This window comes from Furipterus horrens, unplaced genomic scaffold (genome assembly GCF_987537825.1).
Source record: "Furipterus horrens unplaced genomic scaffold, mFurHor1.1.pri manual_scaffold_17, whole genome shotgun sequence".
In the NCBI taxonomy this organism is placed as follows: domain Eukaryota; kingdom Metazoa; phylum Chordata; class Mammalia; order Chiroptera; family Furipteridae; genus Furipterus; species Furipterus horrens.
Window position 1 is genome coordinate 78,809,777 of NW_028327187.1, and position 70,730 is coordinate 78,880,506.

At 47.2% G+C, this 70,730-nt stretch overlaps 2 protein-coding genes across 4 annotated transcripts; one reads left to right on the plus strand and one right to left on the minus strand.

Annotated features, from left to right (window-relative positions):
- The first annotated feature begins 1,920 nt into the window (after positions 1-1,920).
- On the plus strand, positions 1,921-39,709 carry FGD1 (FYVE, RhoGEF and PH domain containing 1). Its single transcript, XM_090265178.1, has 18 exons — positions 1,921-2,325; positions 19,657-19,830; positions 20,133-20,310; positions 20,425-20,863; positions 22,141-22,230; positions 22,911-23,059; positions 24,611-24,767; positions 24,874-25,012; positions 30,130-30,188; positions 30,324-30,470; positions 30,860-30,952; positions 31,122-31,201; positions 35,419-35,449; positions 36,121-36,222; positions 36,578-36,703; positions 36,881-37,042; positions 38,092-38,235; positions 38,776-39,709. The coding sequence occupies exons 1-18, from the start codon at positions 2,019-2,021 to the stop codon at positions 39,079-39,081; spliced, it is 2,883 nt and encodes a 960-aa protein (XP_090121304.1). The 5' UTR covers positions 1,921-2,018; the 3' UTR covers positions 39,082-39,709.
- Positions 39,710-39,861: 152 nt separating this feature from the next.
- Positions 39,862-44,325, minus strand: TSR2 (TSR2 ribosome maturation factor). 3 transcript variants are annotated; one of them, XM_090265181.1, is made up of 6 exons: positions 44,211-44,325; positions 43,949-44,039; positions 41,664-41,755; positions 40,896-41,066; positions 40,519-40,653; positions 40,374-40,436 (listed from the first exon to the last, which is right to left on the minus strand). In XM_090265181.1, the coding sequence occupies exons 1-5, from the start codon at positions 44,292-44,294 to the stop codon at positions 40,519-40,521; spliced, it is 573 nt and encodes a 190-aa protein (XP_090121307.1). In that variant the 5' UTR covers positions 44,295-44,325; the 3' UTR covers positions 40,374-40,436. The 3 variants fall into 3 exon arrangements, with proteins under 3 accessions (XP_090121305.1, XP_090121307.1, XP_090121308.1); XM_090265179.1 differs by having other exon boundaries at positions 39,862-40,653; XM_090265182.1 differs by lacking the exon at positions 40,374-40,436 and having other exon boundaries at positions 40,609-40,653; positions 40,861-41,066.
- Positions 44,326-70,730: the final 26,405 nt, after the last annotated feature.

A 70,730-nucleotide genomic window follows, 5' to 3' on the forward strand; every position in this document is an offset into this window, starting at 1 on the left:
AGGAAAGAGTAGAGAGAAAGAAGACAAGCGAACTCAAGCCAAAGCCCCCTAAAGAGCACTGACATTTAAAGGTTGGACAAAGCCTGGAAAGTAAAAAGGAATTAGCAAGGAAGTAGGAGAAAAATGAGTGTGGTGTCATGGCAGTGGCTTAAGGAGGAGGGAGTGGCCACCAGGGTCAAATGCTACCAAAAAGTCAAGTAAGATTACTTCTGAAAAGATTCTGTTGGGTTGAGTGACTCAGGCCATGGCGGATCTGGATGAGAGAGCAGTATCCGGCAAGTAGTGGAGGCAGATTGGAGTGGGTTGAAAGGCAAGTGGGAAGTGGGAAAATTAAGACAGCTAAGTGTAGGCGACTTTTTTGACAAGTTTATAGAGAGGAGAGGGAGGTGATTGAAGAGGGAGACTTTTTTGTAATTGTTGATTTGTTTTTAGATGGAAAAGACCTGAGTATGTTTAGATGCCGATGGGAAAGAGCAAGGGTTAGGCTCCATAGGTTTACTGGCAAAAAGTCAAAAACTTCCTTTTAGTGACTTCTGTTTCATCTGTGAAGTAGGAGGTGGGGTCATCTCCTGAGGGTTAGGGGACAGATGGAAAAGTTGGGTGTTTGAGGAGAGGGGGGATTTGAAATAGCTGCTGTAGAACATGGGAGAGAGGGCTGCCTAGGGATACATAGTAGAGTTGTAGGTCAGCACTGAGGGCCTGGTAGAAGCTAGGGATCAAGAGTTTATAGTGGCAGAAATCTGTGAGGTTGGGTAGTTTTCTCCAGCAGTGTTTAGCTGCTTGGGTACAGGCATGGAAAAGGCAGATAGTTGGACTGTACCAAGGTTGGGATGTTGCCAGGCCTATGCGACAATCCTGGGAACCGAGGCTATTGGCAAGAAAGGGGCGAAGTAAAGGACCATGAAGTCTGGTCTGAGCAGAGGGAAGAATATCAAAGACAAGTCCTCTATGAGCCAAGCCACAGGGAAACGCTGGAATATGTGGAAAAGCTTCTGGAAAAGAGATTGAAGGACAAGTGGAGGAAAGAAGACCTGAGAAGGGACAGAAAGGCACATTTAGGGAGTTGAGCCAGGAGACTTGCCTGTGTGGGACTAGGAACGGATGGGGAAGGCAGGCTGAGGGGGAATTTTCAAGGGAGGGGGAGGAGGGACTTGGAGGCGGTCACTGAGAGAAATGAGGCGGCCCCCAGTGAGGGGGCGTGGCCAAGCCCCAATCCCGGGCGAGGGGGCGGGGCCCTGGTAACTGGGTCCCAACGCCGCTGTGCCCGCGGCTGCCTCAGAGACACATCTCGCCTCCCCACCCCCCTTCCCTGGGCTTCTTCCCGCCCGCCGCCGCGGAGATCCAGCCGGAGGCTGGGGAGGACAGCGGAGCCGGGTCCTGGCCTCTCCTCTGCACCCCGCGGCTGGAGCATCGTCCAGAGGGATTGACTGAAGGCGAGCTCCGCAGCCCAAGCGCAAAGCGCACAAGCGCGCCCCCCACCACCGCCGTCCTCTTCTCCCTCCCTCCCCTCCCTTGCCCTCCTCTCCGCCCCCCAGCCTCCGCTGCGGCGGGAGGAAGAACCCTTTCCGACCAGCCAGGGGAACCCAGATCGATTCCCATTCCGGGAGGAAGAAGAGACCCCGCTCTCCGAACGGACCGACTCGCCTCGGGGCCTCGGAAGTGGCTCGCCGCCTGCGGGAGAGCCCGCGCCCAGCGAAGCCCGAGACCCTCACCCGGCCGCTGCCGCATAGACAGCGCTCCCCAGCGGGCCCCCGGCCCCGCTGAGCCCACTCCCCGCGCGGGGCCCGGGCCGGCGATGCCTGGCACGGCAGCGGCGGTGGCCGCGGCTGCTGCTGGTGCTGCCACGGCTGCTGGCCCGGGCCGGGGACTCGAGGCTCCGCAGTGGGGCCGAGCCCGCAGCCCCGCCCCCCGAGCCTGAAGCCGCTGCTTTGCCGGGCGCCGGGCCTCCTCCGCCCGCGCCTCCACCCCAGGCGCTGGAGCCAAGCGGGGAGCCCGGGCCCCGCGCCCAGGCCCGGACCATGCATGGCCACCGAGCCCCGGGGGGCGCCGGACCTTCTGAGCCTGAACACCCCACCGTGAATCCCCCCGTTGCCGCTTCACCGGCCTGTGCCGAGTCGGACCCTGGAGTCTTGGAGCCGGGACTGCCGGTGCCTAGGGACTCAGTCTTGGCCCTCGGCGGACCCCTGGATCCCCAGTTTGGCGGCCACTCGGACGCCAGCCTCGGCGCTACTCCAGGCCCCCGGGTCTTGCCCTGCGGCCCCAGTCCACAGCACCACCGGGCCCTGCGCTTCTCCTACCACCTGGAGGGCTCACAGCCCCGGCCTGGTGAGTGATCGAGAGAGCATGGGAGCCCAGCCACGGGCCCGGTAATGGGAGGGGGTTCTTGTTCTCGGGCTCTCCAAGCTCCACCTCGAGGCCCTAACCCCAAACCTTCGAATCTTCTCAACCTCCAACCCCTTCCCTCCCTGCTAGGCCTTTTTCCAGTCCTTTCAACCTCTGTCTCCCGTCTTTTCTCTGTCCTCTGTGCCCCTCCTCAACCCTTCCAACCCCCTTCTATTCTATCTGATGAGGCTAATGTGAGAGGGAGCACTTCAAGGAAAAGGGGCAGGACTGCAAGGCAGTAAGGGAGATTTGGTTGATGAAACAGGGTTTATTTGGGAGAATAGGAGAAAAGGAGCCCCCCATTTGCCAAGCGCCTCCATTGTGCCAGGCACTGGGCTGGGTGCTTTACATGGGTTCTCATTTCATCTTCAGGAGCCTCCTGTGAAGTAGGTATCATTAGCCCCAATTCATAGGGGAGGAAACTGAGGCTCAGAGAAGTTAAGTATCTTGCCCAAGGTCACACAGCTAGTATGGAGTCAGGATTCAAAACCAGATCTGTTTGAGTCCAAAGTCTGTGGTCTTTCTGCTTCCCCTGAACTGAGGTTGGAGACTGTGAAAGTAATGCCAAGCCTTCTGCTTATGTGATTTTCTCCTGTACTGTTCATCAGCTCTGGAGTAAGAGTGGAAAAAAAAAAGGATGGTGAGTTGATCCAAGGTTGGGGTTTTGCCAGGTGTGTGTGTTGGGGAGGGGAACAAGGGAAGGATAGAATAGAAGGTGCTGATGAGAGAGAGAGGAGGAAGAAGTGAGCCTTGAGGTGGGCTGGAGAGGCTGGTGGGTAGGGAGATAGCAGAAGGGTCAGGGCAGGTAGAAGTCAGTTGTAACAGAACTGGAGAGCTGCAGGGCTACATAGTTGTTTGTGAGGAGAAATCGGGATGCTTGAACTTGGATTTGCAGAGGTGGAATAGCTCTTGGTCAGGTTACAGACCACTACTTGGAGAGGCCTTTGCACTGCACAGACTTGAGTATATGAGGAGCCCAGTAGGGTCTACCCCCTCTGGGGACATCCCTCTGTGGACCTGAGCTTAGTAGAGATAAAGGAAGAGTAGTGCATGTCTATATCTACTGGGATACCCTGATGGAAGCTGGGGCTCACATCCCAGGCTCCACAGGTCTTTGGGACTGTGGCCCAGCACCAGGTAGCAGTACCGAAGCATAAAACACAAACAAGATGGATCCCTTGCTGCTGTTATGACCTTAGCTAGTCATGGAACCTCTGGTAGTTTTCAGGGGCTCCCTCGGTGTGGACTAGACATATCCTGCTGACAGCAGGCCTTTAACCCCCTGCCTTACATGTTGCTCCTGCTGCTTTCCAAACTCCCTCTGATAGACACTGTGTGGAGCAGACTCATCCACTTTACTACAGATCCCAAAACATGCCACAAGCACTCCCACCTCAGGACCTTTGCATCTGCTTTTCCACTATGCCTGGCGACTCTTCCCTCTGCTTCCCACCTGGGTTGTTCCTCATCTTTCAGGTCTCAGCTCAGATGTCACCTCCTCCAAGAGACCTTCCCTGGCCACTTTAGGTAGGGCCACTTGTGAGTCTCCATTGCAGTTGCCAGTGTGCTACCATCATTGTACTTAGTACAGTCTGTATTGTTCTCATTGTCTGTGTCTGCTTGTTTATTGCCCATCTCTCTCTACTAGAATGTGAGCTCAAGGAGGGCAAGGGGATTGGATCTTTTTTGTTTATTCTTGTATCCCCAAGACTAGTGCAGTGTCTGGCACACAGTAGGTGCTCAGTGAATCCTGGTTGAACAGATGACTGAACACATTCAAAGGGAGCACATGGTAGATGCTTAGTAACTAGTCTAAGAGAAGGACAACTGAAGTCCAGCCCTCCAAATACTTAATCTGCAGCTCAGTAGCTAGGCAGCATCTACAACACTGGGCCCTGGGCTCTGATCAGTACACAGTTGTGATTCTGAGTTGCTTCCTCACCCCACCAATCCTTCCCAATTACCCATCACAATACCCATCCTGAACCTCTCCCCTCCTCCCTGAAAAAGTTTCCAGGATCCTTTCCCCAGTTAAGTCCCTGCCTCTGTAATTGGTGGTTGTCTTTTTCTTTTAACTCCACGATGAGGATTGGGACTAAGAAGGTTGTCAAGGAAAGATCTGGCCTCCCATCCAATCATTCATAACTGACTCACTGTGTGACCCTGGGTGAGTGATTTCCTTTGTCTGAGCCTCAATTTCTTCATCTAGAGAATGCCATGAGGCATCTATGAGAGACTGGTTGCAAAGCCTGCAGAATAAAATAATTTTTAAAAAATAAGAGAAAAACCTTCTGAAGAGGAGGCGAAGGAATTACTCAGGCCCTGGCAAGGCGGGTGCTGGGCCATGTGATTCACAGTAGCATGGGGCGTGAGAGGCCCGCCTCCCCCACTGCCCAGCCTGCCCAGGGGTAGGCACAAGTGACTGTGACTTGCTTCTCTCTCCACAGCACTCATCTAGAATTGGCCCAGAGAGGGCAGGGTTGGTGGTTGTAAAGGGAGAAAGACAGAGAGAGAGAGAGAGAGAGAGAGAGAGAGAGAGAGATGAGCTTCAATTAAAGTGTTGAAACATTTTAGTCCACATGTTAAGACTTCTGTGTGCCTGCCGACTTCCTCTCTCAGACTGCTGGGGCCTTTATTGAATTACTGTCCTTAGGACCAAGCGGTTCATTCCCGGTGGAGGGGCTTTTAAAAATATTTATATCTTATCCATGTGAAGAGCCTTGAATTGCTTCCGAGTGCTTTCTCTTTTAGTTACCCTGATCCCTGGGTGGGGGGAGGCAATAATTTATATGTCCATTTCCCAAATTGATAAAACTTTCGGCCTCATTGGGTTACTGAGATAACCCAGTGAGATGCCAAAGAGGGCTTTGGAGAGTCAGAAAGGACTTCCCGGGTGTAGGTTTGCTCATAAGAGATTTTCAGGGAACTGTACCCTGTTCTTCAGAGTTGAGGCCTAAAATATCCTTCCAGATGCTGAATGAGCAGGTTGTTTGGGGTCTGACCCTACCACAATCAAAAGAGTTTCATTTGATATTTTTTCATGGGTAGCAGAAGAACTGAGCCAATAGAAGGGGGCAGCAACAGGGGCAGGCTCCTGATTTGGAGCTTGGGGCATTCTTAGAGACTGCAGGAGTTAGAATTGGAACTGGAAAAGCCCTAGATACCTTATGATGCTGGGTTTCCCAAACAAGGTGAGCATCAGAATCCCTTGTTGACTTTGAAAAAATAAATGTGATTCCCAGACTCCACCCCAGAGCTCCAGAATCTTGGGATTGCAACCCAGGAATATATTTTCAGAGCTCCACAGGTGATTCTGATGTACAGTCTAGAGTAGGAACCAGTTCCCTAGGAGTACTGGAGGCTCACAGAGGTAGTTTACCCATGGTCCTACAGTGAGTCTGTATTGTCAGGACCAGGAGAATGCAATGGGCTCCCCTCTGAGGCCCTCTCCCTGGCGCCTTCTGTGGGCCTCACTCACTCCCAACCCCAAAAGGAGGCATGGGATCTAAGCTACAGAAAGTGAGTCAACCCCTCACCCGCATACACACAAACACTGTTTGCCTCAGTTTATCCTCTATGCCCAGCTCTCATGAATGGCTACCATTTGGCAGTTCAATCTGGAAGGAAGTTGTGGTTCTGAGATTCCAGGCAGAGGAAATCCTGGCATCAGCAGTGCCCAGGACAGAGCCTAGTCCTAAAGAAGGGCTCTGGGGCTGGGGGTGGGTGTCCTCAATGTTTGTAGAGCTAGCAGGAACATGAAGGGCAGTTTACCTAGGAAGTTCAGTGGGAGCAAAGGCACTGAGACATGGGGCATCCTTGGGACTGGAGCTAGTATTAGGAGGAGTGAAGAGATAACGCTGGCAAAGGGACTTTATGTTGAGGGCAAGGGGGAGTCCCTGAAGGGTTTATTAAGCAGTAGAATGACATGCTCAGATGTGAGTGTTTGAGAGATCCCCATAGCTGCATGTGGAGAATGGATGGTAGGGGTACAAGAATGGGAGCAGGGAGACAGGCAGGGGTGGAGGGGGTGCAGTCACCCCAGCAAGAGATTATGGTAGCTTTGGTTTCAGCAGTGGCAGGTGAGAAGGGTAAGATCTGAGAGATGTTTAGGTGCTAATATGGGCAGGCCTTGGTGGTGGCTTGGATATAGAGGCCAAGGGAGAGGGAGAAGTCCAAAATCAGTCTGATAGGTAGTGGTGGGGCCGCCTAGATAGATGTAAGAGAAGGAGCAGCTTTGGGGAAAGATACTGAGTTGAGTTTGAGGGGCCTAGGGGGACATCTAGATGGAGGTGGCCAGTAGGGTTAGAAAGGTCAGAAAAGGGGTGCTGGCCAGATATTGGGAGTTCTCACCACCCGCACACACCATGGACCACACAGCCAATCATGGGGAGAGCTTGCATGGTTCTGAGGGCCAGTCCTACCCTTGAAGGCATGGAAAGCAAGGAAGCAGCCACCCTTGCATGAGTGGATCATTCATTACCCACCCAGACTATGCCTTAGAAATGCCTTGGTGGTAGTTTTTAAAGCATATTTTTATAAAGAAGAGACCCATTTCACATACACCCAGGGTAGTGGCTATTGCAAAGAACTGAGGGAGTACTCATGAAAACCAAGTCACACATTGGTAAAGTAAATTCTTGTGGCTCCTTAGATGTTCTCCCTGTTGAGGGCATCCTGAGAGGTCATAGAGGGAGGCTGCTTGAGGTAAGGAAGGAGAAGAGGAGACTCATAACAGGAGGGGGTGGTGAGCTCTGCTAGGGACTTTTGAGGAGCAGCAGTTTGAGATTCCAGGGGAGTGTGAGAAAAGACCTGAATTTGTCAGTTGAGGCCTTCCAGACAAACAACAAAATGCAGACTCTGGAAAGCTGGGGAAAGGACGTCCCTGGATAGGACTAAAAGAATTGAAGTTTCCAAGTTGCAGAGGGTTGGCACCCCATTGCTAGGTGCCTCTGTGCCTGGGGCAGGGCCCAGCTGGTGCTACCTGCTGCCTCAAGGGGGAGTGGCAGCTTACAGTTCCCCAGACTGACTCAACCATGCCTTTCTGAGGTCCAGTTAGCTAAATGCCTTAGGCAGATGTAGAGCTGGCCAGACACTTGCTGGGTGGGGCTAAGACCTGTCTGGAATAAGGGCAGGAAGCACAATCTGCCACTGGCCAGCCCCACAGAGTTAAGTTGCCTCATCTGGAGGGAGCAGGTATCCCTGGATCAGTGTGTCCCGCCTCTCCAGTCTCCAATACCCAGTTCCTTGGACCTACAAGGTATCACACTCCCAAAAGGTGCCTCAAAACACACACAGGGCTGGAACAAGACTGCAGGGCTGCAGTGAAAAAACCTCAGCCCTCCTGGCTCTGCTATTGGTTCACTTTGGCTTCCTTTCTCTCCTCAGGGCCTTAATTTCCCCCATTGTAAGTCATGCATCACATTTATCCGACATAATAGTGTCAATAAATACTTGGTGAGCAGTTAAGCAAGAGTGACAGAGGGGCCCTGGCCCTGGCCTGTGTGGCTCGGTTGGTTGGAACTTCATCCAGTAAACTATAAACAGAAAGGTGTCCAGCTAGATTCCCAGTCCGGGCATAGGCCTACGTTGCAGGTTGTTTCTCACATCAGTGTTTCTCTCCCTCCCTTTCTCTCTCTCTAAAATCAATAAGCAAGTCCTCAGGTGAAGATTTAAAAAAAGAATGACAGAGGGGAGACAGAATGGCATTTCTTCATTTAACAAACATTGAGTACCTATTTGCTTGGCCCTGTAAGAGGTAATGGATGGGCACTGAGGCAGACACAATCCCTACCCTGGTGGACCTCCTTTCTAGCAGAGAAAACATATAAGACAACTAAGTCAAAGCGCAAATGCTGCAGGAACATATGAGGAGGGGGCAGGCAAGGAAACGAGGACACTTGCATTGAGACCTGAAGGAAAAATAGGAGTGTGGAGGTAAGGAGAAGCAGAAAAGCCATTCAGGACACAGAACGACATGTGCCAAAGCCCCAGGCCGAAGAGAGCACTTTCGAGGAACAGACAAGAGGCCATTGTGGCTGGAGGGTGGGGGTGGGGAAGTGTTCCCTTCCTGGGCCTTACTTGTCCCCATGCGCAGGAGTTTGCAGTTCACCCTGGAGGCAAAGCAAAGGGAGCCACTCACAGGGCTGCAGGAATTGAAGGGGACTGTGTTTTCACAAGCTGGTTGTGTTGAGAGGGCCTTGTAGAGCGTTCTAACAATCGCAGGGAAACCAGTTAGGCTGGAGTGGAAAAAAATAGGTATGGATTGTAGAGCTACTAAGAAGTTGAGTCTGCAGGATTGGGGTCTGGCTGCATGTGTGAGTTGAGGGAGAGGGAGGAGTCATGGAGAAAGCCCAGTCTCTGGCTTGGGGAGCTGGGTGGATGGAGGTGCCATTCCTAGGATGGGAGAGGCAGGAAGAGAAGCCATCCAGAGGCTTAGGTACGGGTGTGGTTTAGGGTGCAGAGTCTGAGGAGCCTGAAGAAAGGGCATCTAGGTGTCCAATATGCATCAGCTGTGCCCGTCCAGGCCCCAGAGTAAGGCAGGGAGGGGTGTGAGGGGCACAGGTGTGTGGCTGAGGCCCAGAGAGGGAGCAGCTGGTTTCTGCCCTGTGCTGGAAGCTTCTATCCCTCAGGGCGCTTCCCCGTGGCCCGTGCTTGGAAGGGGTTAAGTCATGAACGGAAGAAGCCTGGAGAAAGCGGGAAAGGCAGAACTGGCAGGGCTGGCCCCAAAGAGCTGCAGCTGGCATAGAAGCCCTTCTTCTGGGCCTCCTAGGCCTGCGCCGCCGCCCACACCACCCCATTCGCCTTTACCTTCACCTTCCCTACTCCCCCTCCAGCTTCGGCGGGCTCCCCTAGGCGGGGCCTCCCTGCTTAATGCGTTCCAGGTGTGGACACGGCCCCTCCCCCACTCTGGGGCTGCCGGGAGCGGGCAGGGACGCTGTGGGTCTCTCTCTCACTGTGCATTTCTTAGGGGCTCCAGCCTACAGATCTGACTGCTGTCTGCGGAGGATTCCTTCAGAGATCTCTGCACCCCACGGTTCTAGCAGGGTCAGGCAGTGGTGAGAGCCCCCCAGATCTAGCCCTGACATTTTCTAGCTTCATGTGATCTCCAGCCAGTCACCTCACCTCCCTGAGCCTCGGTTTTCTCCTCTAGAAAATGGGGTTATTATCCCACCACCTAGGGTTGTTGTAAGGATTAAATGCCACAGGTAAAGCCCTCAGCACTCATCATGGCACACTGTATCCATGTTCAACAAATGGCCCTGCCCTCTTGGTCCCTGCCCCCTTTGCCTCTCTTGGCCTGCATCTCTGACTGTCTCTGTCTCCCTTCCTGTCTTCTCCCTCCTTGTCTTTGTCCCCCCTCCTTGTCTTTGTCCCGGTGTCCCTCTCTTCCCTTCATAATCTCTGCTTTGCCATCTCTCAGTTTTGACCAGGCCTCTGGTGAGAGAGGAAGGGAGATGGGTGCATGTTGGGGTTCCTGGGGGTCACACATTACAGGGGTCACAGGAGCCATCCCATAGTGGCTTTGTCCTCACCCGGAGGGAAATCCCAGCCAGCGTGGCAGTCCTGGCGCTGGGTAATTACTGCCCCCAGTGCTCCCAGCTGCAGCTCCACTTCCTTCCCTTCCTGTCCTCTGAAGTCCCCAGCCCCTCCCGAGGGGTGGAGCAACCACCCCAATCCTTCTCTGGCCTTAGGTCGGGAGGCACAGGGAAGAGGTAGCCAGGCCCTCACAGCAATCAAGCAACCAGAAGAGGGAAGGGCTGCCTGTACAGTATTCCCATGTGTTTGTATTGTGGGGGTGGGGGGCAGTGCATGTGCCTGGCTGTCTTTGTCCCTGTGGGTCAGGTTTTTGTGTATCTTAATGTTCTTGTTTCTGTTTGTCCCTGTGTGCGTTTGAGTGTGTCTGTATATCCATGTATGTCTTTGAGTCTGTATATGTTGTATGGTCCTTTCTGCCTAGGTGTGTGTCACCTTGACCCTGTCTAAGGCCCTGGGGGTTTCTAGATGTGCCTTCCTGTGGGTGTCTGTATGTAGATATTGTGTATGTGTGTGTTTCTGTGCTGTTGTCCATCTCTGTATACTCCCTAATATCTTGGTGGTGGTAGTTGATATGTATGTAGTGGGTGCTGCCTGTCTTTTGGCCTTTCCTGACCCTTCCTGCTCTGGAACGTTCTTGCAACCCAGGCTATCTGTTCACTGTGCCCTCAAACACAATCTTCACCTTCCCAGGTCTAGTATCCACACCTTTGCTCACTTTTCTTCCTCTGCCTGTAGGTCCATGCTCAGTCAGTCTATACTTGTAAAAACATACCCCATCCTGAACAGCTGAAATCAAAAACCACCTCCTTTAGAAAGTCTTCTCCCCACCCCCGCAATGTGTTTTTTTTTTCCCAACTCAGCAAACATTGACTGAGGATGTGCTCTGTGACTCTGGACATAGGCACACTTGGGATCAAGTCTCAGCTCACCCACTTCTAGCTGTGTATCCTCAGGCGACTGATTTTGCCCCTCTGTGCCTTAGCTTCCTTATTTGCAAAATGGGGCTAATAGCACACAGGCTTGTTAGGAGGGTACCATACAGAGAAGCATCAATACAATGCCTGGCCCAGAGTAGGTGCCCAAAAAACAGTTGAATCCCCATACCTTATATTCCCCACTAAAAAGTGAATGCCTTAAGTTCCAGAGAGTGCTGAAAGTTCTTATAATCCCCTGCTCTCCTCCCTAGGTGTCCTGCCCAGGGCAGACCGTGAAATGAACCAGACGGAACAAAAGGCAGATTCTAGTTCAGGAAACTGCTGAAAAGTATTGCATGAGACAGCTCCCTGAGCTTTCTCAGGTCCAGGGTGACTGGGTCTTCCAGTAGCTGGAAGAGGGGGCCTGCAAGGCTGCCACCCAAGGGTTATTGCACATAAGATAGGGTAGGAGGTAAACGGCCGAGGGGTTTAAAGGATCATCTAACTGACATATTGCAAAGTAGTGGCCTACAAGTGGAATTTGACTCGTAAGTTTCATTTGGCCTATTCACTTTTTTTAAGTTGGGGGGTTTCACATAAAAGCCTGGATTTCTGATTCTCCCAGACTATTGGAAGATCTGAAAATAAATACAGGGCCCTGTTACTTCAATGCAACAATTAGATGCAGGGGAGGAGCTGTGATCCCCTTTAGGAGAGGCATGTGCTCTCCAGTTTACCTTAATCCTCACCGTTCCATGTTGCCTTAGACTGTCCCATTTGACAGAAATGTCCTCACTTTACACAAGGGTTCACACTTTACAGAAACATCCTTCATTTTACAGAAGGTGTCTTGCTTTGCAAGAAAGGAGTTCCCTCATTTTACAGAAGAGTCTTCTATTTTGTCAACGAGTTTTATTTACAGACAGGTCATCCATTTTCCAAAGCGGCTTTATAGAACTCTTCCTCACTTTACAGAATGTCCCTCCACTTTGAAGAAGGTGCCTCCATTTTGTAGAAACATCTCTTTACAGAAGGGACCTTCTCTTTGTCAAAGGGACCTCCATTTTAAAGAAAATTTCTGCATTTTGGAGGAGGGAACACTCTGGGAAGCTCCTTACTTGCCAGAATGGCTCCCACTTTCCAAAAGTGCCTTCACTTTATAGAAGGTGGCTTCATTTTTCTTCAGTCTTTATGTTTCAGAAGACTGGTCTGGTTCAGGGAAGGAACCTTCCAGCTACCCACAGGATACCCACCCCCTGCACTTCTCACAGATGACAGAGCTTTGTGTTTGAACTTTCAGAAAACATCTGCTAGGTCAAGCAAGGCCTGGATACAGTCTGGCCACAAAGGTGGAATGGCACAGCAGGGCTAGACCTCATGTTCAAAGGGCGGATGGGAAGAGGTGGAGGAGCTATGCCTTTATCAGTTCTTTTCTCCCTCAAGCTGAGGGACTCCCCTGCCCCCCATGGAGCTGGCTTCCCAAAAGCCACTTTTTCTTTTTGCTGTTGTTCTTTCTTCTCCACACCCTCTGTTCCCTTTCCCCACCCCCACCCCCAGGAATTCCGGCACTCCCTGGGGCCTACCTCTCAGCCTGGAGAGGCAGAGATCTGGCCATGCATTGGGAATCAGGAGGCCTGAGTGTTGGAGCCGGGTTCATGCCATGCTAGCATGTCACCAGTTCCTCACAATGAGGAGGAGCACATACATATTCTCTCCATTTTGCAAATGGGGAAATTGGGGTCCAGAGCTGTGAAGTGACCCCCCAGATCACTCAGAAAGTTTATGTCCTGGAAGAGGTCCAGTATTGAGATTAAACCACATCTACAAGATGGAAAAAGGAAGAGGCGGTGCTTCTGTCCACGGAGGGGGAAAGCTGGGAGCTGAAATTCCTGGAAAGAGCCGAGGGAGAAGCAAAGGATGTTTCCCTTGGGAATGGGCAACCAGAGGCGTCCTTGTCCTCCAGCTCAACTAGAGGGTGGACCTGCTCTTCCAATAATCCCAGAAGCATATGCTCAGGTCAGGGCAACTACCAAGCAGGGACTTATAGCAACCAGAAACAATTTTTGAAATGATGTTGCTATTTCAATAACAGTAAGGTGTCATGGGAAAATCCAAAAGTTTGTTGTATTTTTAACACTTCTTTCACAATTTTGTATGGTTTATAGCTTGAATTAAATTTGAATGGGGTGGGGGGTGAGGCACCATTGTCTTTTCACTGCCACCTGCCTCAGCAGGAGCCCCGCCCTGATGTGAGGAGCTCTCGGTGGGCAGTGGGGCTGCATTCAGTGTCCGTCTCTGGCTGGTTTGCTTGTGTTTCTCACCGTCGATGGGTTTGTGTTGGGTTGTGGTCCATGGGTTTACATATCTGTGTGAATGTGTCTGTGAGTAGTTCCATGTCTTTGTGGATGTGCAGTTCTGTTGGCTTTCAAGTTTAACCCACATTGCTCTGTGGGTAGGAGGACACTATGCCCTTTCCCTTGATTGTCTCATGGACTCCCCAAACCAGGGGGCTGTGATTATTTTCCTGTTTTCCAGACAAGGAAAGTGACACTCAGATAGCTGGAGAGGCTTGCCCAGGGTCACACGGCTAGTAAGTAGGGGTGTGAGTCCTAGACTAGCAATTCCTAATAAAGGTGCTGCAGCGCTCTAACCCGTGCAGTGCAGTCAGCGACCGTGATCTTGCCATTCTTTGGAATAGCCAGTACCACAGGTTTTTAATTATTTACTTTGATTTTGTTTTGTTATGTGTTGTAATCCTCACCCAAGGATATGTTTTTTGATTTTAGAAAGAGAAGGAGGGAGGGAGGAAGGGAGAGAGGGAAGGAAGAAGGAAGAAACATCAGTGTGAGAGAGAAACACCATGAGTTGCCTCCCACGCACGCCCCCACCGGGGATCGAGCCTGAAACCTTTTGGTGTACAGGACTATGTTCCAACCAACGGAGCTACCCAGCCAAGGCTATTAACTTTATTTTTTAATAAACAAGACCAGAGTCAAGGCTATCCCTGAAATAAATGTCACCCTCGCGAGTGTTCAGAAGCCCACTGCAGAGTAATAGGGTAGAGCCCACAGCTTGCCTGAGGCTTAAGTGGACACACGTCTGGGCAGCCCTGGCTCCCAGGTGCCACCTCGAAAACCTCGTTTTGCCTCATTCACTCAAAGCCCTCCCTGACTAGGGCTGCTGGAATTCACCCAAAAAAGTAGTGTTAGATTTGAATTTCAGATATAATGTTTAGTATAACTTAGTAAGTTTTTAGTATAAGTATGCATAAGACATGCTTACACTACGAAATTATTTGTTGTTTTTCTGAAATCCAAATTTAACTGGGCAGCCTGTATTTTATCTGGCCACCCTGTGGCTGGTGTCTCCCTCCCCTGAGCTTACCCAGTTCGGACACGTTGACTCCGTTTCACTCACTGAGCCACACTGAGCTTCTCCTGAATGAGAATTTCTTGTCTTTGAGATTGGGAGCTCACTGACGGTCAGGGTCAAGATTGCCCTCCAGCCAGCTGAGAGCCTGTCAGGGTGCAAACACACATGTCCACTCCACAGCAGTGCTGGGGGCAGTGCCCAGGGTGTGCTTCTGGTGGAAGACAAGAGATAACCCAGTGGCAGGGGTGGTTGTGTGTGTGTGTACATTGTTTGCCATTTAATCATTTTTTATTTTTCAATTACGGTTGACATACATTATTATATTAATTTCAGTGATTAGACATTACATAACTTACTAAGTGATCATCCCGATAAATCTCATACCCATCCGATACCATACATAACATAGTATTAGAATATTATTGACTAAATTCCCTGTGCTGTGCTTTATATCCCCATGACTATTCTGCAACTACCAATTTGTACTTCTTAATCCCTTCACCTTTTTAAAATTTTTATTTATTTTTATTTTTAGAGAGAGGAGAAGGGAAGAAGTAAAATAGGGAGAGAAACATCCATGGGTTACCTCCCATACGCCCCCAACTGCCCCCAACTGGGACCTGGCCCGCAACCCAGGCATGTGCCCTGACTGAGAATCAAACCAGCAACCCTTTGGTTTGCAGGCCGGCACTCAATCAATCCACTGAGCCGCACCAGCCAGGAATAATCCCTTCACCTTTTATACCCATCCCCCCAAGCCCCCTCCTATCTGGCAACCGTCAAAATGTTCTGTGTATCTTTGAGTCTGTTTCCCTCCTACTTGTTAGTTTATTTTGTTTTTTAGATTCAGTTGTTGATAGATATGTACTTATTGCCATTTTATTATTTTTTAAATATTTCATTTATTTCTTTTTAGAGAGAGGGGAAGGGAGGGAGAAAAAGAGGGAGAGAAACATTGATCAGTTGCTTCTCGCACACCCCCACAACCCAGGCATGTGCCCTGACTGGGAATTGAACCAGCATCCTTTTGGTTCGCTGGCCAATGCTCAGTCCACTGAGCCACACCAGTCAGGGCTATTGCCATTTTATTGTTTATATTTTTTATTTTTCCTTCTGTCAAGGTGCAAACCCATACCTGCACCCCACAGCAGTGCTGGGGGCAGTGCCCAGGGCATGTTTCCCATGGATGATGAGAGATGCCTTAGTGATAGTGGTGGCTGTGTGTGTATGTACATTGTGCCAAGCATGTTGCACACGGACATGTGAACAGGTCTGAGATTTTTACTAGGTCTTCCAGGACTGTGCACAGTTGGTGTATGTCTGGGTACACTTTCACAAAGTGTTACAAGGTTTGGTGGTACGACTTTATGGGGGTGGGCGGGAGCCCTTTGTGACCTCTTCTCCAGAGAGGGCAGTGGGGACTCTGGTGACCCCAGTGGTGGAGGGGTAGTCCTGGTGCAGGACATTGTCAGGCATGTAGATGTGGGTGTGCTTGTGTATGTGAGAGAGAGACCATTGTGGATTATCAACCATAAAAAAATGGGCTGGAGAAAACCAATGCAGGCCCTAGCTGGGTGGGGAGGAGATGGGGCAGTAGGAAGGGCTGTGGTATCTAGGCAGGGGAGAACCTCCCTGGGAGCTCCTATAGAGCAGGGATGGGATGTTTATATTCCCCAGTACAAAGTCTACCAGGCTCAGAGCAGAGCTCAGAAATATTTGGGGGATTAAATGAACCCAAGAGAAGCCAGCAAGTCCAGCAGGTCATGAGGGACCACAGAGGCCTAGCTGAGAAGCTTCTATTTTCCCCATGGCAGTCACAGAAGGTTCTTGTGCAGGTAAGTGGCGTGACCTGAGCTAAAGGTTCATGCAGCAAGACCTGGGGCCAAGGGTTCCACTGAGGGAAAACATAGGAGACAAGGAAATATAGGCAGAGGGATGGGGGGGAGCACTGAAATAGAAGAGGGAAGGATCTTGAACCTTCTTTCCCTCAGTGGAGCCCCTACTGGTTCTTGGCCAGGCCTAGGCTCCTGAATGAGAACTCTGTTGTTCACCTCCCTATAGGCAGGCTTGGGGTCATTGCTCTTCCTAGCCACATTGCAGCTTACCATTTTCTGAATCACTGAGATCAACCCCTGCTCCTCCTGGTTCCCCTTCTTTCCAGTCTCACCTTGGGGAACATGGTTAAGAAAGGAATCCAGTCCAGAACCAGGCTGCTAAAAGTCTGCTATTGACCTTATTGTGAGCTCTCTAGCAAGTCATTACCCGTCTCTTTGTCTTCATCCCCTCATTAGAAACCAGGCTGAAAATCCCTGCCCCCTCACACCCCTAGGGACCCAAGATGTCCCAGAATATATGTACTTCATTCAGCTTCTCATTCTGCAGGGCTGCCTGCACAGAGGCAGAGAGAAAGGCGAGGCAGGCCCATCTGTAGGCTCCCAAGTAAGGTGGGTGAGGAGGGAACAGAGGCTGGGCCCCAGCAGGGCCATGGAGGGCAGTGTGGTTACTGCATCCCCCAGGACAAGCAGTGAAGCAAAGGGAGAGAAGCCCCAGCCAGGGGCCCCACTGCCCTGTACAGACTAGGTGGGGAGGGCTTGTCCATGGAGGCTTGCCTGTCTGTCTGCTTTGAGATATGGAGAGAAGGCCAGGTCAGCTCCCCCAGGCCTGAGGAAGGAGACAAGAGGCACCTGGGACCCCAGCACCTATGAGTGTATCTCTGAGCGAGGTCTGTGCATGAAAAAAATGCTTGGCTTTATTCCCTGGATCACTAGCCCTGTTAGCTACTCTCCGTGTCTCATTTCTCTGGCCATGTGTCTCTCCAACTATGTTTCTACATGTACCTCCCTCCAGGTGATTCATCCTCCTCAACCCCACACCCGGGGGGAGGGCAGGGCAGGACCAGGCCAGGATATGCTGAGCCAGGCAGGGTGAGCAGTCCAGCTGAGCTGAGGGGAGCACCTCCTCCCTCCCAGCCAGGGCTGTGCCTGCTCAGGTGGGAAAGGAACTGAGGAAACTGCACCCAAAGCAAGGTACAGGGTTGTGGAGGAGGGCTCAATTTGGGGCCTGGGGCACCATGTTCCTTCAGGACTGGAAAGGAACCATCGGAGGGGTCTCCTGGGGCCTATCTGGCTACTCTGTGGCTGGGGTGGTGTCAGGAACTCAGAGAAGCTGCTGGGACCCTAGGGGTTGGGCTACTCCTTCCCTCCAGGATGGGGAGACCTAAATTTCCCTGCAACTTTTTTTGCCTGTGTGACCCTAGTAGGGTGTTTGTATGTGTGTTAGCTGTGTTTTTGTAACAGAGACCACATGACAAATTAGACCAAGGGGCAAGTGTCGTGTGTGTGTGTGTGTGACTGAGCCCCTAAGAGCCACAGACATCATGGACATGCTTGTTTCATGTGTATGACTAAGTAAGTTATGCCATGTGTCTGTGTCTTTGTGTTTCAGGTTACATGGTAGTATGTGACATTGTGCTGAGGTTGTATCTGTCGTGGGATAATGACCCTGTGTGGCTATAGTCTTTGTGACTGTGTGAACTGTTTGGAGGTATGTGAACATGCAACACCATATTCTGGTATGATACTCTGGCCCTGCAGTTCTGAAACACAGTATAAATGACACTGCATATTTCTGTGACTCAGTGGAACCATGTTTGAGGAGTATGTAAGTGGATATATGACAATAAATGGTTGGGTGATTGTTGTGTAAGAATGTTTGTGAAATGGTAGTCTCATATTGTGTGACTGTCTTCATGACTGTACATGAATGACATGGTTACCGGTACGTGTTATATTGTGGGGCTGTGTAATAATATGTGAGGTTGTGACTGTGAGTCTTTCTGACTGTATATGACCAGGTTTTCAGGAGCATGATGGCATGTGATTAGGTATTTAAATTTATGTGGCTCTGCAGTTGTATGAAACACTAAATAACACCGTGTATCTCTATGACTGAGTGGGCCCATTTGTGACTGCTCATGTACGAGACTATATGTCACAGGGTAACATACCCTCTGTGACTGTGAGAGGCCACAATGTGGCTGTGGCACAGCAAAACCAACACCATGTGCAGGTGTGAGCTCTTGACTGCCACTTGCTTTCTTGTCCTCAAACCTATTTGCCTGCATCTTTCCATACATGATGGCCTTTCATGGCTCACTTCTGCCCACAGGATGGTCACCCTAATCCTCAGCCTGCCATCCAGGCCTTGCCCTCTCCACTCTGGTTCCATTGACTTTTTAATCATCTGAGATCCCCACAGCTCTCTGCCCAGCCCAGCCACCTCAGCCTCACACTCCTTTGCTGAGGGCATATCATTCCTGGCAGGGGTGAGGGGTCCATTATGCAGCCAGACCAAATCTTCTCTTCCAAGTGTGACCATCATCTCCCCCAAAACCAAAGACAGAGGTGGGTTCAGGGAGCCCACAGTGAGGCAAGAGGGACAGTGCAAAAAGGCCTCCCATTTTCTGAATTTGTTAGTCTTAAAGCTGGTCATGTGACCTGAACTCTGTGTGTGTGTGTGTGTGTGTGTGTGTGTGTGTGTGTGTGTGGAGGAGGGTAGTTCAAATGAGTGAAAATCTGGGATTTTTAGAAGCAAAACTTTTTTTAGTATATTTTATTATGTTGTTACAGTAGTCCCAATTTCTTTTCCCTTTGCTCCCCTCTTCCCAGTACCCCACTTCCCTCCAGCAATCCCACCCCCCTTAGTTCATGTCCATGGGTTGTGCATATAAGAAGCAAAACTTTTGTTCATGAAATACAATTTTAACATTTGCCAGACACTCAGCTATATAAAATTATAGACAAGAAAGTCCACATATCCTCAGGACCTTAAGAAAAAGGGTAAAGAGCCCTGGGTGGTGTGGCTCAGTGGACTGAGCGCTAGCTTGCAAATCAAAAGGTCGCTGGTTCGATTCCCAGTCAAGGCACATACCTGGGTTGCAGCCCAGGTCCCCATCTGCGGGTGTGCAAGAGGCAACCAATTGATGTCTCTCTATCCCTCTCTTTTTCTCTCCCTTCTTCTTTCTCTAAAAATAAATCAATAAAATCTTCTTAAAAAAGAGAAAGGGTAAAGAATGGTTTAGGCTCAGCATACCCACTTTGTCTGTATAAACAAGGTCTGTAAGCACATAAGCAAACTACTGGGTGCTCACTCCACCGGCTTAAACTCCCAAGTAAATAATGCCTACTGACATATGAGAACTCAATGTATTGATCACAAAGAACTCTTGTCATGTTGTCAAAGGTCTTGTGTATTGATGAAAACTGCCAGCCACAGCCCTGGACTTGGCTCTTCATCCAAGGGCTGGGGTTGGGGCTTCCCAGAAAGGTACTGTGTCCAGAAAAGGGGTTCAGGGAAACCTGAGACACCCCAGATACTTGTTAAGATGTGCTACTCTCCAGTCCCCTTTGCAGCAACATCCATTGCTTCACACCAAGTCTCTCCCTTTCTACAGGGCTGCACCAGGGAAACCGCATCCTCGTTAAAAGTTTGTCCCTTGACCCTGGCCAGAGCATTGAGCCTTATCCAGAAGGTCCTCAGAGGCTTCGCTCAGACCCTGGGCCCCCCAGTGAAACCCCCAGCCAGCGTCCTTCACCACTGAAGCGGGCACCAGGCCCAAAGCCACAGGGTAAGTTGTTCCAGTGAGTGGCAGAGAAATGGCCCAGGAGAGGGGAGAGAGGAAGGGAAAGGTTGGCCAGTGGCAGAGGAGAAGGCATGTTAGAAGAATAGAAAGCCCCATGGTCTAGGGGCAGAAGGCTGTGGCTTGGAGCTAATGTATGCACACTGGATCTCACCTCAGGCCTGCTCTGTGCCTGCCTTGGGCAAAGGCACAGACTGGGAGTTTGTGAGGGAGTTCTGGCTTGGCCATGACAGACTCATCCAAACCCAGCTCATTGGGATGTCCTTTCTTTTCCCTGTCCATCTCTCCAGTCCCCCCAAAGCCCAGCTACCTGCAGATGCCCCGGATGCCCCCTCCACCTGAGCCCATCCCGCCTCCACCATCACGCCCACTGCCTGCAGACCCACGAGTGGCCAAGGGCCTGGCTACCAGGGCAGAGTCCAGCCCCAGTTCTGCAGCAGTATCCTCACTGATTGAGAAATTTGAAAGGTGAGTCTGGTCCCGGGGGGACCCGATAGGGGTGAGGGGTAGGAAGGACATTTGTAAGGTAGGCCTCAGTCAAGCTCACACCCTGCCTCCATGTGTGTCCACCGCCCACCTCAGAGAGCCTGTGATTGTCACCTCGGAGAGGCCAGTCCCTGGCCCCAGCCCAGGCCCCACAGAGCCAGCCATGTTGCCACAGCCACCCCTGCAGCCACCAGCACCCCAGCTCCCCGAGGGTGAGGCCTCCCGCTGCCTGTTCCTGTTGGCTCCCGGGCCCCGGGACGGTGAGAAGGTGCCCAACCGGGACAGTGGCATTGACAGCATCAGCTCACCATCCAACAGCGAGGAGACCTGCTTCGTCAGTGAGGATGGGCCCCCCAGCCACAGCCTCTGCCCTGGGCCCCCTGCTCTGGCCAGTGTCCCTGTTGCTTTGGCTGACCCCCACCGGCCCAGCTCCCAGGAGGTTGATAGTGACCTGGAGGAGGAGGACGACGATGAGGAGGATGAGAAGGACAGAGAAATCCCAGTGCCCCTGATGGAGAGACAGGAGTCTGTGGAGGTACTGACCCATGTTTACGGAGCGGCAGGACCATGTGGAGAAACCAGGAGCCTGGCTGGTCTGCTTGGTTCTTCTCCCAGCTCAGTACTTCTCAAAACAGAGCATGTTTCCACTTTTGGTTGTTGGGTACTAAATATGAGTAGTAAACCCCTGCCCCATCACTGTGACTCCCAAAATGACCATGCACAGTTCCAAATGCCCACTTGGAAAATTGTTCTACCCTCATCAAAGAACCACTGGCTGGGTCTCAGTTTTTCTAACTTGAAGGTGGGCATCCTGGTTGGGTATCTTTAAAGTCCTATTCTAAATGGAAAATACTGTGACTTAATATTTATGTGATGTTGGACAAGTCTCTGCTCTCCCACCACAAGTCTCAGCCTCTTTATTTGTATAAATGGAAAGTCACATCCAGAGAGACTGCTCAACAGCTGTCCTCTGGAGGGGCACAAGAGCTAGAGTCCCCCCGAGACTCTCAGGGGGGAAGGCTCTGGGGATGAAGGCTCTCAGCAGCAAGAACCTCTTTCTGGGCCTCAGCAGCCTAGCACTGCTTCCAAAGGCATCCTTAGGTCATAGCCAGAAGTTAGGCTACAGCCAGAACGCCTGCTCCACCAGAACCCAGCTTAAATGTGGAAACTGAGGCGCAGGACACAACAAATATATGTCCAATCAATAGAAAACTAGGCCAACAGGCAACGAGTTTTATGCATTTTCAGACTTGTGTTTTCCTTCCACTCTAGCTACTTAGCAAGCCTTTGCTGACAGTCAAGTGAGTGGGTGAATAAATAACATTTCTAGACTACTTAATCTGTAGTCTGCTGTGTTTTATTTATATTGAATCATTTAATTGTCTCAATTACAAATGGACTTGGGCCATATTATTATCTGAATATGTAGATAAAGAGACTTAAATACAGAGCAGTTACACAATTTATACAAGCTAATGAATGGGAGAACTAGGATTTGAACCCAGGAAGTCTGACTTCCCCACACACACACCTAAGCACTGCACTATGCTGAATGAATAGAGAAAGATCGCTGGGTGAACGAGTAGCCTACTGAAGGGGTGCATGGCCTCAGAACTGAGGGGTGGCTTTTATGATACACTGGAGAATCAGGGATGAAGCTATGGGACTTAATTAGGTCTAGAAATGGGAGGTAGGGTTATCTCTGACAGGCATTAGACTTAGAGTAGCATTTGAGCTGTTCTGAGAATTCTGGGCACTTGGTTGAATGTTAGGGTACAAGATAATAGATCAGCTGGTGCCTCTTCTTTCCAGCTGACCGTGCAACAAAAGGTGTTCCACATTGCCAATGAGCTCCTGCAAACTGAGAAAGCCTACGTTTCCAGGCTCCATCTCCTGGATCAGGTGAATATCTCCTCAGGGGTCTCAAGGCCCTAGTATCTGGTAGGTGGATGCCAAGGAAGAAGTGATAGGGCCTGAGCCCAGCCTTACCATTGGAGCCAGAATATAGAGGTGGTAAGGCTCCTCTCTGACCTTGACCCCTATCCTGTCCCTGAAGTCAACTTTAATTATGACCCCAAGCTTGATCTTTGTACCAAGCTTCATTCCTAACCCTGGGTGGATACACCAGCCTTGATTGCAACTCTGACCCAGATCCTGAATTTACCCCTGGCTATAAACCAGACCTTGAACCTCATTCTAACCGTGACCCCAAATTCATTAGAATCCCTAGGGTAGGGATTTTTGTCTGCTTTCTTCACTGTCTGGCTCACAGTAGGCACTCAAAAATATTTGCTAAATGAACAGATCTAATTCCAGCCTTCTCTCTGGCCCTGAATCTAATTCTGAACTTGACCCCGACCCTGACTTGTCATTGTTTCAGTGCCTACCACCAGGTCCTAACCTTGACAACCTGAAATCCAACCCCACATGTAAACCTAACTCCATTCCCTCTCTTCTCAGTCTCAAGACCGTGCTGATCCCAAAGGTCCACAGAGCTGCCCACAAACACTGCCCTCACCTATAGCCCTTCCCTAACAAGCCCCAGGTTCAGCTGCACTGAGCACTCCTGCCCTACCCCACAGGTGTTCTGTGCCCGGCTGCTGGAAGAAGCTCGGAACCGCAGTTCCTTCCCCGCCGACGTTGTCCACGGCATCTTCTCTAACATCTGTTCCATCTATTGCTTCCACCAGCAGTTTTTGCTGCCTGAGCTAGAGAAGCGCATGGAAGAATGGTGAGAGGCCCTATATCTAAGCTGCCTGCCCTCCTGTCCATTTGCCTATCAAGCCCATGCCAGATGTGTGCACGAGTTCATTCCGGTCTGCCCTCTTGTCTTACCACCTGTTGCAAAAAGAATCAGGCCCAAGCTCTGCCTTCTAGGCCTTCCCAGCTAATAGGAAACACAGTCCAGGACTCAGAAAATTATAACAGAATAACAAAGCCCTTAAGAGCATGAGGTTAAGAGCCAAATTGGCTGGGTTGAAATTCCAGCTCTGCCATTTGTAGCTTTGTGACATTAAGTTTCTTAAATTACTGTGCTTCAGTTTCCTCTCTATAAAATAATGGTAGTAATTATAGCCTACTTTGTAGAAATGTTTTAAGGATTAAATTAGCCAATATATGTAGAGAGCTTAGAACACTACCCAGTATCTAAGTGCTCAGTAAATGTGAGCTGTTAATTTTTTTTTATCCGTGCTGTGGCAGCTCAGAATGGGAGGCTGTGGGAATCCAGACAAATGGACCAAACTTAAAGGATCCAGAGAGGAGGTGATGCCTGAGCTGAGACCTCAGATAGAATTTCAGGGGTGATAGGCAGTCTCCCAGCCTCCAGGTTCTCCTCTTCAATCCATCCTTTAGAGTCCACACCACCTTCCAGAATGGTCTTTCTGAACAATAGTCAGATCATATCATTTCCTACTTAAAATCATATACACTCCCCACACCCACAGGATAAAGCATGTCCCCCTCACCAGACTATGACTGGAGAGGGCCGGCATGAAGCTAATTCCTACATTTCCCCCACTAACTGTGACCATTGCAGACTTGCCCAGGCATGGTCCTGTGTGTCCCCTAGCTGATTGAAACTCCTGAGGAGTGCAACCAGGCCTGGTCACTTTGCCTCCCCTGCCAGACTGTTACCCTCTCCGGGTTACACTAAGTGTGACTCATTTGTGTCCCCAGAGTCACCCAACACAAGACTAGGTGCAGAATCAGTGATTGGTGTGTGGCCCTAGAGCGTCATCCCATACACCAAAAGGCTGTTAAGTTCCAAAAGGTTGTAAATTCAATCCCTGGACAGAGCATATACAAGGAGGCAACTGATTGATGTTTCTCTCTCACATCAATGCAATGTCTCTGTCTCTGTCTCCGTCTCCCTCTCCCTCTCCCTCTCCCTCTTCCCCTCTCTCTAAAATCAATAAATATATCCTTGGGTGAAGACTTTAAAATAAATAAGAATAAGTAAGTAAATAAAAATCGGTTTTTGAAGTGGCCCTTACAGTTAGGTCAACACAGGTATTCCAAGAAGTGCCATTCCTAGTGCTCAAGCAAGGCCGAGGTGGGGTAGGTGGCGGCCCAGGCAATAGCCTCCTGTCAAGCAGAGGCTCTTGGCCTAATTGGCCAATAATATAAGCAGAATTTCCAAAGGAGTACACTGACTGAGAGGTAGATTTCTAGGACTAAGAGACTCCATAGATCACTGCCTGGGGCTGGAGGCCAATAGGGTGGGAGGGGGGTTGGTGGACAAGATTCAACAACACTGTATCAGCCCTCGCTTCCACCCCAGGGACCGCTACCCACGCATTGGAGACATCCTGCAAAAGTTGGCACCCTTCCTCAAGATGTATGGCGAGTATGTGAAAAACTTTGACCGGGCCGTGGAGCTGGTCAACACTTGGACAGAGCGCTCCACCCAGTTTAAAGTGATTATCCATGAGGTGCAGGTAAGTGGCACACATGGATGGGGTACACTGGGGAGGAGAGGTCTGCAGGGACCCAGTGGGGGGTTCTGTAGCCAGACCTGAGCCCCTCTGCCTCTGCCTGTCACAGAAGGAGGAGGCCTGTGGCAACCTGACATTGCAGCACCACATGCTGGAGCCCGTACAGCGCATCCCACGCTATGAGCTACTTCTCAAGGACTATCTGTTAAAGCTGCCCCACGGCTCACCAGACAGCAAGGATGCCCAAAGTGAGTGCACACACCTGGGTCCGGACCCCCTCCAAGACTTATTTCCCAGGGTCAGCCTTCCATTGCACATAATTGAAATTCCAGAATAGGATCTCCAAACTGAAAGGCCCACATTGATGCTGTAGTGTGAGACCCAAGGATGAACCTCCAGGTTGAGATCTACCTGATGACCCAGACAGAACATTCAGGAGCCCCCCAGTCTAAAGTTTCCAACTGGAATGCCAAGAGTTTGAGGGGCATGCCCAGAATGATCCCATAAAGAGAACCACCTGTATCCTAGGTCAAGACCCCAAGGCTGACCCCTAGACTTATCCTCAAATAAAGTTGTCCCAAGCCCAAAGGGACTGAACCACCAGGCTAAGAGCCAGGACTGACCCTTCAATCCAAGTCCTCTTAACTAAATCTCCACAGCTAAGCTCCCCAGAAAGAGATTTGTCTCATTGAGCCCCTGATTTTCCATCCTCCACATTTAGAGCTCCACTCCATAACTGATAGCCTCTGCCCATAATGAACCTCCCAAAAGAAACTACAAGTCTGATCAGAGGCCCACAGAATCACCTCTCCAGAACTGAGCACCCCAGACTGGACTCAGTATTATCTGCCTTCAAGATATAGATCTCTAGGCTGAGATACCTCCTCCCCACACTTAACCACTAGAAAACTTTAATTCTGATTCCTCCAGTATGAGACCCACCCCTCATCATCACACTCCAAAAAGCACTCCCCAGAATCTCCCTAAATTTCTCTCCCCCCAGACTTATATTTCCACTTATTCCTTCATTAACATAATAGCTATATACTGAGTACCTCTGTGTTCTGTGCATTGTCTTAGGCACAGGAGATATGAAGATGAACAAAACAGATAAGGTCCTTAATCTCAGGGAGTGTATATTCTAGTCAGGAAGATAGAAAATAAACTAAAGTACAGCAGGTCCTTGAATAATGTTGTTTCCTTCAATGCCATTTCATTAGAACACTGATGAGATGCCATAGGAACTTAACTCTTGCCTATATCAATTAGCCTATGGTACATCATTTCTTTACAGTTCCAAGAACCAGTCGATGACCTTGAGGACTTACTGTAATAAATACACAGGAGAACATTAGATAGGTGCTATGTGTAATTCAGTGAATAAGAGGGTGATATAACTGACTAGGGGCGTACTCTAGTTTGGGTGGCCTCTCTGAATAGAAGATATTTGAATCAAACCTGAATAACAAGAAGAAGGGAGCCATGTGTCAATTGGGGAAGAGCACTGATTCCGGAGGAGCATATTCCAGGCAGAAACAATAGCAGGTGCAGAGTTCCTAAAACGGAAGTTAGAGGAGGAGGTGGCAGCTTATTTTTGGACCAACAAGAGGGGCAGAGTGACCTGAGTATGAGAAGTGAGGATAGAAAGGTAGAAGTAGGACTGGAGAGAGGAGCGAGACTTTGAAGGCAGGGATCAGTAGATGGATTTTATTCTGAGTGCAGAGGGTAGTCATGAGGAGGTATTGATTGAGAGCAAGAGAGGGAGCTGAGACATCAGTTAGAGGCCTTTTTGCAGTAATTTAAGTGAGAAAAGCTGGCTAAGACTAGGATGGTAGTAGTGGAAGTAGTAAGAAATGGTAAATTCAAGATATATTATACAGTTGACACTTGAACAGTGCTGGGTTTGGAGCACTGACCCCCATGGAGTCAAAAATCCACATATAACTTTTGACTCTTCAGAAATTTAACTACAAATAGCCTAGTATTGACCAGAAGCCTTACTGATAGCATATGATAAGAGGATTAACACATGTTGTATGTGTTACATACAGTGTTTTTACAATAAAGTAAACTAGAGAAAAGAAAATGTCATTAAGAAAAACATAAGAAAGAGAAAATACATTTATAGAATTTACTGACTAAAATCTGTGTATAAGGATATCCACGCAGTTCAAACCGGTGTTGTTCAGGGTCAGCTGTATTTGGAAGTAGCCCTGAAAGAACTAGAGTGGAATGGGTGTGGGCTCGGGAAAAAGAGTCAAGAATGACTTGCAAAAAATTTTGGCTGGTGGTAATGGTTCCTAAGATGCACTTAGGCGTTTGATTTTGGACTTGTTCAGAGTGAGCTGCCAGTTAGACTCATGCCAAAGGTGATTCTAGAATCCCAGGGAGAGAGATCTGCATCTCACTGGCACATAGTATGCAAAGCCATAAGGCTGGACACCATGACAAAGAGAGTGAGTGTAAATGGAGAAGAAAGGGGCCATTGTAGCTCCCTAGACTAGGCCCCAGATTGAGTCCGTTTTTCCATCTGTGTGTCCCTGCGCAAGCCTCTCAGTCTCAGCCTCAGTTTTCTGGTACAATGGTGACGGTGATGATACCTGCCTCAAAGAGTTGTCTTGAGGATAAAGGATAATCCAGGCAAATCTTTTAGCACAGTGCCGGGCACATGGTAAAGGCTCAATAAATGTTAACTGTTTTTATTACTGAATGCTCTGGCTGACACCCTCCATACTGAGTACCCCTAAAATCAGCCCCCAGATTGAGTTCACCATATTTAGGTTCCTGTTTTATACCAATCTCAACCCTACCTGTGTCCCTAGAATGAACCTCAGAGCTTGAACTTGGCCAGCTGAGCCCCACCCCTCACACCAAAAAGAACTTCCCAGGCTCATTCTGAGCTTCTCAGAATGAGAGCCAGCTCAATATATGCTGAATAACTTCCCCAGACCAAGATCTTAAGCTGACCTCCCTATTTTTTCCCTTAGACTAAAATCCCCAGGTAGAGCTGCAGAAAGTGCCTCCAGGTCTGAGCCCCTCTGAATCATATCTCTGGTTCCCCAGACTGTCTCCCCCACTTTCTACTTCTCAGACTGAATTCTGGAGCCTGGACCCTAGACTGGGCTCACCAAACAAGGTCAGCTAGAACTCCTGGCCTGAGCTGCCTACCCTGAGCCCAAGACTGAACTCCAAATAAAGGTCTCAGCTGCCAACCCCAGATCAGGCTCCACCAAAGCCTCCAAACCAATCTCCTACACCAACCTCCCCAAACTGCTCCTTATCCTAAACGCTCAAATGAATTCCTGGATTGACATCCCCACACTGAACCCCCAGAAAGAGCCTGCACACACTAGGCCCATGGAAATGCCAGTCTGTTTCCCACACAAGACATCTCCAGAGGTCCTGATAGCAAAGCATCTAGTCAGAGTCCAGCAGCCTGCATGGGCCTGAGCTTGTATGCCTAACGCATGCCGGAGTCTTCTTCCTGTCCTCTTCCCTACCTCCGCCATTGAGCATGCCTTTCCCCTGGGATGGAGGAGATGCAGAACATACAGGAGAAAGGGCAACTGAGAGAGCAGCCCCAGCTCTGATGTCACCTTTGCTGCCTCCCGAATAGACAACTTAAGGCCATCGCCCCTTCTCTCTGAGTCTTAATTTCCCCATAGGACAAACAACACAATCAATCACACTTATAGGTTATTGTGAGGATTGAAGGAGATAATTTATGCAAAGCATCTGTTGGGAAGCCCTGGAGAGGGTGGTGGGACCTTGACTCCATCCTAGGGGCTCCTGGTCTATTGCAGAATACAAATGTGGACATATAAACGTACAATAAAAACACAGTGTGACCAGTAGTATAGTGAGTAGAGCTAAGGGGAATGTGGGAATACAGACAAGGTCATAACCTAGCCTGGGAATTCAGGGCAGACTTACTGGAGGAGGTGAACTGAATCCCAAAGACTAAGTGGCAGTTGGCCAGGTGAGACAAGACAGGGCATGTTGAGAGGCAAGTAGGGAACGCTGGGGGAGGTCATCAAAAGCTGGATCACCAAGGGCTTTGAATGCCAGACTAAAAGGCTGGGTCCTTATCCTGTAGGCATAGGGGAGCCATTGGCAGATATGAGCAGAGGAGTGACAGCCAGCTGTGTATAAGAAAGATCTCTGGCAGCTAAGATGGAGGAGGCATTGGAGATTGGAGCCTTGCACCTGTGAGGCCTGAGCTGGGAAAGGGCCACAGATCTTTAGCACCAAGACTTGGTCATGGAGGGAGGGCCTCCTAGGGAAGCAAGACTTAGTTTGTCAACCATATGTACCCTCTTCAGAAGCACTTGTGCTCCTCCATTACAGATGTATTTTCTGAGTGGGAAAATGAGTGCAGACAAGAGTGTGGTACAGTGCAGCTGGGCCTCAGGTACGGGCAGGATTTGTTGCCGTATGGAAATATATAGGAATTTATGTCAACTTTTTTCCTGATAATACCTGGTCACTACAGAAAATATGGAAATTAAAGGAAAGATGAAAGAGGTAGGGGAAAAAAAATCACCTGTGATACAAGCCTCCAGAAAATCAGCACAAGGAACATTTTGGCATATTCTTTCTGGTATTTTTTAATACGTATATATTTGTGAAATTGAGGATTTTTGGTATATACAAGTTTGTGTCCTTTTTTTCTTTTCTTAAAACACACTGAGCATTTCCCAAATTATGAAAAACCATACACAAGCATCATTTGTAAAGGTTGTTTAGTAGAGCATTATATGAATGCACTTTACTTCATTTAACTGAACCCTTACAGTTGGACATTTCTGTCTCCTATTTGACACTGTTATAAACACTACTGCAACCAAAACACATTTGTACCTAGAACATTTATTTTCTTAGTATAGTTCTTATAATCAGAGTTATTGAGACAAAGAATAGGGTCATCTTTTTGTTTCTTTATGTGACTTTCTGACTATCAAAGTAATACATGTTCTTTGTAAAAATATGAAAAACACAGAGAAATCTAAAGAAGACAATAAAAACCACCCATAGTCCCATCATCCAGAGACAACTTGTTAAAACATGGATATGTTTCCTTCCAGTTACATCATCATCATCATAATAATAACTATTATTGTTATTTTTAATGGTAATAATCTTGTTAAGCTTGGATTTTATTGGATGTCAGCTATTCTATGTATTATGATTCCACTATTGTGGCATTGAGTTTCTGATTTTACATGATGTTGCTATGGACATCTTTGCTCTCTGAAATGGGGAGGGTGTAGTGAGGCCAGGAGGAGGTATTCAGAAAGCGAAGAAGCCCCCAAGAGCCTCTTCTCTGCTAGTCCTCCATCTAACTTCCTTTCCACTCTGCCTGCAGAATCTCTGGAGCTGATAGCCACAGCAGCAGAACACTCTAACGCTGCCATCCGCAAAATGGTGAGTGACCTCCTAGCCCTGCCTTTCCTTGGCCACCCACCTGTGGTATCTCTGTTCTGGAGGGCTTACAACTTGTGGACATCTGAGGGGAGGTCAGCACCCCAACCCTGCCTTTTGCTCACTGTCTCTTACCAGGAGCGAATGCACAAGCTGCTGAAAGTATATGAGCTGCTAGGGGGTGAGGAAGATATTGTCAGCCCCACTAAAGAGCTCATAAAAGAAGGCCACATCCTTAAGCTGTCAGCAAAGAATGGGACCACTCAAGACCGATACCTCATATTAGTAAGTGCCAGGTGTGGGGTTGTGGGTAGACCATGCCCCTGACACATATTGACCTGGTACTCACTCAAAACTGTATGTCCTGGTAGTACTAAGTTTTTCCTCCATTAACTTATTGTACTTTCACTGTCTACACTAGGAATGTTTTCCCCTGTACTTTACAGATGATGTAACTAAGATTGAGAGAGAAATGAGTTGCCCAAGGTCACCCAACTATGAAGTGACTCTCAGGCTTAGGCCTTTTCCTTGCAACCTTTGTGCCCTTTCTAGGCTGTATTCTCCATCTATTGCCTTGAGTCCCCAGCACTAAAGCTTTAGGAGTCTTAGAAGAGAGCTGGGCCACAGCCCTCCTGGCTCCTCCACACATACTTTCCAGACCTTTTCCTTCCTAGTTCAATGACCGCCTCCTTTACTGCGTGCCCAGGCTGCGGCTCCTTGGCCAGAAGTTTAGCGTGCGGGCACGCATTGATGTAGATGGTATGGAGGTAAGCACCAGGAGGTGGGAAATGGGGACCCAAAGTGGGGCCTTGGCGCTGGGAGGTTGTAACAAAAATGTTCTGACTTTGCCCCAAGTTTGTGCATGCATGTGTGCAGAGGATGAGGGCCCTGTGGAATGCAGTAGGCCTCACAAAGCCTCTTTCTCCCTCCGTTCAGCTAAAGGAAAGCTCCAACCTCAATCTGCCTCGAACCTTCCTGGTGTCAGGAAAGCAGCGCTCCCTGGAGCTCCAGGCCAGGTATTTGCCCTTTCCTATCTATGGCTTTTCTTCAGATATTCTCTGGTAGAGCCATGCGCAACAGGCTACCTCCCTAGGGGACAGATTGTTCCAGAGAAAGGGTGGGCACCTTTCCCCAAAGATACAGGCTTGCTCTTCTGGTGGGTTTTGTTAGAAGAGAGGGAAGATAGTAATATGAACATAAATAGCAGCAATACAAATAGTTTATTGTACATTCAGAGATTTAAGAGAAATACAAAATGCAATGCTTGATCCATAATATGAGGCTGGTTTGAGAAAAACAGCCCTAAAAGATAGACAAGATAATAGGGAAAATCTAAATGCGAACTGAACATTAGCTATTGGGGAATTACTGCTGACTTCTTCAGGTGTGATCATGGTACAGTACAGTGGATATATAATAGAATGGCCTTGTTTTCTGATGATGCATGCTGAGGAGTTAGTATCATCTGTAATTTATCTTTAAATGAGTTATCTACCAAAAATACATACACACATACACATACATACGTATAAAATATATATAAAAATATATATGAAGTAAGTATAACAATGAAATTTTTTCATCTAGCCCTAGCTGGTGTAACTCAGTGGGTTGAGCACCACCCTGCAAACCAAAAGGTCGCTGGTTCGATTCCCAGTCAGGGCACATGCCTGGGTTGCAGGCCAGGTCCCCTGTTGGGGGCGTGAGAGAGGCAACTGATCGATGAATCTCTCACACACCAATGTTTCACCCACTCTTTCTTCCTCCCTTCTCTTCTCTCTAAAAAAATAAAATCTTCTTTTTTTCAAAGACAATTTTGCATCTATATAGTGGGTATATATTTAATGTACTGTGCCATACTGTCTGCTTTTCTGTATACTTGAAATTTTTCATAAGAAAAGAATTTTAAATAATAACAAATTTAAAAGTAATGCCCAACGATTTAACAAAGATGCTTCTTTTTATCTCTCCTCTACTTGGATGATTATAATAGTAGCTCACATTTAATGAAGACATACTTGCTCTTCTGCCAGGCACTGTTTTAACTTAAACAATTTAAGTATAAATTAACTAGTTCATTCCTTGAAAACAACCCTTGAAGTAGCTACTGTTACTATCAACCCCATTTTACAGATGAGGAAACTGAGGTACAGAAGAGTTATGCACCTTGCCCAAGATCTCACAGCCAGAAAGGAACAGAGCTGGGATTGGGGCTCATGCTGCCTTCTGAGGGCCCAAAGGATAGGTATCAGAGTCATGGTCAGGGCTGGAGAATGGATGCACAGGGCTAGATGATCTGCTTCTGACAGGCTGAAAGGAAGTGAGAAATGAGAATCAGAACCCTCATTGCTGGGACTGTATAGAGGCAAGAGAGAGACGAATGTGGGCTAGAGGGTGTTTGAATCTCTGGGAGACAGAGCATCCTGGAGGCCTGCAGCCAGGAAAGGGAGAACAAAGCCAACTGGCATATCTGGGGGAGGGCAAGTGTGGGCCAACTAGGGCCTAAGAAGAGCCTGAGTGATAAGCCACATGACTGGAGGATGAGAAAGGGGACTGCTGAGGAGCACTGGCCCCAGAAGGGTGTACTGAGCAGTGTAGGGATTCCTCCTAGTGGCTGAAGAAAGGTATGCAGGGCTTGCTTTGCAATCACTTTTACCGCCCTTAAAAATATTTTTTAATGAAAAATTTCAAATATGGAGAAAAGCAGAAATACAACAAACACCCATATGCTCACCACTTAAACAACTGGTCCTCACCCTTGGTTAAAACCTCAGCTGGGAAGCTTTTTAAAAACCTGATGTTTGGCACCTACACCCAAGGATCCTGATTTAATTTCTGTGGGGTCGTTGGCAGCCGTCCGTCTCGAGAGACGATGGTGTAGCTTCTTAAGAGTCCATCTGCACCGCCGAGAATGGCTGTGCAGTCCGACTCGGGAGTGACATGGTATCTGTCTCCTCCCGTGTTGAATCGACATCTTGCGATGACGCTGAAGCTACAGAGCCTGGGCAGGGTAATATGGAGGGTCTGCTGTTGCCCATGCAGCAGACCCCCCCTCTCTTCGCAGCTGAAGGGTCCAAGGGAAAGACGGAGTCGATACAGCTTGGGTTCAGGTGCGCCGCAGGAGTTGCCGGTGTTGATCACAACATCAAACCGCCTTAGGGACTCCGGCTCCGGATTTTCTGTCGGGGTTTACTCCCTTAGCCTTTCCCCTGAAGAGGTATGCCGCAAGGCAGCGGAGGTTTTTTGGAGTCAGAGTTTTCCTTCTCTGATGTACCCTGACTGGAAGATCGAACCAGCGACACTTAGCTCGCAGGCCGACGCTCAATCCACTGAGCTAAACCAGCCAGGGGTATAGCCTAAATATGGGGAGTTTTTAAAGCTCCCCAGGTGAATTTAATGTGTGAACAGGGTTTAGAACTACTGACTTAGAAGTCACCAACTATTGATATTTTGCCATGTGTATCTTTTACTGAACCATTTTTAAAGTAAATTATAGACATGACACTTCACCCCTCTATATTCAGCATGCATTGCCAAAAATACTTTTATGCTCTTAAAAATCAAAAGCAATATCTTCTACTGCAAAGAAATTACAAAATACACACAAAAAAAGAATACAATCAGAATAAAGTAAAATTCCCTACACCTGTACCACCTAGGGAGAACCAGTGCTGATGTGTTGGCAGATCTCCTTTGAGGCTTTTCCTCTATTCGCACATTTGTGCATATATACACACACATAAACACAATGTTTTCCTTCTGTATTTTATTATGAAAAATTTCCAAAATACAGAAAAGTTTAAAGAATTGTACAGTGAACACCCATAAACTCACCATGTAGATTCTGCAAGTGTTAACATTGTGCTATATTTACTTTATCACAAGTCAAATCTATCCTTTTATCCATCCACCAATCCATGTGATTTTTAAATGCATTTCAAAGTCAGTTGCAGACATTGCTACACTTCACCCCTAAAGATGTTGGTGTACAGATCATTAACTAAAGTTCATTATTTGTTTTAGGTCCTCTCCTTTTCTTGAGGCAAAATTTTCAGACAGTGAAATGCATTATAGGCCTTAAGTATACCATAGATGAGTTTTGACAAATGTAAACACATCACATATATTTTTTAAACAAAAACAGAATGCTTTGTGTATTTTATATATGTTGTTTTCACTTAACATATTATAAACAGCTTTGTACCTCATTCATGTCGTAAATGTGATGTACCATTCAGTAGTGATGTACCTTTTTTTTTTTTTTTTTTACCGATCCCCCCATAGACAGTTAGGCTGCTTCCAATTTTTCACTAGAATAAATGGCATTGCAATGGACTTAATTATAGCTAAATACTGGCTCATATCCTTAATGTTTCATGAAGTGGTTCTAAGGGTATAGTCAGATTTTCATAATAGAAAAATACTTTTAATGTCTGGAGTGTGGATGTGGAAGGGGACTAGAAGAGACCAGGAGGGAATCAGCCAAGAGGCTGGGTCCAATTCTTAGTGGGCATTTGATGGGGCTGCAGCCAGGGCAAAGGTCTTAGAAACTACAGGGCAGACAGGAGAGTTGGGGAAGAAAGGCAAAGGGAAGGGAAAATTCACACTAATTGAGCATCTAGTGTGCCAGGGATTATGCTGGGCAAGTACATGTCACCTCAGTTACTGCTCAGAACAACCCAGACTAATAATTATCATCTCCATTTTAAAGTGAAGAAAAATAAACTACTCTCCTTTCTCAAACTTGATATTCCAGCAAGAGGGAATGATTTATGGTTTCTTGTATTTTGCACGCTTACACACACCTCACCTTTACCCCTCTACCTGAAGCTTAACACCTCCTCGAGGAAACCCTTGTGTACCAGCCCCAACCCAAACTCCAGGCTGGGGCAAGTCTCCTCTTCTGGACTCCTCAGCCTGATTTCACTCTGTTACAGCACTGATACCCCTGTATTGTCCCTGTCTCTCCCTCCACCCCCAGCCTGTGGTTCCTTAAGGGTAGGATCCTTTCTGAGGCCCAAGTTCCTAGCACCAAGTCTAGAAAGTATTAGTAACTATTACATAAAAAAGCTCAAACAGGTTAAATGATGTGCCAAAGGTCACATAAGTTATAAGTGGAGGACTAGAGGGTCAAACACAGGTCTGTCTGACTCCAAAACATCTGCTCTTTACCACTCCAATTGCTTTTGCTTGGCCTGCCTAACCCAACATCTTTTTTTTCTTTGCCCCCAAGGACTGAGGAGGAAAAGAAAGACTGGGTCCAGGTAACATCCAAGAAGGCTTTGTGGTAGGGGGCTGGAGGAGTATTAACAGGTCTCCCAGGGGTTGGTGAACTCTCCCCTGAAACTCACATCTGACCAGTATTGGCCTGGACAACAAACTTTATCATCCCCATTTTACAGATAAGCTCACTGAGGTCAAGAGGTTAAGCAGAAATGCAACAACTTCTTCCTCTAGAGAGCTGGCTCCCAGGGAGTTAAGCCCAGGCAGTGGCTAGGCCTTCTGAGGCTTTTCAGCCACTGACCACCCTCCCCCATTTGACAAGTGTAAAAACTGAGCTCTCACTGGTATGGCTCAGTTGGTTGGGCATCGTGCTGCAAAGGGAAAGATCATGCGTTCGACTCCCAGTCAGAGCACATGCCTAGCTTGTAGGTTGGGCCCTGGTCAGGGCTCATACAAAAGGCAACCAATTGATGTTTCTCTCTCACATCAATGTTTCTCTCCCTTTCACCCTCCCTTCCCCTCTCTCTCTAAAAAAAAAGGAACTGGGTATAGGAAGGGACTTGCTCAAGGTTGTACAACTAGCAAGCAGCAGAGCTGTGCCTAGAACCCAACTTTCCTGACTCTGGGCTAGGTCATAAGTTAATGAGGTGAAGTTGGAAATTGGTGAATTTTGAGGTGATCTGACCTCTCATTTCTTATACCTCCTCTCCAGGCCATCAACTCCACCCTTCTGAAGCATGAACAGACGCTGGAGACCTTCAAACTGTTGAACTCAACAAACAGGGAAGATGAAGACACACCCCCTAACTCTCCAGTAAGAGTCCCCACCCCCTCCCTACACTGGGCCTCCAAGTCCCCACCTTACTTTGAGATGGTTCTCTCTCCTTCCCAGACAGTAAAACTAGAGAGGCAGTGCATGACTTCAAAAGCACAGTCTTCTGTTGGTAAGGCCACAGAAAAATCACTGGGGAAATGGAGGCCCAGAAAGTAGAAGTGACTTGTCTTCAGTAGCACAATAAGGTAGGGCTAGAGGCAGGACTCAAAGACAGGTCTTCTGAATGTGTCTGTTGCCTCCTAATGATGAACCAAGCCTTGGGGCAGGAGCAAGGGTTGACTGAACTGGACAGGGGAGTAACTGTCTCTAACCTGGGACCTGGCCCTCTCTCCAGAACGTGGATCTTGGGAAGCGGGCACCTACACCCATCCGAGAAAAGGAAGTCACCATGTGCATGCGCTGCCAGGAGCCCTTCAATTCCATCACCAAGCGCAGGCACCACTGCAAGGCCTGCGGGCATGTGAGTGTTGGGAGGCAGGGGCAGAGCTAGGGAGGGGATAGGCTGGTAGCCTGGAGGCCCACTTCTTAGAGGGCATGGTTCAAGTGGGGAAGAGAACATGAGTCAGCTGTGGGAATTGGTACACTGAAGGGGAAGGCTTTCTGGAATCAGGCATCTCTTGCCCACTTGCCACTCCAGGTGGTTTGTGGGAAGTGCTCCGAGTTCCGGGCCCGTCTCATCTATGACAACAATCGCTCCAACCGTGTGTGCACTGACTGCTATGTGGCCTTGCATGGGGTGCCTGGGAGTAGCCCAGCCTGCAGCCAGCATACACCTCAGCGCCGGAGGTCCATCCTAGAGGTAAGAGCCAGGCCCATGACCACTAACCCTCACACACCAAGCACATGGACCCCAGCTACCCACCCAGTGTGACTGAGGCCTGGTTATCTCTGAAACCATATGGTACCATGTGCATCCACTGGCTTGGAGTACAATGAATGCAAGAGTCAGTAAGGGAAAGCCAGTACTGTTTATTTAAGTGCTTTAGACATTTAATTTTCACAGTAACTAATCTATCCATGCCATTACTATTCCTATTTTGCAAATGAGGAAACTGAGGCCCAAGGAAATTATTGACCCAAGTTACACAGCCAGTGAGTGGCACAGTTTGCACGTTTTTTTCATTAACAAATTATCTTTTTTTATTACAAAGCAGCATATGTGCATTGAAGAAAATTAGAGAATATAAACAAAAATAATAAAAGCACCCTATTTCTTCTACCCACTAGATAACCACTAACACTTATGCTTCCTATCTTTCTAGGCGCGTGCACATTTTGGTTTTGTTTCTTAACCAAATCGAGGTATTTATTTTATTTAACATTTAAAGAACCCTTATTCTGTGCCAGGCACTATTCTAAGCACTTTGCATCTATTAATTCACATAATCCTTAAAACAGCTCTACATGCTTTCTTTCCAAGTCAACACATTTTCACCTAAAGCTGGGATTCCAAGCCAGTCTGCTTACCCACCCCCACCCCCTTAACCACATGATAAATTGCCTCTCACTGAGTACAGGGAATGGATATGTGACCAAAAATGACAAAAAGGTGAGGTATAAATACATAAATCACTAGAGGAATAAATGGACTGATAGAAGAATGCCTGACTGGCACTTAGGTACCCCTGCTGAGAGCTGTACAGCCCTCCCACCTGAGTAGTAGAGGTAGCAGCCATGGCCTGACTGACTCACCAGGAGACAATGGGCAAATCACTGCTGCCACCTAATTCAGCATCCTCATCTGAAATATGGGCACAGCAATACCTACACTGAAGGGGGTATTGAAGCCCAGAGGAGTCAGGCTAGGCATTCTATCAACATTGATGTCCCCTGCATCTCTGGTCACAGAAACAGGCTTCAGTGGCTGCAGAGAACAGTGTCATCTGCAGCTTCCTGCACTACATGGAGAAAGGCGGGAAAGGCTGGCACAAGGCATGGTTTGTGGTCCCTGAAAACGAACCCTTGGTGCTGTACATCTATGGAGCCCCTCAGGTGCGCATCCTACTCCTTTGGGTCTTTTCAGCCCCTTGGCAAAACCAGGCTGCCCCCCTTCCCCTTCAGTTCTTGACCTCTCCTTGGCCTTGGCAAAGTAGGTGAGCCTAAGTGGAAATCAGAACACCCACCCTTGTGAGATAAACACTAGCTAGAAACAAGGATTGTAGGCCAATGTATGTAGGGGAAAGTGGGGTGAGTTGTGCAAGGGGCTAGCTTCCTGGAGGAAGCCACAGTGGAAATGGGGTACTGCTAGATCCTATTTGAATGGGGAAGAACATGTAAACAGGGGCAACAACCTAGACCAAGGCCTGAAAATTATTTTGTACACACAAATGAGACTAGCCCAGCTGTTTTGGGGTATAGGAGGAAACAGGTATTTGAACCCAGCCTGCATCCTAGCCGCAGTCCCTACTTTTTCCTGCTATCAGTAGAGCCTTAGAAGGTTCTTGAGCAAGTGAAGACAAAGAGGGGATTAGCAGGTGAAAAATTGGTGAGAAGCCAAGCCCCAAGGTGACCCTGGCTCTGTCTATTCCCCAGGATGTGAAAGCCCAGCGCAGCCTGCCCCTCATTGGCTTTGAGGTGGGACCTCCTGAGGCAGGGGAGCGGCCTGACAGACGGCATGTCTTCAAGATCACCCAGAGCCACCTGAGCTGGTACTTCAGTCCTGAGACGGAGGAGCTGCAGCGGCGCTGGATGGCTGTGCTTGGCCGGGCAGGCCGTGGAGACACGTTCTGCCCAGGGCCCACACTGTCTGAGGACAGGGAGATGGAGGAGGCACGGGTGGCAGCTTCAGGAGCCACTGCTGAACCCTCTGAAGCCCCCCAGACCAGAGACAAGACCTAGAGGGTTTGGGAAGAACTGGGGCCCCCTGCCCCACATTCTAGCTGCCCATGTCCAATTGGGGGCCCCAGCCCTCTCCCTCCCAGCTCAGTCAATACTTGAACTCCCATCATGGGCAACTGCAATCCCAAATGCTGGGTCTTGGGTTTTTTAATTCATCTTTTCACAAAACGTGGGCTTTTAAAAGAAATATTCCTACAGTGATGTTAAATGTTTTTAATCTCTGCCCCCAGGGAGGGGGTGGGACTATTGCTAGACCTGCCTGAATTAGGACATTTTCCCCGTTCCCTCAATACCTTACAGATCCTGCCTCCACCCAATTCCCCTCAAAGTATCAGAGACAGGAGACCTGGAGCCAAGTGCCAGTTCTTCCACTGAGTTCCTGGCCCTGGCACACCCCTGCCCCCTCAGCCAGTGTCTCCACATGTATGCTTGGTGGGGTAGTGACAGGATCCTTCCTGCCTCTCCGTGGCTTATAGCTTCTACCCAGCCCCAAGGTTACCCACTATTTTATCATGTCCAGACCCATGGCAGGGCCACCGGGCAGGACAGGGGAATAGGGGGGAGAACAATGGATACTCTTGGTTTTGTTTTTTAAAGAAAAATACAGTTTATTTCAGGCTTACGGAAACTTTCAGAGCACTGCTGTGCTCCATTCGTCTGTTTGTTTGTCAAAAGTACCAGACTGCTAGGGTGGGCCCAAAAACTGCTTGCCTGCTGAGCTCTGAACCTCAGCTCCCCCAGGATGACTCCAAGGCTACTTACAACAGGTCAAGCAACAGATTAAACATTAAGGTATTATTTATTCAGGTCTTAAGCCTCATCCCTGGACTTGGATGGAATTGGATGAAGAGTTTGGAAAGAGGTTGGAGGAAACAAAAACAAAGCCCAGGTCACCCAAGCTCACCACCTTGCCAAAATCTTAGAATTCATGAAGGAACAGAGGGCTGGAGGCTGGGCTGCAAGAAGGGAGTGTTCTTGGGAGGTTCGAATTTCTGGACAGGGGTACAGAGCTGCTGCTGCGTGCGTGCGTGCGTACAGCAGAGAAGTGGGAGGGATGCCACAACTACTTTCATTCACATTGTCAATGACTCTTCCAGCTGCGTGTTCATCTCACTATTCTTGACCCAGCAAAAGTATTGGTTCTGCTGGTCCTCTCCCTTCATAAATCCACCTGCCCACTGTCAAACAGCATTCAGCTTCTTCAGCCTCAGATGCAGCCTCTCATCCTTCTCTCTTCACACTGACTGCACTCAAGGCACTGTGCTGGGAAACGAAGCCTCATCATTCATCACCCAGATTGGAACTTAATGGCCCAAAGGGGTGTGATGAACCAGGTCACGCCAGGAACCAGGAAGCTAGACAGGGGAAAAGGGAGAGGGTGGAGATGGAATAACCAGTCCAAAGGCAAACAAGGGCCCAAACCATTTCCAGCCTCACTCATTTCCTTCTCCGGACAACAGTCCAGCCATCCTCCACTATATCCTCTTCCTTAACAGTATGGGAGTCTGGACCAGAGGGTTCAGGCTGGGGGCAGACCCCATTGGTAGCAGCCCCATCATTCATAGCTGTGACCTGGAGGAGAAATAAAAGAGAGAGAGATAAATACAACCCCTCCCAGCTGTGGTCACTGAGAGACCCAGGCTCTCCTCCCAGCTTTGTGAGGATTGGCTGTGTGACCTTAGGAAAGTTCCCTGCCTTCTCTGGATAATACAACCACTATCACCCCAAACCCATCACTTCCCTATGAAACTAGCTGATCTCCCCCTGAAATGAAAATACCTGCATCTCTCCACCTAAGGGGCACCCCCTTTCACCTCCATGTCCTCCACGCTGTCCACATCCTCCTCATCCTCCTCTCTGGCTGTTGTAAGCATGGTGGCTCTAACTCTGTACTTTCTTTGGTTGATATGGGAGGCCATCTCCTTCAGAGCAGCCCCCTCACCTCTCTGGAAGTGGTGAAACATGGTCTTCAGCTCTTGGCTCACCTACCAAGAAAACATTCAACCAGCATGGATTTTCTAGAGAACCTAAACAGCCCATGTTTGCAGGAAGAGTGGGGAAGGGTTTGGATTTTTCCAGAAGTGAATAGGGCTCTTTCTTTCCCCAAGGAGTTCACTAATGAAGGAACCACATATGAAGGGCTCAGGTAAAGGGCTGAAGCATTGAAGAAGAGCCTCCTAGCAGGGAAGGCACTAGAACTAGATTTGAAAGACGGAAGATGTAAAAGGGAAGGCAATCCTAGTAGGGGGAGTGATGTTAACCAGAGCAGGGGCGAAAAACTACCTAAGAGTGATGTTAACCAGAGCAGGGGCAAAAAAATACCTGACCTGACCTGCCCTGGGGATGGGCATGAGGAACAGACCTGGCTGAGAATAATGTCTCAAGAGAAAAGAGAAGGGGCAGGGTTTGGAAAGGCCCTGGAAGACTAGATTTCCCATTAGGCAATAGGGAATCATAAAAGGTTCTATTGCAAGACTCAAGAAAAGACTGGTTAGAGCCAAGGGTCTTAACCTAAAATAGACGCTTAAGAAGAAGAAAGACTAGAGGCAAAGAGATGGCAGTTGTGCCCATGGCATGCTCACCTGGGGCAGACTCCCGTCCTCCACAACTGTATCAAATTCATTCATCATGAGCTCCCCAAGGAAATCCTCCACCTCATCTAGTTCCAAGTCAGCTGAGTAGGAAATAATAGGGCCCTACAGTCAAAGACCAGCCAACTTCATCACTCCTGCCTGCTGTTCTTCAATGCCTATGTGCTGGGTGCACATCAGGTTGGTGGGTAAGGATCCAAACAGTGAGCCTTTTATTTACTGAAGTGCTCTGCATGTCCAGGTTTAAATATCCCATTTTTTTAAAATGGAGAGACCCTTCATAACTGTGGCTCCACAGATACAGGAGGCCATAGACCATTGGGATAGGTAAGAAGAAACGAATATAAGTACTTGCAATGATGAAATATCATAGCCTTGATATCAACATCCTATTGTGTAACTTTGGCTAAGCCTCCATCTCGGAGCTTCAGTTACCTATGGGCCCATATTTTTTCTGAATTAGAAAATTACTCAAGAAAGTCTTCCACAAAGCTCCTCACTATCTTTACCCTCTGGGAGACCTCACTCACCTCCTTGGCTTTCCCAACCACTCTAACCTAATATCCCCCAAATCTGTCTCCAACCCATACTATGCTTTACCTGTTTCACAGGTGCCTGAGACTGTCCATATCCAAAGCCAGGCTCATCACCTTACCCTTAAAACCTACTTCTCATCCTCCAGGGTTCTTCTCTTCCATTAAAGGCACCTAATTCACCCAGCCACTCACATCAGAAACCTGCCTCTTCTTCCCTCCCCCTCTACAGCCAAACCAGCTCAAAGTCCTTAATCCACCCCTTCTTTTTTATGACTATCACCACTGCCCTAGTTCAGGCCTCTTCATTTTCTACACAGAAATCGCCTCCTCAACAGTCTTTCCCTCTGCAGTCCATGCTACAGCAAATCCCCATCCTATTACCTTAAAACATGTCAATTAATTTTTTTCACCTACTGCAGTGTTCTTATTGTGCTTATGGGAAATAATGGTCCTGCTGGGTTTTAAAGGAATCTATCATAGAAAGCTCCTGGGAAACAAAGGTAAACAGGCTTCTTTGTAGTTCTTATCCTTATCCAAACCTTTTTTATGTTAATGATTCTTGTGACTCTTAAGAAGAAGCTGAAGAGTTTTTCTTACATATCTGACTGGAGAAGCTTTTTCTTCACTGAACATCTAACAGAACTACTCTCCCATACCATGCAGGTTGGTCAGTGCTGGCCTAAAGGACAAAATCAAAGGCATGTAAGGCCTTCCACATCCTACCCTTTTCCAGGGACCTTCCCACCCCTCCTCTCCTCCACATACCCACAAACACACATGCACACACACTGCAATACTGAGCGCCCTGCCACTTTCCAAAAATAACACATAATCTCCTCATACCACAGAACTTATTTGAGTGTTGCTCTCCCTGCCTCCCGCACCTAGTTAACTCCTTCTCATGCCTTAAGTAAGACTCAGCTCAATCATCACCTCCCCTAACCTCCAAAAGAAGCCTCCTTCCAAGTCTCATGTGACCCAAGCACCCCAAGCTCCTCTTTATTAGAGCACCTACTACCCTGTGTGTAAATGCCTATTTACTTATCTGGATTCCCCCCACTATATCGTAAACTTCCTGAGAAAAAGGTCTCGACCTAATATCACCTCCAAAACTGAATGAAGAATTTCGTAAAACTAATACTATGCAAAATGCCCCCTGCAAGGCCCCTTATTTTTTATATGACCCTCAAGACTCATCAAAGATGTAGATCTCTGTTGTTCAAATAGCCAAATATGTTTACTGAGCACTTAAAATATGGCTAGGCCAAACTGAGATGTGCTAAAACCGTAAAATACTCAGTAGATTTTGAAAACTAAATGCTAAAATGTACAACATATTATTAATAGTATTTTATACTGATTATACATTGAAATATTTTGGATATATTGAGTTGAATAACATTAATTTCACCTACTTTTTACTTTATGAAAGTGGTTGCATAATTTTAAGTAACATTATGTGACTCAGGGGTGGATCTTATACCCATTTTAGGAATTAGGAAACTGAGTCTCAGGGAGGTAAAATGACTTGTTCAGAGTGATACCTGCCCATAAGGGATCTGCCTGAACTCAGGATTCTGACTCCAAAGCCTGTATTCATTTCACTTCGCTGTCGGGTACCAGCCGACAATTGCTCAAGAATAAGTGCGGACTCTCCACAACATGCCTTCTGTTCCATCCCCCTCGCCCCCTTGTTCCCTAACCCCACCACACACACAGGTCGCAATGCCCCACACTCACCATTGCGGAAAAAGTACTCCTCTACTGCACCTCCCAGCCACTCGGCCTTCTCCTGGCTGTACACGCCCCCGAAGCCATTCTCCACAGCGATCTGTGAACATATGCCCAAGCGGACCACGTCAGCCCGACACAGAGCCCACCTGAGGTGACTTAGGAGCTTGCCACTTATGCCACCGAGCCGCAAGCGCCTATTCCGGCCAATTCCTATTCTGTTCCAGGCCCTAACCATTCCTGGCCCGGCCACAGCCCCGGCCCTTCTCACCTGCAAGGCTGGCCAAGCCTTCAGAGCTGCTCGGACGCCACTTCCGAAGAGACATCTCACATTCTCCACTGCACTCGCCATCATCAGACCGCGGGCCACATGATGCCCAGGCGGACCAATCTCTTTGCAGCATGGTCCAGGGACAATGAAACGAAAGCCGAGCCTGAGAATGAAGTCTTCATTCCGCTGACCTGGCAGCAAGACTAGAGCAACAGAAAAGTCGATCGGAGCTATGGATGGCACCACCACAGTTAGCGTGCAATAATGAAATCAAAGAAAGCCAGAAATGGAGGATGCGTGGGACCGTGGGTTTGCCGTGTGAACTGCGCAGAAAAGATGTGGGGAACTTATTAACAATAGAGATACCAGTCCCTGGGACAGAGGAGTCAACCTCAGAGAGCATAGCCTAAAAATCTGCATTTAAAAAAAAGCATCCTTACATCTGTAGAACACAGCACTCAAAATACCAAAAGTATTCTGAAGTGCGCAGGAACATTCTCCAGTTCAGACCATATGCTAAGTCACAAATCAGGCCTCGATGGATTTAGAAGGATTGAAATCAAACAAAGGATGTTTTCCGACCACAATGGGGTGAAATTAAAAGTCAATAACTGAAATAAATTTGTGAAATTCACAAATACGTGGAAATTAACGCACTTCTATACAACAAATGGGTCAAAGAAAAATATCACAAGGGAAATTAGAAAACATCTCAAATTGAATGAAATGAAAACACAGCACACCAAAATATATGATGTGCAGCTAAAGCAATGCTTAAAAGAATTTTACAGCCACAAATGCCCATATTACAAAAGAAGAAGATCTCAAATTAATAACCTAGTCTTCCACCTTAGAAAACCAGAAACAGAACAAAGTACAGTAGTCCCTCTCTATATCACGGTTCACTTATCGCGGCCTCACTGCATCGCGGGATTTTAAAAAATATTATATTTAATTATCACAGATTTTTTGCTATATCGCGGGGTTTTGCAAGTTGTTAAAGTTATGTAGGTTTAAGAGTGTAGAATATGTTTCAGAACATAAGTAGTGTTTATAAAAGTGTGGAAAAGGTTAATAAGGGAATAGGAAAGTTTAATAATGGACTAGAAACGGTTTATAAGTGTGTGTGAAAGGTTTATAAAGCCTTAAAAAATATAAAAATACTGAAGTAAATGTAAGATTCCTACTGCGTGGATTTTCACCTATCGCGGGGGCGGGGGTGGGTCTAGAACATAATAGCAGCGATAAGTGAGGGAATACTCTAATCACAGAGCAAGCAGAAAGTAGCAAATAAAAAATGGAGAGGAAATGAATGGAATAGAAAATTAAAAAAAAAAATAGAGAAACTCAGTGAAACCAAAAATTCGTTATTTGAAAAGGTCAACAGAATTTACAAACTCCTAGCTAGATTGGCTAATTTGAGAGAGAGAAAGAGAGAGAGAACTTAAATTACTGAAATCAGGAATGAAAAAAGTGACATCACTATTGACTAGTTAAAAAGGACCACATTGTGAGGCCCTGGCCCAGTAGCTCAGTTGGTTAGAGCATTGTCCTGATATGCCAAGGTTGCATGTTCCATCTCTGGTCAGGGCACAAACAAGAATCAACCAAATGGCCCTGGTGGGTGTAGCCAGTGGATTGAGTGCCAGCCTGTGAATCAAAGGGCCTCCAGTTAGATTCCTAGTCAGGGCACCTGCCTGGGTTCCAGGCCAGGTCCCTAGTTGGGGGCCCTCAAGATGTTTCTCTCCCTCTTTCTCCCCTCTCTAAAATAAATAAAATATTTTTTAAAAAAGAGAATCAACCAATGAATGCATAAACTAGTGGGACAACAAATCGATGTTTCTCTCTCTCTTCCTTCCTCTCTCACTCTAAAACCAATAAAAAAAAAAGAAAAAGAAATTTAAAGACCACATTGTGCCCTAATAGCTGTGGCTCAGTGGGTTGGGCATTGTCTAGTAAACTGAAAAGTTGTGTGTTGGATTCCCTGCCCGCTGGGTTGTGGCCTAGGTTGCAGCCTGGTCCCTGGTTGGGGGCATGCGAAAAGCAACTGATCAATGTTGGATCAATGTTTCTCTCCTTCTCCCACCTTTCCCCTCTTCTCTAAAAAGAAATAAATAATTTTAAAAACACCACATTGTATACCATTTATATGAAATGTACAGAATAGGCAAATCTATACACAAAACTATATTAATGTTTACTCAGGGCTTGGGGAAGGGGGAGAAATACTATCTGAACTTTTAATGGGTACAAGATTTCTTTTGGGGGTAATGAAAATGTTCTAAAATTACATACAGTGACGTTTGTTTTAGGGGCTGATTGTGCCCCCTTCAACTCATATGTTGAAGCCCTAACTCCCAATACCTCAGAATGTAGAACTATATCGGAGATAGAGCCTTTAAAGAGATAATTAAGGTAAAATGAGTCCATATGGGTACATCCTGATCCAATATGACTGGTGTCCTTGTAAGAAGAGGAGATTAGAACATAGAGAGAGACACCAAGACACATGCCTGCATGGAGAGATCACCATGTGAACACAGGGAGAGGGTGGGCATTTGGGAACCAAGGAGAAAGGCCTCAGAAGGAACCAAACCTGCCAACGCCTGATCTCAAACCTCTAGCTTCCAGACTTCAGAGGAAATAAATATTTACTGTTAAAGCTACCAATCCACAGTATTTTGTTATGGCAGCCCTCGCAATCTAATACAGTTGCATAACTCTGTGAATATACTAAAAACCATTGAACTGTACACTTTAAATGAGTGAAACTTATAAATAATATTTCAATAAAGCTGTTTTAAGAAAAGTATTGTAGATGACTTCTTCTCACAACAAAGTTTGCAAACTGTGGACTAGACCATTGTTAACAAACAGTACTGATGATTCTGTGCCTGGCCCTGTGATGAATGCTGCTGCATCATGGGGTTTGGTCAGATGATCAAGAAGCTCAAAGTCTGGCATGCAAAATTTGTCCAAGGACCATAGGGTATGATCAGTGCTCTCAGTGAACCTAAGTTTTGAAGAGCCTGAAGGAGATACAATTTTGCAAAACCTGTTTAAGAAAAATAGTACAAATGTAGGTATGACACTGAATATTGCTTTAGATTTACAAAAGAAATCTCAAATTTTACAAGTTATCATTTTTTAAACTGACAAATGCCACAAACACGGTTAAATCCACAAAAATAAAATATTCTTATTAATTGCTTGATTCATCCCTCTACTAATGTTTTCATTTTTGTTATCCTCTTGTAAATAAATATGAGAATTATTTGGTAATAACATTTGCTAGAAAAAATAAAAACAATTCAATCCCATTCAGTTGATCAAATTTTTATATTATTGGTATTTAGAAAAGCTTCAACTTTGCAACACATTATTAGTAATGTAAATTTTAAGATTTTTGTCAAATTTGGGAAAACCTCCATCTAGTTTTTTTATGGTTGAGCTGTAACATTTCAGGTTATTTTAACTTCTTGTGCAGTGACAAATCTTAAATGCCCTTCAAATTTACAGTGCTCAAAAAAATAACCAGGAATTTAGAACGGGGATGTGTAAGGGCAGGGCACTGAAGCTTAAACTTTATTAGTTCTCCAGCTCTGTGCAATGTCATAGGAGAAAGAAGCACAGGAGCTTAGAGAAAGTCCAGCAGAGGGGGTACCTGAGCCAGCCGTGGGGGTTGTGATAAACCTCTCAGAGACGATGCCAGAAGTGAAGCAAAGTTTAACTGGAATTTTGCCTGGAGATAGGGAGTTTGTGCATAACTGTGGGAGTGTTACTGAAAGAAAGAGACTTTCCTGTAAAATAAACAGTGTGTACAAAGAATCGGAGACAGTAAACAACATAGTGTGTGATGAGCATCATGAGCATTACCAGACTGATAAACTCAGGAAGCATAAATTCCTACCCACCTCCAGAGACTCATTCTGGCAGGCGCAGCAATTTAAACTGAGTTCAAAGAGGCCCACATTAAGAAACAGTTTAAATACCACTGCCTGAGTTCCCAGGGTCTGAGGCCTCAAACGTACTTGGAGATTAGATTATGGTCACCAGTTCCAATGCATGGGGGGGGTTTCCCAGAGGCGAATTAAGGTTGGTTGAGGCCCTGGACGCAGAAGAAAATATTGGGTCCCTAAAAAAAAGAGAGAGAGACAGGAAAAATAAAAATACATGTTAACCATATTTTATGCAGCATAATAATTAAACCAAACTTGGTGTCATTAGAAAAGTGTAAAGTTGGGGTTTTGCAGGGCCCTTCAGGAGTCGGGGCCCAGGACGTGCGCCCGGTGCTCCCGCCGTTAAATCCGCCTCTGGTTTTCCCAAAGCACTGAGCAATTCTCTGACATCCAACTGGGTGTGTCCTACAATTCAGCTCAAATTCTGACACCATCTGTCTGGAGGTACCGTCAGATCCTATATGTTAAGGGCTCAGTCCTACAAGACTCACCCCCATACCCACACTTCAGATTCCAATGGCAAATCCAGGTTGTCACCTGTGCTTCTGATCAATAGCTATAGATCAGAGGTTCCAACCACCCTCTCCCTGGATTCTATTAATTTGCTAGAATGGCCCACAGAACTCAGAGGAACAGTTTACTAACACTAGATCACCGGTTTGTTATAAAAGGATATAATGGGAATAGTGCCACTCTCCCCAAACCTTCATGTGTTTATCAACCCGAAAGCTCTCTAAACCCTGCCTTTTTGTTTTTTTCTGGAGGCTTCATCATAGGCATAATTGAAAAAAATCATTAGCCATTGGTGATCGAACTCAATCTCTAGCTTCTCTCCCCTCCCAGGAGGTGGAGGAATAAGACGGAAAGTTCCCAACCCCCAATCACATAGTTGGCTCCACAGGCAGCCAGTCCCCATCCTTAGGTTACCTAGGGAGTTTCCAAAAGTCACTTCATTAGCATGACACAAGACACTTTTCACCACTGTCCTCACATAGGAAATTCTAAAGGGGGATTAGGGGCTCTGTGCTAGAAAAGTGGTGGAAGACCAAATTCCAAGTACTTATACCTTATTGTAAATCACAATATCACAGTAGGCCTGCTAGAAATCCCCACACATGGAACGCCCTTTGGGGCTCCAACAAGCCAAAGCTTCTGAATAAACCCTGAGATAGCCTTGAGACTGAATTTCAGGCTGCCAATACTAAATGACAGAGTTCTTCACTTATTCCGTGTCTTGAACCCACCTCGCAATCTGGTGAAGCCAATATATTTCTCCCCAGAATGATGTTTTTAAGTGCATAAAATAAAATATAGGATTACAAAGGAAACCAATTATATTAAAATACAGTTGTCAAAATACTGCAAAAATGAATTGTAATATGTTTATTAATATCTTAAATACTATGATCAATTAACAGGTGAAATTACTACAGTACTGTAGTTTCAAATTAATGATAAATGTAAACAATATTTTAAGAGATATGCTATGAAAAATAACTATTTATTGGTGATAAAGTCATAGCTACAGCTAACACTACTGTGGTGGCTTGTCTACAGTCATTATTGAAAGAAATGTCAAATTTCATTGGAGGTTAGTGACAACAAAATATACTTTTTTTGCATTCAAATACACAGACAGTCAAACTGAACTCTATACATGACACCTTATAAATTCATGCAACCCAGGTTAAGTACTCCTACTCTAGACCATACACTAAAGTGAACATTTCAGGCTACATGGAGCCATCAGATGAAGATGACCAGATTGAATGTCGAAGACTGAGCCCCCAGTCTAAGTGTCCCAGAATGACCTCCTAGGTTATCCATTTAACTGACACCCCGCCCCCCACCGAGGAAGCTCCCACACCAAGTCCTTAGACTGAGCTCACAAGACATTATGCCAAAAAATGAATCCCCAGACAGGCATCCAGAGAGGGAGAATCCCTGAAAATTCAGACTATGGATGTCTCATTGAATCCCCAAAATGATGACTCAAGGCTAATCCTCCAAATTGAGTTAGTTCCCTTATATTGAGGCTCCAAAATCTGGGTCCACAAACCCAAAGACCATAATGAAGCACCAGACTGGCAATACAGAGGCTCAGACAGACCCTGCACTGAGCCTCCAGATAGAATCCCCAGGAATCAGACCTCCCAGATTGAACTCTCATGTTGAAATACTAGAATGATCACCCAGTCTGAGCACACCAAGACTGGGCACCCTATAGACAGAACACCAAGAATAGGAATCTGTAGACTGAATTTACCAGACTGTCCACAGACTCAGAAATTGAACTGAATCTTTTAGAGTAAGCTTCTAGACTAAGGTCCCCCCAGTTGTGATCATAAAACTGATTCTTATAAATTGAGCTACCAACCTCTCAGACCCTAAATTCATACCCAAGAACGAGTGTTCAAAATGGTATCACAGAATCAGGAACTCAAGCAAAGACACTGTGTGACAAGGCTGTTCTCCCCACACTCTATTCTTTCTTCCTTTGGAACAGAACTCATATTTTTAGCTGGGTAGATCTAAGTCTAACTGAAAGACTACATTTCCCAATCTCCCTTGCAACTGGGTACAACCATATCATATAATCTTTGGCCAACGTCCCATTCTCTGCTATGGGGCATGACATAATTTTGAAAAGCTCATATTGGCCTTCATGTGGAAGGAAAGAATAAAAGCTGGAAGTTGGGTGACTGTTAAAGTCATGCAACCAGAAAATGATGCTCTTGAACTAGAGAAGAAAAGTGGAGGTGGTGAGAAATCACTGGACTCTGGATATATTTTGAAGATACAAACAAGAGGAGTTGATGATGGATTAAATTTTAGATAATTAAGAAAAAAGAAAAATCAAAGATTACTCTCAAGTTTTACCATTAACAAGTGGACAAAGATAGTGGCAGTTCCTGAAATGAGGAAAATATGGAGAAGGTCAGATTTATGGTTCAGGTGTGAGAAATCAAGGATTCTCTTTTTAAACTTCCTACTAGGGATTTAAATATCAAGCAGGTAGTTATAGAAATGAGTCTGTAACTTAAAGAAGTGATGATTGTCATCAGTATATATATAATATTTCAAGTCATTGTATTGTATGAAATTATTTAGATAGGGAATAAGTATTTTAGGGTTAATGTTTAGGGTACTCCAACATTAAGAGAGTGAAACAATCATTAGTGAATAGGAAAACTTAATAAGCTTGATATTCTTGAAGCCAAGGGAGGGAAATGTTCATGACATAAAATGTTCTTATATTGGGAAGACCAAAAAAATAAAGGAAGAAGTTATTATTGAATTTGTAAAGACGCAGTCATTGTAAATATGAGAAGAGGAATTTCAATGTAGTGGTGGGATCAAAATGTGAAAGAAAATTGGAGGTAAGGAAGTGAGGAAAGTATCTAAAACTCTTTCAGGAATTTTTGCTACAAAAGGGAGTAGCTAATAAAAAAGTATGAAGGCATCAAGAGAGCTTTTTAGAAAATATGAAGTAGGAAATATAATAATATGTTTTATATTACTAGAAATGGTCTTATAATGAGGGAAGGAGTTTTAATGTGGGAGGGAGAGGAGAAGCCTTCCATGAGCAGATGGGAGACTAGGACCCAGTGTGCATTTTGAAGAATTGGCCATAGATAAGAATCATGAAAATAGGGCAAAAATCAAATTTCTCTATGGGTGCAACCCTGGCTGGTTTGGCTCAGTGGATTGAGCGTCGGCCTGCGAGCTAAGTGTCGCTGGTTCGATCTTCCAGTCAGGGCACATCAGAGAAGGAAAACTCTGATTCCAAAAAACCTCCGCTGCCTTGCGGCATACCTCTTCAGGGGAAAGGCTAAGGGAGTAAACCCCGACAGAAAATCCGGAGCCGGAGTCCCTAAGGCGGTTTGACGTTGTAGTCAATACCGGCAACTCCTGCGGCGCACCTGAAGCCAAGCTGTATTGACTCCGTCTTTCCCTTGGATCCTTCAGCTGTGAAGAGAGGGGGGGTCTGCTGCATGGGCAACAGCAGACCCTCCATATCACCCTGCCCAGGCTCTGTAGCTTCAGCTTCACTGGAGAGGACACTCCAGCGTCATCGCAAGATGTCGCTCCCGAGTCGGACTGCACAGCCATTCTCGGCGGTGCAGATGGACTCTTGAGAAGCTACACCATCGTCTCTCGAGACGGACGGCTGCCGACGACGACGACGACGAATCTTTGGCCAACAAGATTTAAATGGAAGAGAGAAGCAGTTCCTTCAGACTCTTTTTACATGAGAGAAATAAAGCTTTCTATCTTGTTTAAACCACTATTATTTGGTGATTTTCTGTTACATGTAATAATATCTGATGCCAGATGAGTGGGCTGCTGTTTGAGCCACAATGATTCAGCACTTTAAATCTGAATCCTGATGCTGAGCACCCAACAAGTGATCCCGACAGAGCTCCTGACTAACAAATTCAGTGAGACTGATCCCCAGTGCCTGAGCCCCTAGAAGGCAACCATAAAGTCGTCGTCGGCAGCCATCCGTCTCGAGAGACGATGGCGTAGCTTCCCAAGAGTCTATCTGCACGGCCGAGAATGGCTGTGCAGTCCGACTCGGGAGTGACAATCCCTGCCGCACTTGTTACAGGTGAAGGCAGATGGCTGTTGTTGCTGCTGTTGGCGCTGCTTCCGCCTCGATCTTTTCTGGACCGCCTCCTCGTTGCGCGCAGCCTCTGCGCGGGACGTACCTTGCCTGACCGCGAGCCTCCAGGCTAGGCGGTCGTCTGCTTGAACTTCCCATGTGTTGAGATTGATGGAGCATTGTGTCATATCCTTTTTGCAGATGTCTTTGAACCACAGTTTTGGGCGCCCTGTCATCCTCTGGCCTTCTGCTAGCTCGCCGTAGAGGAGGTCTTTGGGAATACGGCCTGCATCCATTCTTTTGACATGGCCGAGCCACCTGAGGCGTCTCTCACTAAGAACTGCATGCAAACTGCTCATGTTGGCTCGCTTCAGCACCTCGGTGTTGGGGACCTTATCCTGCCAGGCGACATGCAGGATGCATCGCAGGCACCTCATGTGGAAGCTGTTGAGTTTCCTTTCGTGCCTTGCGTAGGTGGTCCACGTCTCGCTGCCATAGAGGAGAGTGCTGAGTACGCAGGCTTGGTAGATGCGCAGTCTGGTTTTCTCAGTGAGGCTAGAATTGTTCCACGCTCGCCGGTTCAGTTTGGCCATAACTGTGGCTGCCCTGGCGATTCTCTGATTGACCTCCAAGTCAACTGACAGAGAGCTCGAGATGGTGGACCCGAGGTAAGTGAAGTCGTTGACAACCTCCAGGGTGTATCTGTCGATGGTGATGCATGGGGGAGTCCCCGTGCCTTGAGCCATAACGTTCGTCTTCGTCAGGCTGATGGCTAGTCCGAACTCCTTGCATGTGTGGGAAAGGCAAGTGACTAGCTGCTGGAGTCCCTCTTCGGAGTGTGATGTCAAGGCTGCGTCGTCGGCGAAGAGCATCTCACGGATGAGCACCTCTTTGACCATAAAGTACATGGTCCAATTTCCAGACCAAACTCCCTAAATGATATCCCCCAACAAACACCCTGCCTGAAGCCCCCTTGAAGAAGCTCCCCAGACTGTGTATGAGACTCCAGTTGCAGAATGAAGTTTCAGATCTCCATACTGAAGGCATGCATACAATAAGCCTCCCCAAATGAAACTCGTGTCACCAACCTCACAATGAACCCCTGGATGAAGCACCAGCCTGTTATATCCAGAGTGAGCCCTTTTGCGCCTAGTAAACAGATATCCAGTTGGAAGTTCCAAGCTGAGTTCTCCAGAGTAAAATTCCTAGTTGGAGCTCCCTGATTCTGATCTACCAAGTAGAGATCCCTGAGGCTAAGACTCCAGACTGACTTACCTGTAATGATAGCCATAGGTGATCCACTCATTTTGTTCAGATTGAACCCAAATATAGGCTCCCAGAGGAAATGGCTAGACTAGGCCTCCAAACTAATTCCTCATATTGAAATCTTGAGATAAAGCCCCTATATTGACACCGAGATTACCAGGGACAATTTTTTATCCTCACCAGAGGATATGTTTATTGATTGTAAAGAGAGGTAGTGAATCCACAACCTAGGTATGTGCCCCGACTAGTAATCAAACCCATGACCTTTTGGTGTACAGAATGAAGCTCCAACCAACTGAGCACCCCGCAAGGGCACCAGTGACAATTTTGAAACTTTTCTGAACCCTGTGTTCCTGGAAAACAGCCATGGTCAAAAATCCTCTCCCCCTTCTGTGCTCTGAGAAAAGGCTATCTGCAAAGGACCTCCATGCTCCCACATATTCCAACATAAAACACATCTCCAACTTTCTTCAGTTACTCAGATAAGACCTGCCTCTATCTTTCCTCATCACATCATAAGCCTCCCAAATCGTCTACCCTTCTCTACTTTCCTCCATAAAAATCCCAATCTCCCTTTTCTTTGAGATATTTCTCATGAGTGTACAGTCTTTCTGTTGCAATAGCTTGAATAAAATCATCCCCTTAATTATCTAGTGCATTTTGTCTTTCACACCAATCTGAGTCTTCTAATTGAGGTACATTGATCTCAGATCCTCAGAAAAACTGCCTCATTCATTCATTCATGCATGCATTCACTCATTCACCAAATATTGATGGAGTGCTGAATATGTACCAGGCCCTGCACTAATCACTAGGGAGCTAACAAGACAGGCAAAGGCTTTACTTTTGCAGGACCTACACTTGAGTAAGCATAACAGGAGAGAAAGGAACAATTTTTAATAGGGTGGCCAGGGAAAGTGCTTTTAAGGGTGTAACACTTAAGCTGTACTCATAAGGAGGAAATGGAGGGCCAGAGGAAGAAGGTTCCTCACACAAAGGCCTGGGAAACAGAACTTATTATGAGAGGAAAAGAGCTACAGGAGATGATGTGTGTGACTCAGACAAGGGCCTTATTAGTCATGTCCAGAAGCTTGAACTTTATTTGAAATACAGTGGAATGAAATGACATGGTTCACTTTTTTAAAAAACCACTCTGGCTACCATGTGGAAAAGGAAATATAGAGGAGCAAAACTGGAAGCAGGGACCATTGAGAAGCTATTATAATAGTTTAGACAAGAGACATGGTGGTTTGGTGTAGGTTAGTGATAGTGGAGACAGGGAAATGTAAATACATTCAAGTTAAATTTTAGAGCTAAAACCAATAGTAATATATTACTCTGTAATAAGTACTTCTGAGTGTGCAAGAGGTAAGGGAAGGGGATGATTCTCAGCTTTCTATTTCAATAACTACTATAGTGAAATGTGGCAGGAGGACAGACTTGGGAGAAATACCAGGACTTCCATTTTAGACATGTTCAATTTGGGGTGCCTGTGATATATTAAAGTGGATATGACAAGGGGGCAATTGGGTCTACAAGTTCAGAGAATGCCAACATTTGAAGGTCAGCAAAGGAAAATGAGAAGAGGTAGAACTGTTTCAAGGAGAGACTGGGTCGATTGTGTCAGAAGCTACTGAGAAGACAAATAGGATGAGAAAAGGACAGTACCTGCTTTCTGCCAGTGGACGCTGCTGAGTAAGCATCATTGAAGTCTCCTGCCCTGCAGTCGTCATGTCTAAGTCAGAGTCTCCCAAAGAGCCAGAACAGCAATGAAAGCTCTTTATTGGAGATTTGAGCTTTGAAACAACAGATGAGAGTCTGAGAAGCCATTTTGAGCAATGGGAAATGCTCAAAGACTGTGTGGTGATGAGAGATCCAAATACCAAGCACTCCAGAGGCTTTGGGTTTGTCACATACGCCACCGTGGAGGAGGTGGATGCAGCCGTGAATGCTAGGCCACACAAGGTGGATGGAAGAGTTGTGGAACCAAAGAGGGCTGTCTCGAGAGAAGATTCTCAAAGACCTGGTGCACACTTAACTGTGAAAAAGGTTTTTGTCGGTGGTATTAAAGAAGACACTGAGGAACATCACCTAAGAGATTATTTTGAGCAGTATGGGAAAACTGAGGTGATTGAAATCATGACTCACCAAGGCATGGCAAAGAGAGGCTTCGCTTTTGTAACCGTTGATGACCATGACTTTGTACACAAGATTGTCATTCAGAAATACCATACTGTGTAAATGGCCACAACTGTGAAGTGAGGAAAGCCCTATCTAAGCAACAGATGGCTAGTGCTTCATCCAGCCAAAGAGGTCGAAGTGGTTCTGGAAACTTTGGAGGTGGTCGTGGAGGTGGTTTTGGTGGGAATGACAACTTTGGTTGTGGAGGAAACTTCAGTGGTCGAGGTGGCTTTGGTGGTAGCCGTGGTGGTGGTGGATATGGTGGCAGTGGGGATGGCTATAATGGATTTGGTAATGATGGAAGTAATTTTGGAGGTGGCGGAAGCTACAATGATTTTGGCAATTACAACAATCAATCTTCAAATTTTGGACCCATGAAAGGAGGAAACTTTGGAGGCAGAAGCTCTGGCCCTTATGGTGGTGGAGGCCAATACTTTGCCAAGCCACGAAACCAAGGTGGCTATGGCGGTTCCAGCAGCAGCAGTAGCTATGGCAGTGGCAGAAGGTTTTAATTACTACCAGGAAACAACGCTTAGCAAGAGAGGAGAGCCAGAGAAGTGACAGGGAAGCTACAGATTACAACAGATTTGTGAACTCAGCCAAGCACAGTGGTGGCAGGGCCTAGCTGCTACAAAGAAGACATGTTTTAGACAATACTCATGTGAATGGGCAAAAAACTCGAGGACTGTATTTGTGACTAATTGTATAACAGGTTATTTTAGTTTCTGTTCTGTGGAAAGTGTAAAGCATTCCAACAAAGGGTTTTTAATGTAGTTTTTTTTTTCCTTTCTTCTTTTTTTTCACCCATGCTATTGATTGCTAAATGTAATAGTCTGATCATGACGCTGAATAAATGTGTCTTTTTAAAAAAATAGATAAATAACAGTACCTGTTCATTTGATTTGACAACATGAAGTCTTTGGTGACTTTGGCAAGATCTGGTTGCATGAAGTGGTGTGAAACTAGAATGAAGTTAGCAAAAAAGTGACCAGAAGGTGAAGTAGCAGGAAGAGCTCCTGGAATTCAAAGTGCACTCTTAAAGATGGTAGTTTAATAAAACATATGCAGCCCTGGCTGGTGTGGCTCCGTGGATTGAGTGCTGGCCTGTAAACCAAAGGGTCATTTGGTTCGCTGGTTTGATTCCCAGTCAGGGCATGTACCTAGATTGTGGGCCAGGTCCCCAGTTGGGGGCGTGTGAGAGGCAACCACACATTGATGTTTCTCTCCCTCTCTTTCTCCTTCTTTTCCCCTAGTTCTAAAAAATAAATAAAATAACGCATATGCATGCACTGATGGGAATAGCCCAAACGAAGAGAAACTAGTGAAGAGAAACTGGTGATGCAGGAGGTGGGAGTAACTGCAGGAGTCTAGGCCTTAAGTGGGTGGGAGGTGCCTGAAACAGAATTAGAGGAACTGGTCCTCAATATGAGAAGAAACAGTTCCTCCATGTGACAAGTCAGAAGAAGAGGCAGTCTTGGGCAACCAGGATTGTGGATCTGGTGGTAAGATAGGGAAATTCCCATTTGAGTTCATTTATTGTCTTCTTTTTCATTGAATTTATTGAGTCCTATCTTCTTAATGAAGGATGACATAAGGTCATCAGCTCAAAGTGAGGATAGAAGCAGAGATGTGGGAGGTTTGGAGAAATTAACTCAGAGTGTGGAAGTGAGCATAGCAGGATTCCTATGCTATTAATGCCATTTGAGATCTGCAATCAGTAAGTTAAAGTGAAATCAATTGATTGTGTAGTTTTTCATTTTCTCCAATAACATTCAGCTGCTCTGGTACACATGTGGAGTAGGTGGGGCATTGTGACTAACCTGAGTTGTGCTTGGCCAGGCCAGTATAAGTGTTACTGGAAAGGGGACCTGGCCCTTAGCAGGTCTGCCTAGGGTTGGCTGGTAGCATGTGGGTTCTTGATTTCGTGCAGGGAAGAGTTCACAACACAAGTCCAGGTGATTATGAGGGTACATTTATTAAAACAAGGGAGGGCTTAACATAGAAGAAGCAACAGGAGGGCCTACGTGGGACTGCCTTGGCTCTCTGGAAATGTTATGGGAAAGAAAAGAGCCTTAGCAGGGATGCTTTAGCTCACTAGAAATCAGAGAAAAGGGGGCCTTGGCAACAGGTTTGGGGGTTTGCCCAGGACAAACTGCCACTACCCATTGCTGCCCTGGTTACAAGCTTCGTGAGGTCCCCCAGAGTTTAGGAGATGTATGCCTGTGGGGAGGGAGAGGGAGAGCATGAGCCTGGTCTTTCATCCTGAAAGCTTTTAAGGGCAGGGATTTTAGGGGAGGCCCCAGGGGAAGATCTCAATAGAGTTTTCATAAACTTTTCAGGTGTGTCCTCTCAGGGTCGGTCTCTGATGATTTGCCCCTGATGACTTGTGGTGCCATTATTCAATGTGGCTGGTTCTGAGGTTAGCCTTAGGTGGCTTGTGTGGTTTTGCTGCTTTTCTGGACCTGGAGCTGAAACACAGCTGTGGCCTAGACATTATCTCCAGAGAGGAAAGGCTGGAGGGAAATGTTATTCTGGGGCTGAGGTCCTTGTTATCCCAGTTTTGTTCCCTGCCCAGCACTGGGGGCCTTCCACCCCAGTGACCATCTGCACATGGCTGTAAATTGCTCAGCCAGTTTGTTCAGCTACTTGTCTCAGTTTCTCTATTCTACTTGCCAAGGGGTTTTCCTAGCTTCTTACTATCCTGCTTCAAAAAGATGGGAGACCGAACTGTAATAGTTTTCTATACTATATAACAAATTACCACAAATTTAGAGGGTTAAAACAACTTGTATTTATTTCTCACAGTTTCTATGAGAAATTTGGGAACAAACTTGCTGGGTCTTTTCCTTCAGGGTCTCATCAGGCTTCAGTATGTCAACTAGCCTGCATTCTCACTGGTCTTTTTTTTTCCATTGATTTTAGAGAGAGAAAGAAAGAGACATTGATTTTGTTGTTCCACTTATTCATGCATTCCTTGGTTGATTCTTGTATGTGCCCTGACAGGGGATTGAATACAAATCTTGGAGTATCAACATGACACTATCCAACTGAACTAACCGGCCAGGGCTCATCAGAATCTTGACTAGGTAAAATATCCACTTCCAAATTCCCTCAGGATGTTGAAAGAATTCAACTCCTTGAAGCTGTTGGACTGAGGTCCTCATTTTCTTGCTAGCTTTCAGACAAGGATGGCTCTCAGCTGCTAGAAACCAAGTTCATTGCCACATGGCCCTCTCCATAGGCTCTTTCACAAAAAGGCAGCTTATTTCTTCAAAGCTAGCAAGAGAGAATTTCTCTAACTCTAGTATGCTAAGATGGAGTCTTAAGAGAGTGACATCCCGTCACTCTTGTCATATTCTATTGCATAGAAGACAGTCACAGGTTCCACTCACAGTTAAGGGAAGGGAATTATACAGGGTATCACTGGGGGTCACTTTAGTTTCTGGCAGTAACAAGGGCTAGAATAGTAGGCATATTTGCAAGGGAGTAATTATAATGATCAATAATAAAATCTAAACTGGGCATATTAGTTTTCTATTGCTACATTAACAAATTATCACAAACTTAGTAATTTAAAACACATGTTTATTATCTCACAGTTTCCATGTATTAGAAATCCAAACATAGCTTAGCTGGGTTCTCTGTTCAGGGTCTCCCAGGCTGCAATCAAGATATTGACCAGGGCTGCAATCTCATATGAGGCCATGTATTATTTCATAGTCTCTTCCAAGCTCATGTGGTTGTTGTCAGAATTTAGTTATTTGTGACTGTAGAACTGAGGCTCTTAGATTCTGGGGTTTGTCTCAAGTTCCCTACCATGTGGCCCTCTCCATAAGCAGCTCACAGCATAGCAGCTTGCCTCCTCAAGGTTAGTAAAGTTCCTTGTGTACTAGCAAGATGGAACCAGATAGACAATAGATGATAGATAGATAATCTCCCATCACCTTTGGCATATTCTATTGGTCAGAAGCAAGTCACAAGTCCCGACTGTACTCCAGGGAAGAGTATTATACAGGGCATGACAACAGGGGGTCGAGATCATGGGGGCCATCCTAGAATTCTGCCTATCACACTAGATAAGAAGGGAAGTAAGATCATGAAGTGAGTGAGGGGCAAGTGAAAAGGTTGTGGGGTGAAAGAATTGGAGGTTGAGATGTGGTTGAAACATTCTTACGCAGAGCGGGTATGAGAGTAACTCAGCTAGAGGACCAGGAAATGATGATTAAAGAGTGGTATGTTTGAATCTGAGATTTGGGGAGGAGGTTCCATTTTTGCTAAGGTCAAGGGCTAGGTTGTGACCATAGAAGTGAGACGCTGAGGTGGCTGGAGCACAAGATTTGAGATGAGGAACTCAGAGAACTGAGAGGCCAGGATGTTGGAGTCATCTGCATCCATGAACTAGCCATCCAGGAGAGCCTCATAAACCATGTCACTCTAAACAACTCTCAATTTATATGGAACCAAAAAAGAACCCAAATAGCCACAGCAATTTGAGGAAGAAGAACACAGTAGGAAGAATCCCAATACCTGATATCAAACTATACTACAAAGCCACGGTAATCAAAACAGTCTGGTACTGGCATAAGAAAAGACATATAGATCAATGGAACAGAATAGAGAGCCCAGAAACAAACCCAGGTCTATATGGTCAACTAATATTTGACAAAGGGGGAAGGAACATAAAATGGAGTGAAAAGAGCCTCTTCAACAAATGGTGTTGGGAGAACAGGACAGGGACATGCAAAAAAATGAAACTAGACCACCAACTTACACCACACACGAGAATAAACTCAAAATGGATCAAAGACTTAAATGTAAGCCGTGACACCATAAAAGTCCTAGAGGAAAACATAAGCAGGAAAATTTCAGATATCCCACGTAGCAACATTTTCACTGACATATCTCCTAAGGAAAGAGAAATAAAAGAAAGAATAAACAAATGGGACTACATAAATAAATAAATAAATAAATAAACAGCTCTCAAACTGAGATCCTGAGGCAGAGCTCCATAAATTCTCTGCCCCCAAAATCAAGCCCCCAGACTAAACCAAGAAGCTCACAGAGGCCTGAGGAAATTCCCAGGGAGAGGCTGTTCCACTCTAGCACATCCTTTTCCCTCCTGCAATGTTCCACCTAGTTTCCTTCCACCCCTATAAGCTAACAGCTTTTTTCATCTTATGTGTGTCTTTCTTAACCAGCCACCCCCTCTATATGCCTATATCAGGAAGATATAGCAGGTTAGGTTGCTACTAGCCCATATAGTGCCATTCTCTGAATGCAGAAAGGCACTCCCTTGAATGGACAACTTTTTAAAAATGAGCCCCTTTTGCCCTGGCTGGTATGGCTCAATGGATTGAGCACCAGCCTGAGAACTGAAAGGTCGCCAGTTCGATTCCCAGTTGGAGCATGTGCCTGGGTTGTGGGCCAGGTCCCTGGTTGTGGATAAGCTAGAGACAACAGATCAATGTATCTAGCACTTTGATGTTTCTCTCCCTCTCTTTCTCTCTCCCTTCCCATCTCTCTAAAAGGAAATAAATCTTTTAACAAAAAAAGATCTTAGATATATCGTCGTCGGCAGCCGTCCGTCTCGAGAGACGATGGTGTAGCTTCTTAAGTGTCTATCTGCACCGCCGAGAATGGTTGTGCAGTCCGACTCGGGAGTGACACGGTATCTGTCTCCTCCCGTGTTGAATCGACATCTTGCGATGACACTGGAGTGTCCTCTCCAGTGAAGCTGAAGCTACAGAGCCTTGAGAGATGATGGTGTAGCTTCTTAAGAGTCTATCTGCACCGCCGAGAATGGCTGTGCAGTCCGACTCGGGAGTGACACGGTATCTGTCTCCTCCCGTGTTGAATCGACATCTTGCGATGACGCTGGAGTGTCCTCTCCAGTGAAGCTGAAGCTACAGAGCCTGGGCAGGGTGATATGGAGGGTCTGCTGTTGCCCATGCAGCAGACCCCCCCTCTCTTCACAGCTGAAGGATCCAAGGGAAAGACGGAGTCAATACAGCTTGGCTTCAGGTGCGCCGCAGGAGTTGCCAGTGTTGACTACAACGTCAAACCGCCTTAGGGACTCCGGCTCCAGATTTTCTGTTGGGGTTTACTCCCTTAGCCTTTCCCCTGAAGAGGTATGCCGCAAGGCAGTGGAGGTTTTTTGGAATCAGAGTTTTCCTTCTCTGATGTGCCCTGACTGGAAGATCGAACCAGCGACACTTAGCTCACAGGCCGACGCTCAATCCACTGAGCCAAACCAGCCAGGGCTTTTAGATATATCAATAATAAGTAAATTCAGATATATAAATATATACACACTCCACTAACCTCAAAAAGGGAAAAAATGAACCCCTTTAGGGTAGATACAGGTTCACAAAGGGGCAATAGGCTTGTTGAGTGGATCGCAGGCTAGGTTTCAGTTCAGTTCCCACTCATCCTCTAAACTGCACAACCATTTATAGCAACCAAGGCAGCATGTGCAGGGGAAATAACTAGTATGAGGTCAGCCTCAGCTCTGCCACCTCTTAGCTAGACAACCTAGGGCCAGCCCCATCCCCTCTCTGAGCCTTAGTTTCTTTGTTTAACAAATGGCGCATCGTCGTCGGCAGCCGTCCGTCTCGAGAGACGATGGTGTAGCTTCTTAAGAGCTGAAGCTACAGAGCCTGGGCAGGGTGATATGGAGGGTCTGCTGTTGCCCATGCAGCAGACCCCCCCTCTCTTCGCAGCTGAAGGGTCCAAGGGAAAGACGGAGTCAATACAGCTTGGCTTCAGGTGCGCCGCAGGAGTTGCCGGTGTTGACTACAACGTCAAACCGCCTTAGGGACTCCGGCTCCGGATTTTCTGTCGGGGTTTACTCCCTTAGCCTTTCCCCTGAAGAGGTATGCCGCAAGGCAGCGGAGGTTTTTTGGAGTCAGAGTTTTCCTTCTCTGATGTGCCCTGACTGGAAGATCGAACCAGCGACACTTAGCTCGCAGGCCGACGCTCAATCCACTGAGCCAAACCAGCCAGGGTCAACAAATGGCGCATAAACATACCTATTTTACAGGGCTGTTTTGAGGAAGGATTAAAGGAGCTAATTTACTTAAAGTAAAGCATTTGATGGGTCCTGCCCTAGGGAAGAGTCAGGCTGATAGTGTGTGTGCCCCCTGTGGGCAAGAACAACCTCTGTTCATTCAGTATCTCTCATGGTTTACTCTAACATTCATTCTTCCATTGCATTTCCTTTTCTGTGAATGGTCTGTTCATACCCCATCCTTTTTTTTTTTTTTTTTAATTGGGATGTCAAGGCTTTGTATCCAGCGATGCAAAGATGGAAATATTGATTGATATTCACTCATTCATTCCAGGGGTGGTATCTGGGAGAACCTGTTAATAATTTTATGCTATTATCAAGTTCCCTTGGGAGCTAAAGGACTTCTGTGTGTCCAGCCTTCCTTTCAATCCTGAGTTCTCCACAAGCCTTGAAATAATTCCCTTTTTGCTTAAGGTAGCCAGAGCCACTTTCTATTACTTGCAACCAAAGAATCCTGATCAAAACCCACAGTTATAAGCAAGGCAATAAGGTTGGCCTTCTGCCAACCTTATAAGAATGATTTTGAAGGGATACCCTCTAATAGCATTCTGAATACTAATGAATAAAGTCTTAGGGATTCAAGTTTTGCTCCCTATGGGCAGACTTTAATAAATTACTATATGATAATAAGCCGAACTGCCAGTGGCCATAATACGTCAAGCTATTAGCTGTTGTAAAATTTCTGGAGCCTTGGAGACAGAGTCATTTGGTTAAAATGTTGCGAGAATACTGTGGATGAACAAAGCTCACTCAAAATTTTGCTTCCTCTAGTATGGAATCTGCTCCATACCAAATATGACCCTGGCTGGAAATCCCATAAGAGTGTTTCATTACCTTGCCTGGGAGAAACCAGAGCTGAATAGTTTCTGGAATTCTCAGCTGCTGGGCTGCATCCATAATAATAATAATGACTATGTCCTCAGGCATTCATTCCATCTCTGGGAACCAAGGCTTCATACAAGGGCTTTATTCAAAGATTAACCTCACAGAGATGTTAAGTCCTTTTTTCAAATTTTTGTCTGTTTTTTGTTTTCTTTTTTAAGGAGGAACTTTCTGAATTGTCCTTATTAACCTGGAACAATCTCTCAGGGCACACACTGAAAAACTTGTACATTGTCATACATTTGTAATTGTGAGAACAGTGAGTTTGGGACATGAAGCTCAGATCACCCCATAACCATATCTCCCTCCTGTTTCAGAGCTTTTAACAAGGTTCTGCATTTGTAATGCCAAATCTTTTGAACGTGGCCTTCTAGCAACTTGCTGAACCAGAATAATTATTAAAGGAAACTTTGACATCAATGCAAAAATTCACAGTGATGTGTACCTTCTTTCTTTATGAAAGTAGTAAAACTAGATGAACATGAGCTATGCACATAGTTCCCCAATGTTTTCTTCGTTGTTGCTGGACAAAGAAACTTTCTATAACTTTGAAGATACCCAAGACCCTTAACAGTCTCACAAAGCTGCACACAAAATAGAATGTCTTTGATGACATCAGCAGTCCATACGCTGAAAACTAGGTGCTAGGTGCTAGCTATAGGGAGAGACAACAATACTTTGAAGCATTGGAAATCAAGTCTGTCACCTTGAACACAGAAATAATTTACTGTAAGGATATAGGGAACTTACAGAATGGAAGGAAAGGGTAAAGATTCTGGGCAAAGAGGACAAGATCCAGAGCAGCTCTGAACTGATGGTTATCTAAAATTGTGTCATCTGGATGAAAGTACTCCAGCTTTTGGCTCACTCTATTCTTTTTATACTCAGAAGGTGGTGGTCTATGGCCCAGCAGCATTGGCATCATCCAGGAGTTTTTTTTAGAAATACAGGATTTCAGACCTCGCTGACTCAGAATCTGCATTGTAACAAGAATTCCAGACCTGGCTGGTGTGGCTCAGTGGAGTGAGTGCCAACATGAGAACTGAAAGGTCATCAGTTCGATTCCTAGTCAGGGCACATGGCTGGGTTGTGGGCCAGCCAGGTCCCCAGTTGAGAGCATGCAAGAGGCAACCACACATTGATGTTTCCCTCCCTCTCTTTCTCTCTCCCTTCCCCTCCCTCTAAAAGTAAATAAATAAATAAATAGACAAGCTCTTGATGCTCTTTGCTAAGTGTTGAGGCTGTGCGGAAGATGCCTTCTGGAGGGGCCATAGCTCGGGCGTGCACTGTGAGGCTGTACCTGTGGACACTGAAGTGGGGACCCATTTAGCTTCAGGTTGTCTTGTTTTTGTATATAGTGACAGAGCATTCTGCCATTCTTAGGTGTGGAAAAGGGAGGGGTCAGCTGGCATGAGAAGTGTTTGGATCTTTTTTAGTTAAGTGCAGTAGGTTTAAACTGTTTTTAAACCAACTGTAGAACTCTTCATTGTCAGCAAAGTGAAGAGTCACTGGGTCAATGAAAGTTCAAGAACATTCTGTTCTAAATACAGTTTAAAACGTTTTCTTGTTTTTTTGTGTGCTTAGACTGCTGAAGTGTTTCTTAAAGTTAAATAAACAGTATTACATTAAAACAAAAGTTGCGAAGTTGATAACTGTGTTTCCCACACTGCACTGCACTGCAGCCTCCCTCTTCTTTTCCAGTCCTAGGTGCTTTGAGAGCTGCGGGCTTCGGTGCATATGTGGCCAAGTCCAAGAACCACACCAGGCACCGCCAGTCCCCCAAACGGCCCAGGAACAGCATCTAGAACCCCAATCATAAGGATACAAATCTCTTAAGGAGAGGGGTGGGTAGAACCCAAGTTCCTGAACACCATGCGCTTTTCCAACAAGCACAACAAAAAGGGCCTGAAGAGGATGCAGACCAACAATGCCAAGGCCATGGGTGCACATGCCATGACTATTGCAGCCCTGATAAAGCCCAAGGAGGTCAAGCCCAAGATCCCAAAGGGCGGTAGCCACAAGCTCAGTTGACTTGCTTAGATTGCTCACCCCAAGCTTGGGAAACGTGATCATGCCTGCCTTGCCAAGGGTTTCTGGCTCTGCAAGCCAAAGGCCAAGGCCAAGGCTCAGGCCAAGGCCCAGGCTGTGGCTGCAGCTACAGATCACTCTCCAGCTCTGGCTCAGGCTCCAGTTCAGGCTCCCAAAAGTGCCCAGGCCCCCATGGAGAATCCAGAGTAGAGGTGTCTGTTTGCTGATGTGGGGACAGAAGGACTGATGTGACACCTGAGCTGCTATATGTATGGGGTTGATGTCCTCCTGTGGGATTTTTACAAATAAGCCTGAGGCAGGATCTGTCAAAAAAAAAGTTGTCAAGTTATTCATACAGTCTACATATAGTTTTATTTAATTATTAGCTAAATGTCCTCTTCAGAGAAGGAAAACTCTGACTCCAAAAAACCTCCGCTGCCTTGCGGCATACCTCTTCAAGGGAAAGGCTAAGGAGAAGGGAAACTCTGACTCCAAACCTCCGCTGCCTTGCGGCATACCTCCTCAGGGGAAAGGCTAAGGGAGTAAACCCCGACAGAAAATCCGGAGCCGGAGTCCCTAAGGCGGTTTGACGTTGTAGTCAACACCGGCAACTCCTGCGGCACACCTGAAGCCAAGCTGTATTGACTCTGTCTTTCCCCTTGGATCCTTCAGCTGCGAAGAGAGGGGGGTTCTGCTGCATGGGCAACAGCTGGCCCTCCATATCACCCTGCCCAGGCTTTGTAGCTTCACTGGAGAGGACACTCCAGCGTCATCGCAAGATGTCGACTCAACACGGGAGGAGACAGATACCGGTTATAAGCTCATCCGATTGGCGAAGGAAACGAGCGCCAGGGGTCTCCTCTGACGGTGGGAGAGGTCATCGCACCTCACTGGACAGCTACCGCCCGCCTCAAGCTGGGCAGCCCCCAGCCAATTAGGTGCTGGCTCGCCATGGCTCGCCTGCCCCACTGGGTGCGTGGGGATCAGAGAGGCGTCTCTTGAAAAGTGGGCCACAAAACACTCGCACCAGGCAATTCCAAGCAAACAACAAGAAAGAAGCCTCCAGCTCTTCGCCTCGCTAGCTGGAACATCAGGACCATGTGTCCTGGACTTACTGCAGACCTTCCGTGGATCAATGGTGCCAGGAAAACCGCCGTCATCGACAGGGAACTGGCACGACTAAACATCGACATTGTGGCTCTACAGGAGACCCGGTTGGCTGACAACGGAACTATCAGAGAAACCAACTACACCTTCTACTGGCAAGGGAAGTCTCCGGACCAACCAAGACAGCACGGTGTTGGGTTCGCTGTGAAGAACATGCTTGTTAACTCCATAGAGCCACCCACAGGAGGCACAGAGAGATTACTTACCCTCCGATTGTCAACAACTTTCGGCCCAGTCAGCATTCTTAGCGCGTATGCCCCAACCCTTTGCGCCACCACCGAAGAGAAAGAACAGTTCTACCATGCACTGGATGAAGCGTTATCCAAGATCCCCAGAAGTAACGCTCTTTATCTCCTTGGAGACTTCAACGCAAGAGTATGAGCCGACCACATGGCCTGGCCCACCTGCCTCTGAAACTTTGGGAGAGGAAAGATCAATGAGAATGGTCAGCGACTGCTTGAGCTTTCGTATCACCACAGCCTGTGCGTGACAAACACATTCTTCAAGTGCAAAGAGATCCACCAGGTGTCATGGAGGCACCCCCGCTCCCGCCACTGGCACCAGCTTGACCTCGTCATCACCAGAAGAACGGATATTGGCAGCACCCTCCTCACCCGCAGCTACCACAGTGCAGACTGCGACACGGACCATGCCCTCGTGGTAAGCAAGGTGCGCATAATGCCGAAGAGGTTGCACCACTCCAAAATGAAGGGTCGCCCACGCATCAACACCAGTTGTGCCAGCAACCCAGTTAAGACCCAGCAATTCATCAACAGGATGGAAGATGCACTCGGCGAGGGAATGGCGGCAGATGACATTATCGAATCCAATTGGTCACGTCTCCGCGACGCCATATACAACTCCGCCATTATTGCTTACGGGAAGAAAGAGCGGAAGAACGCTGACTGGTACGAGGCTCACTGGGAAGAAATGGAACCCGTGATCGAGGCTAAGAGGAAGGCCCTACTGGCTTACAAGGCCACGCCCACTCCCAGTACACTTCAAGCTCTACGGGCTGCCAGGAACAAAGTTCAGAAGACCGCCCGCCACTGTGCCTACACCTATTGGCTAAACCTGTGCAGAAGCATCCAGGAAGCCGCCGATATAGGCAACGCACGAGGAATGTATGAGGGTATCAAGAAGGCAACAGGCCCAATCCCCTCCAAGATCGCCCCCCTTAAGTCCAAGACAGGTGAGGTCATCACTGACCAGGAACAGCAAATGCGGCGGTGGACCGAGCACTACCTCGAGCTGTACGCAGCGAGGAACACCTTAACAGACACTGCTCTTAACGCCATCCCAGACCTACCAGTCATGGAGGAGCTAGACACCCCACCTACTGCGGCAGAGCTCGGCAAAGCCATCGACCGCCTCGCTTGCGGGAAAGCACCAGGAAGCGACGGAATCCCTCCAGAAATCCTAAAGAGCGGGAAACCAGTCCTGCTACAGCCGCTCCACCATCTACTCTGTCTCTGCTGGAAGGAGGGTTACATCCCTCAGGATATGAGAGACGCCAACATTATCACCATGTACAAGAACAAAGGAGACCGCAGCGACTGCAACAACTACCGGGGCATCTCTCTCCTCAGCGTCGTCGGCAAAGTATTCGCCCGGGTCGCTCTTGCCCGCCTGCAGATCCTTGCTTCCCGCGTCTACCCAGAGTCCCAGTGTGGCTTCAGAGCTGGCCGATCAACAGTGGACATGATCTTCTCCCTACGCCAGCTGCAGGAGAAGTGTCACGAGCAGCATAAACCACTCTACCTCGCCTTTATCGACTTCACGAAGGCGTTTGATCTGGTCAGTCGAAGCGGACTCTTCAGCTTGCTACGGAAGATTGGCTGTCCACCACATCTGCTTGCTGTGGTCATGTCCTTTCACGACAACATGCACAGCACGGTGTCCTACAATGGCGCAACCTCTGAGGCCTTCCCAGTCAGCAGCGGAGTAAAGCAGGGCTGCGTCCTCGCGCCTATGCTGTTCGGAATCTTCTTCTCCATGCTCCTCCAATATGCCTTTAAGGACTGCAGCGAGGGTGTCTTCATTCACACCAGATCCCATGGCAAGCTCTACAACCTGGCCCATCTACGAGCCAAGACCAAAGTCAAAGAGGTGCTCATCCGTGAGATGCTCTTCGCCGACGACGCAGCCTTGACATCACACTCCGAAGAGGGACTCCAGCAGCTAGTCACTTGCCTTTCCCACGCATGCAAGGAGTTTGGACTAGCCATCAGCCTGACGAAGACGAAGGTTATGGCTCAAGGCGCGGGGACTCCCCCATGCATCACCATCGACAGATACACCCTGGAGGTTGTCAACGACTTCACTTACCTCGGGTCCACCATCTCGAGCTCTCTGTCAGTTGACTTGGAGGTCAACCGCAGAATCGCCAGGGCAGCCACAGTTATGGCCAAACTGAACCGGCGAGCGTGGAACAATTCCAGCCTCACTGAGAAAACCAGACTGCGCATCTACCAAGCCTGCGTACTCAGCACTCTCCTCTATGGCAGCGAGACGTGGACCACCTACGCAAGGCACGAAAGGAAACTCAACAGCTTCCACATGAGGTGCCTGCGACGCATCCTGCATGTCGCCTGGCAGGATAAGGTCCCCAACACCGAGGTGCTGAAGCGAGCCAACATGAGCAGTTTGCATGCAGTTCTTAGTGAGAGACGCCTCAGGTGGCTCGGCCATGTCAAAAGAATGGATGCAGGCCGTATTCCCAAAGACCTCCTCTACGGCGAGCTAGCAGAAGGCCAGAGGATGACAGGGCGCCCAAAACTGTGGTTCAAAGACATCTGCAAAAAGGATATGACACAGTGCTCCATCAATCTCAACACATGGGAAGTTCAAGCAGACGACCGCCTAGCCTGGAGGCTCGCGGTCAGGCAAGGTACGTCCCGCGCAGAGGCTGCGCGCAACGAGGAGGCGGTCCAGAAAAGATCGAGGCGGAAGCAGCGCCAACAGCAGCAACAACAGCCATCTGCCTTCACCTGTAACAAGTGCGGCAGGGATTGTCACTCCTGAGTCGGACTGCACAGCCATTCTCGGCGGTGCAGATAGACTCTCAAGAAGCTACGCCATCGTCTCTCGAGACGGACGGCTGCCGATGAAATGTCCTCTTCCCAACCAGAAAACACCAAGGAGGACAGGGACTTTGCCTGTCTTATTTATCCCTGCATCCCCAGAACCTAACATTTGGTAGGTGCTCAATAAACATTTGTTGAATAAATGAATGTGATAAGGGTTCAATGATGTAGTGGCTTCAAGACAAGGCATTGATATTGGACAGATCCGAAACTCATCTACATGCCTTCTGTCTGGATGTATCCCAAAAGTACAACCTGAGAGGATATCCTACTTCTTTT

What these genes read in the sequence shown, in the direction of transcription:
- FGD1 (XM_090265178.1), top strand. Translation starts at nt 2,019, where the DNA reads ATGCATGGCCACCGAGCCCCGGGGGGCGCCGGACCTTCTGAGCCTGAA. An exon ending in TCCCTGGAGCTCCAGGCCAG is followed by an intron (nt 31,202 to 35,418) that starts GTATTTGCCCTT and finishes TTTGCCCCCAAG; the next exon opens with GACTGAGGAGGAAAAGAAAG. An exon ending in GCCGGAGGTCCATCCTAGAG is followed by an intron (nt 37,043 to 38,091) that starts GTAAGAGCCAGG and finishes CTCTGGTCACAG; the next exon opens with AAACAGGCTTCAGTGGCTGC.
- TSR2 (XM_090265179.1), bottom strand. Translation starts at nt 44,294, where the DNA reads ATGATGGCGAGTGCAGTGGAGAATGTGAGATGTCTCTTCGGAAGTGGC. An exon ending in AGGACGGGAGTCTGCCCCAG is followed by an intron (nt 41,067 to 41,663) that starts GTGAGCATGCCA and finishes TTTTCTTGGTAG; the next exon opens with GTGAGCCAAGAGCTGAAGAC. An exon ending in ACAGCGTGGAGGACATGGAG is followed by an intron (nt 40,654 to 40,895) that starts GTGAAAGGGGGT and finishes TTTCTCCTCCAG; the next exon opens with GTCACAGCTATGAATGATGG.